Source organism: Pelobates fuscus, chromosome 7 (genome assembly GCF_036172605.1).
Source record: "Pelobates fuscus isolate aPelFus1 chromosome 7, aPelFus1.pri, whole genome shotgun sequence".
Lineage (NCBI taxonomy): Eukaryota > Metazoa > Chordata > Amphibia > Anura > Pelobatidae > Pelobates > Pelobates fuscus.
The window spans coordinates 94217113-94288204 of NC_086323.1; the positions used below are offsets into that span (position 1 = coordinate 94217113).

The 71092-nt window shown below is 41.8% G+C and overlaps 2 protein-coding genes across 2 annotated transcripts in view; one reads left to right on the top strand and one right to left on the bottom strand.

The window, feature by feature from the left end:
* The window catches only part of DALRD3 (DALR anticodon binding domain containing 3), an 18787-nt gene extending 15524 nt beyond the window's left edge, over positions 1–3263 (top strand). Inside the window, exons 11-13 of the mRNA XM_063426209.1 lie at positions 1–73; positions 1515–1583; positions 2754–3263. The exon at positions 1–73 is cut by the window's left edge and continues 41 nt beyond it. Of these exons, the coding sequence (XP_063282279.1) occupies positions 1–73; positions 1515–1583; positions 2754–2873 (262 nt within the window). The 3' untranslated portion in view covers positions 2874–3263. The remainder of the gene's footprint in view (positions 74–1514; positions 1584–2753) is intronic.
* A 10937-nt stretch (positions 3264–14200) lies between these two features.
* Positions 14201–60661, bottom strand: WDR6 (WD repeat domain 6). The gene is made up of 7 exons (XM_063426211.1): positions 60597–60661; positions 54682–54792; positions 38145–40605; positions 31302–31406; positions 30748–30864; positions 27481–27590; positions 14201–15865 (listed from the first exon to the last, which is right to left on the bottom strand). The coding sequence occupies exons 2-7, from the start codon at positions 54746–54748 to the stop codon at positions 15420–15422; spliced, it is 3306 nt and encodes a 1101-aa protein (XP_063282281.1). The 5' UTR covers positions 54749–54792; positions 60597–60661; the 3' UTR covers positions 14201–15419.
* Positions 60662–71092: the final 10431 nt, after the last annotated feature.

Consider the following 71092-nt stretch of genomic DNA (forward strand, 5'->3'; position numbering starts at 1 on the left):
AGAGGTCCTCACTCATTCTGCACAGATTTCACTAGCATCCCCAGGGATCCGGGTTACGGCCAACACAGAAGCGGTAAGATACACTTTTTTTTTGGTATGTCTGGTTCAAAAACTCTGTTGCCTGAATTACACACTTTATTATCATTAAATTATTAATATATGCATAATTAGATATAATATGTATTTTTTTTTATTTGAGTAACAGCATTTTTGAATTATTCTCTTTGGGGAGATCCTCCATTTATTAAGAAATGCTTTATGCTTGATAAAGTGAGGCTTTCTTACAAGTTTGCTTTCATAAAATTCTGTTTATCCACAACAACAAATAAGAATTACAAGATACTGCAATACAATATTTTTTTCACTTTAATGAGGGCTAAATGGATCACACCATCACTATGTTTTTGTGAGTTTATGTATCGGTTTCATGTATAATCTCCACAAATACAATATTAGAATTATTTTGCAAATGCCATTATTGTTTTTTTTTTCAAACAAGATCATTTGAGTTTATTCTTTACTGATGGTTTGCACAGCATATACCCGACTAGGTTTACTGGATGTGAATCTACACTAGAGGGCATATTTTTAAAGGGCAGTTGTGGGGTAAAGCACTAATTATGAATCAATTAGCAAAAAACATTTTACCAGTTACATAAGTGATTACTTCAGAATTGCTTGACCTTCTACAATTAAAGGGTCAAAAATTATGCAATTTCATAGAGCCTTAGCCAGCTCTAGCGTGTATAGTGTGCGGTGGTATAATCACCACTAATAAGATATGTTGGAGATGTCCATTTGGTTCACGATGACAGGAACCCAGGGAGAAATAGATAAGGCGACAGATAGTGCTCTTAATAAAACAAGTGATGTATATGATAAAAATAGTCAAAATTTACTCACAAATATAGAGCAGACGAACTGCTCTATGATGACAGCGTTGGTGGTTTGATCCCCATTTAGGATTGCTTTGGAGTAGAGATAAAAGATGCCAGGAAGTATGAAAACAGTATTAAAACTAAATAAAAAAAAGGTTATTGGCACAGCACACAAGTATAGTGACCAAAGTTCTTTAATAGTTAAAATACAAAGTAGTAACATCCATTAACGCGTTTCCACCAGTATGGCTTTTTCAATAGTTTTTTTTTTATCTTTTTACTTGTCAATATGAGACTGATGTCAGTACACATTACTAGCATTTTAGTTGACTGAACACTGCATTCACTGCTAGACCTTGAGCACATTGAAGTCTGCATACATTATTAGAATTTTACATCTACAGGTGTTTACACAAAAATTACTATACAAGGAGATGGACTTGTCTTGTTGGTGTCAAACAGCAGCTTTGTTGCAAAGCTTTGTGTGCCAAATACAAAAAAAAAAAACAATCTACAGCTAAATAGTTTTAAGCATTGCCGTACCCTGGCATCGACAAATAATCAGCTACTACTGATGATACCTCTGTAGCTGCTGTTTAGCTTTAATAGTGTTTTGTCTGGATCTGACTGTTCTAGGTGTGCAAGTTCCTGGTGAATCTCAGCATGGATTTCAGTTCTTATTATAACAGAGTTCATATTCTCGGGGTAAGTGACAATATTATTACTATTTGTTTCTCACCAACATATTCTGCAGCGTTGTACAATATTTTAGAATTTAATGAAAAGAAGATTTTACTTCTTACTTATAGCTCCATAGGCTGAAAAGAGACATGCATCCATCAGGTTCAGCCTTTGTCACATCTCTTTTTTGCAGTTGATCAAACAGAAGGTTAAAAAAATAATAATAATAATAATTGGAAGGGCTTTCAAATTTTGCAACAAACTAGGAAAACCCCCATACCTGAAACCCAAACACTTTAGAAGGTCTCTTCAACTGCTCATTTTTTAGGTTGTCAGCATTTTAAACACTTTTGAAAAACTCAGTTTAGCTACAATTGTAACGTAAATAGGAGCAGACTTCAGTAGGGCTTGTATGACAAAAATCTGAATAAATGTCAACGTCTTAAGCATGAAAGCACCTGAAAAATCTGTGACTGAGCTAAAAGATAACGTGTTATTAAAGGCTGGAGCTATTTCACAAATATACAGTGGTAGGTTTTCTTTTACAAGGTGTGCGTTATCAGTTATGGTATTGAAAATAACTCGTCTATTAATATCACTTTAAAACTTTACTGTCTGCACCTCTTCTCCCATCCAGAAGTGTTACTCTACCTTAACAGCCTCCTATCTCAGCTTACTTCATGTTTTAACCAAAGGTAGTGGATCAGATAGAAGAGTCATCATAGGTCATTCACACTGAGAAATTGGTACAGAGCACTGGTGGAGTTATTTTCTAAACTGGAAATTGTGGCTCATTGACAAAAAAATCCATATTCTAGACATGAATAGACAAACTGGAAACATTTAATTTCTACGAGTTTGCAGCTAGGTGTTTTTGGCCTAAAATTTTTCATTTCTTTGCCGACCTTCCACAACTTCTAGTTTAGTGAAAAAACCCATGTCGTACTGAGAAAGAGGCACAGAACACCTTGAAATGTTTGTATAATAAGGAAAAGGTGTCAACATCACCAGCATCAGTACAGTGTGATCTGCCCTTAATTATTATCTTGTTTACATTGCTTCATGTTTAGTTATGCAGCATGCTCAGTTAAATAACACATTTCTATGTGTTGAGCTCCCAGTAATTTTAGTGGTTATTTCTCCAAAGACACTGGTAAATGGCATTTATCCACCATGCTTTTCTTTAACCCACAGGAACCACTGCCGCACCTGTTCCAGCAGATGTTTGCCAGGCTTCAGCTGATGAAGGCAATTCAGAGCATCCTGTGCTCTGCGCTGGGCTCACTGCACATCCCACCACTGACACAGATATAACAGATCTGCTACAGAACGCATGTGATGCATGCAGACTAGCCAAACTTTGAACCCAGACTCCAGACCAGCAATACAAACAGACTTCCTAATCTGGGGGGAGGGCAAATTTGTTTATACAGAGTGCCAAAGAAAACCCAACTCCATCATTGGGGAGTTATTACAAAGAAACATCACCCTCATACAGGGTAAAAAGTGGATTAACCCTTCCAGTGCCAGAAACACCATGCTTTAAAAATCCACAATGGTTTAATAATCTGTGTACCAGAGACTGTTTTAACATTCCCACCTAAAGAAAAATGTTTTAAGTTACATGGTTAAATACGTTGTTCAATGCATGCTGAAAGTGCATTCTTTAAAAAAAAAAAAAGAGAAAAAGTTCTTGTTACGGAGTGCAGGTTATCTTTTAATTTAAGGACAGGAAATGTACTATAATTAACTCCTAAAAGCAACTTCTGACAAAGTCTGAGTGGTTTCATCTTGGCTTTCTAGCTATAGTTGGCAGACAATACTGAGAAAAGTAGTCCAGGAATGCCTGAAGGGGAAGGTTTGGACCTTAGCTTGATGTGATACTTGGCAAGAGACAGGTAAAGAAGGAAGATGTGGCATACAGCATTTGATATGAAGTAGCAAAGCAATGAGGGAGATGCAGTGAATTAGCACAGGTTACATAGCATGCTGGGGGATGTAGTGTGCAGATACTGCACTGGTATTAAAAAAAAAAAAAAAAGTATGGGTTGCATAGCATGTAATGATAATTAATGATAAACCTAATACAGGTTGTGGAGCATGTTGGGTTAAGTAAAGTACAGCCAATGAGAGAGTACAGATTGCATAAGGAAATATGTGTGTGTGTCAGGGACCCAATTCCTGTACTGAATGAATGTATTAAAAACTGTATGTGAAATATATGCAACATAAAGACAAAAACAGAAGTTTACATGATTTTGTATTATTGAAAAAGAAAAACAGACCATTTTCAATGTCTACAAAAATCAGAGAAATGACTTGAAATAACGTGATATCTCTCTGTATCTGTGATGGCCAATCCTGATTTTAAAGTATATTTCCCATGATGCACTGCCAACCCAGAACCTGTACTTAGTTATACAGTGCTCTATGATTGTGACTGTGTACTCAAAATGGAATGCTTCAAAGCTGGCATTTATGGGGAGACTGAGAAAAATGTCCACATAATAGTAAATCTAAACTTTGCACTAAGGAATAAATAAGAATGAACCATTATATTTTAGTTATAACGGTCTTTCATCTACTTAAAATTCGTTTTGTACCCCTTTATCCTCACTCTCTGGTTTTTCCAAGGAGCTCACTCATCATTATATGAACCAGTCTCTGCCGCTGGAGCCATTGCTGAGGGTTCTGGTGCTCAGGAAGTTCAAAGAAAGAAAAGCTGAAATTTCGGCTGAAGCTGAGCTCAGTCACTTCTGGGACCGGTGGTAATTTTATGCTATAGAGTTTATTAACAGAGCGTTTCTTTGTCAGTCCTGTCCTGCTCCTTTGTTTTGCTTGAATAATAGTTTTCTCTCTTGGGATTTGATGTGTAACTAAAGGTGCCTGAGATAGGCCAACTTCCTGGAATAGAACAGGCTGGATGTCTCTGGGGCTCCTTAGGTGCTCAACCGGGTCAGAGCATGGCTTATGGGATGGGATGCTAAACAGAAGAGTAGCAAGGGAACTCTCAGAAGGTGATGCCCTAACCCATGGAGTCATCTCTCCAACTTTGAAAGGTTGAGTAGTACTCTTCTCTTGCTTCCGAGATGGCTTCCGTGTAGGCAGGCTCTTTCTACCTATATTTTATGGGCACATATAAGGTAAGTAAATGGTTTTCTAATAATGTACTGCATTCAAAAAAATATTACAATGTATTTCAGCATAAATAGGTACCAGCTATTAATTGGCTGAGTATTCACCAGGGTATTGCACATTTTAGAACAAAAATCCAAACCGGAAAAATTCTCCAACTCGGCTATGTTTCCGGCTTAGCTATTTTAGGTTAAATTTGCAATTTTCAGGTCAATTCCCAGTTCCTATTCCAACAAAGGCTTCTGGAAATAGGTGTATTCCGTAAACTTGTAATTGTGGAAAATTAAAGGGTTATTCTAAACACCATAACCACTTTTCCTGTCCTGATTTTTGGTGCAAAGGTCTTGTTATTGCAGCCCTTATTTTTTAAAATATTTAATTCCAGAGATATATTTTAATGCCGCCTTCTTGGGTTATTAATCATCTAGTTGGAATATTTCCTGGCTGGCAATATCAGTTTTGTTCAAACGTTGTGTCTAGTGTCAGCACACACAGCACAGCTGAAGAAGTTGGAAAAGTTTATCCAGTTTGGCTACTTAAATTTGAAATTCACTTCCCTACAGTTCTCACTTTAGTAAACCTTGACAAATTCAAAGATCCTGCTTCCTGGCTCTCAGGTAGTATTACTCTGTAATTCCTTGATAAAGAAAAAACATGTTCTGCCTCTTACTTTTGCCTTCCCTAGGTTCAGAGGTTAGAGGGGGGAAAAAAAAGCACATGGCAAACTTTTGAAAAACGTCTCCAAGTCAACTGTGCTTCCAGTTCGGTTTCTTTGGAAATAATGCCCCATCAAATTGCTTAAAGGAACACTATAGGCACCCAAACCACTCCAGCTCATTAAAGTGTTCTAGGTGCAGTGTCCATATTGCACTTAGTTTCCAGAGAAACCGCAATGTTTTACATTTCAGCACTAAGTCTGCCTCCAGTGGCTGTCTCCCAGAACGCTACTGGTGGCTCTTTTTGCATCCAAACGGACCTATTGTCCGGTATCTGACGCTGGACGTCCTCACTCTCTGCATGAGGACATCCAGCATCAGATTTTTCCTATGGTAAGGTCTAATGCGCATGTGCGGCTCGTCGCAAGACGTCAGTGGAGGCAGGTCCACGACCCATTGCCGAGGGACATCAGCCCTGGGATAAGGTGAGTAAATAAAGGGTGTTTAGCCCTTTGTTGACCACAGAGGGGAGAGGGTGCGAGGGAGCGGATGGCAGAGCAAGCTATGGTGCCAGGAATACAGCTTTGTATTCCTGGCACTTATAGTATCACTTTACAGGACCACTATAGGCACCCAGACCACTTCAGCTCAATGCCAGGTCCCCCAGGTTTTAACCCTGCAGCTGTAAACAGCTGTTTCACTGAGGGTTAATCCAGCCTCTAGTGGCTGTCTCATTGACAGCCGCTAGAGGCCCTTCCCGGGCTTCTCACTGTGAAAATCACAGTGAGAAGACGCTGGATGTCCATAGGAAAGCACTGAGAAATGCTTTCCTATGGACTGTCTGAACGTGCGCACGGCTCTTGCCACACATGCGCATTCAGCGCTGACGTCGGGAGGAGGAGGAGAGTTCCCCAGCGCCGAAGAAAGGTAAGTGTTTAACCCCTTCAGCCCAGCGGGAGTGGGACCCTGAGGGTGGGGGGAACCTAAAGACCCTATGGTGCCAGGAAAACGAGTTTGTTTTCCTGGCACTATAGTAGTCCTTTAACCCCTTAAGGACCAAACATCTGGAATAAAAGGGAATCATGACATGTCACACATGTCATGTGTCCTTAAGGGGTTAAAGATGTTGTCTGGCCCTGCTGAACTACACGTGAGTTTCTGACTGAGACCGATAGAAGTTAAAATATACATATGATATAATTACACAACTTAACTTGCTAAACAAATTATGTGGAATATAACTCCACTCAAACTTGTCAGAGGTTTTATTTAGCTAGCTAAGTACTTTAGGCCACAATACCTTTATATAGCAAGTCACCATTTTAATAGACAGAAAAAAAAACCTAATATTTGCAAAGGGCTTGTATAAATAGAGTCCTAAATTATGACATTTTGAGATGAATCACCAAATCTTAATAAAACCAACCATGTTTACGGCTTTCCTTTGACTATATGGTCTATATACAATATATTTACTTCCTTTCACTCATCTATTTCTTTGTAAATTGCATCTAAAGGATCAAATTACCAAGAAATTAACTCAAATTATGTATAATACATGCACATGTATGCAGAGATTACATCAATTACTCTAAACCTTCTCCAAATATGGAGCAGAGATCTTATACAGCTGTCTCGTCATCAAAGGGTTTATTTAAGGGTTTCCTCACTTAGTCAGCCCTTGTATTTGACACTTTAAATGGCATCAGGTGTACAGTTAGCACATATTGTTGTGTTTTTTAATGTGCACAAGCCTTGATGTTCTTGATTTTGTAATGGATGAGTAGAGGTTCAAGCAACGCCCGTGACACATAATACATCAAGCCTTGTAATGCACAGGGATTTAATGATTAAGTGCACATGACAGCCAACTGACTGTGCCAAGTTCTACGGAAACAAAGCTTTGTGCTGAGATCTCTGTCATTAAGCAGTCGGACACAGACCTTTTGATTACCCCTAGTTTAATATTCCTGGATATTGGCATTGCCAACAATTAACTTGTTGTGGCAGGTATGTGATTAAGATCAACTACCGTTGGCACAGACACAAAGAGCTCAACATTATCCCAGGGCATCTGGGCAAGACTCTGGGCGGTACCAATGTATGGTTCATGTCCCTAGTTCATTAGATAAAATTACAGACCTTAGCACCTGTGTGTCCCTGCAGAAGGGTTACCAGACAAATGCCCGTTTATACACTTTATCATCCTAACCCATGCCATCTGCTAGCCAATTTATACCATACCAGGGTTCCTCCCTCTTCCATTCTTAATTAGCGGTAAAATGGACTTCTGTTCTTCCTGATCTGGTATTCCAGTGGTCACACCTTCTGGGCACCCGGTGACAGCTGTTATCTGCGGTGAGAAATAAATTGATATAACGTCCACTAGCATGATATCATATTCAAGAGACGTAATAGCTGAAAGGTGGCTTTGTGTTAAAGGGACACTTCAGTCTGGAGATGACCAATTCTTTCAATTCCTTTTTTTTCTGTATTGTAAAGATTGTATTGGCTGTTAGCTAGAAGGTAAATGAACTCTCAGCTCAAATTTTCACCCAAAGTATCTACCTGTTAACCTTCAGGTTTGCCCTTTCACCCAAAGACTGTACTTGAAGAAAAACCTTTAGATATTTCCCTTAAGAATTTTTGGAGTGCCTCCACCCTCCGCTTTTTGGTCCCTTGTCCTATTCCTCTACCGTTAACTACCTTGGGTTGTCCTCTCTCCCATTGTGTGAATGCTTCCCTCAGACCCATCTTCTACTTTGATACCCATCCTTAGGTTTCCTCTTGTGGCCCATGAACAATTCTTGACTCCCTTTCCTCTGCTGACACTGCATATACTAAGCACAAAGTTCATCTTCATCAATACTGATACCACTTAGAACATGTCTGTGGCATAACATCTCTCAACGGCTAATCAATGATCATGTCCAGTTGCTGCTAGTTTGTATAGCCAATGGGAGAGTAATAGGACTTGTGATACCATTTACCAAGCACTGTATTGCCTAATAATCAGAATAAAGAACTATAAACACAGAGACATACAGGTACACTGAGGGGCACACTTGTATAGGCTCAAATACAAATGCACACTCAAAAATATATGTACAGGCACATACATACAATTACAAAGACACATCTGTCCCATAAAGGCAATCACATATAAAGCTACACAAATGTAATCAATTTAAAACTTGTTTTTTGAATTTGAAACCAAACAGCATTACGCAAGATCTGAATTTCCACAGTGTGACTCATTAAAAATAATCGAATACCATCTAGGGAAATTTAGACAACAAAACCCAGACACTGATCACCCTTTTATTAGTGTCTACATTTTGCAATACTGCATCTGGATTACTTTGAATTTCCACTTGATTTCAGCCAGTCTACAATTAACCAATTGGCTAAAATCCATAAGCGAATTAAACAAATATGCCATTCAATGCTCAAATGCAGTGGTAATTAGACAGAATTGGAAGCTATGTTTATTTAGGTTAAATATATGTAAACTATTCGTATATTAAATTCACATTTTATTAATTTAATATTTTTACTTACAAATTGTTCACCTGCAAATAGCAAGTGTTTCTATTTTGACATTGCCTTTTGCGAGATTTCTTCTTAAAGAACCTGGTTGAAATTCTAAGTTGGATAAAAATGTGTATCCTATATTTTATGTAGGATTCTTATGGGAGAAATGTTGATTTTAAAGTAGTCACCAATTTAATGTGCTCATCCGATTGAAATAACCAAATTTCAATAGGGTTTTCCTTTAGGATATACAACAATTGCAAATTCAGTTGACCGTTATTTTAACCAAACTTTGTCCATAATGACCACATTTGGTCTTTATAAAATAGCCCTGAAATTGTATTTGTGTGAAATCTCGCAGTAATAATTTAGTTAATAAATCTGTAGCAATTCTCACCTTGATTGGATGGACATATAAAAGAGAAATTCACTTCCAGAGATTTTTACATTCACAGTCTGTTGGAGAGGAACTATCACTTCCTTAAATTTAGCAGAAACACATAGCTAACTAAAAGTGAGCTATTTTAAAAAATCTTTAAAAATTCTTTTATTTACATGATTTTCTTGGCAGAGTATATAATTAAACAAGCTATTTCAGGTGCATACGTACTGGAGAAAATGCGGGAATAGGCATTGTGCACACATGGAAGTTCTCGGGTAGATGTCTGATCATGAACACATGGGTAAATGAAGCAGAAGTACATTTTTGATGTGCCTCTGGTGTTTTACTCACCCGTGTAAATGTTGAAACAGCATTTAGTGTGGTGAAAGAACAAGAAACCCTCTTCTAAGGGGAACTGTCTCTTTCCAAGATTTTAAATAATGTCTACTCATCCCTGTACTTAACAAATTTGACAAGAAAAATTAAATGTAGAATTCCACACATCTATATCTTGGAACAGGGTATCCCCATTTTAGCACGCTGGTGACAGATGTGATTATTTTCTTTTGCAGGTACAGTGAAGATTGCTTTCCCCTCCCTCTCCTAGTGTGTATGTGTAGATATGTTTATGTATAAGAATGAAAAAATAAGAAATGATCCCAAGGCACACCACGGTTTTGCACATAAAAAGAGTATTTATTCATGCATAGAATATACAACAAGGCATCATTATAGCAGAGAGAAAGTGCATAGTATAGTGCTAAACCAATATATAGTACCAAAACCACAATGTAAGTAAAGTGCTAAATGCAAAAACCCACTAAAAAAGGTATACTGACCAAGAGCAGGAGAAATGAAACCCCATTTTCATTTCTCCTGTTCTTGGTCAGTATACCTTTTTTAATGGGTTTTTGCATTTAGCACTTTATTTACATTGTGGTTTTGTTACTATATATTGGTTTAGCACTATACTATGCACTTTCTCTCTGCTATAATGATGCCTTGTTGTATTTTCTATGCATGAATACTCTTTATGTGCAAAACCGTGGTGTGCCTTGGGATCATTTCTTATTTTTTTATTACATGTGTATATCTGGTATGGGAACAGATTCTCTTCCTTTAAGAGCACCCTGTACCTTATAAACCACACACTTATTACCCATTTTTCAGTAGAGCTTTTCCTGTAATTTTATGTTTGTATGTATAAGACTGAGCCTGAAGTTGTGGGAGGGGTTACCCGGCTTAGGAGTACACAAGGTCGCGCCTTTCCTCTTGGCCGATACGGCCTGGTATAGTACAGAACTATCTACTTCCGGTTCAAAGGTTGTCAACACAAACTACCTTGGGCCTTGTGTGGCCAATGCAAGTATTAGTTTTACCTCACTTGAGTAAAAACCATCCACCTCCCTCAAAGCTCACGGGGCACTGCTTGTGTCCTGCCCAGCCGTGACTTTTCTTGTTGCTGTTTGCATGGTTTTTACAGCAAAACCGTAAGTTTGTTTGCTCCGTGTTGGGCCACGCTGACATTCAACATGTATGCGGCTCACATTCGGCCTTTCACTAACTAGAGTGGCAATTGCAGTTCAGTCCGTATTTAGCCCTCATTTGGGTATGGCGAATTGTACTATTAATGCAAATTCTGCCTATTTCAAACATAAATAGCATTACACTGATACATCAATTAGGTTCATACACTCTGCTTACTGTATTCGACCATATCGATTTTTTTCATATGCAAATCAGTTAGTCACCCTACATTTTAATGTATAGTGAATGCTATGCCATATTCAGTTTTTCATACTTGCAGCTTATTATTGTCTGCCCACGCAGTCTTGGTTATACTTGTCAGCTTTGAGCAGACCAGCATTTGTTACTTATGTCCATGAGGCCTCTTCCAGCCTCAGTACCTATATGTATTCTATATGTCTGCCATCTGGGTATTCAGGCACTCATTGTGCCTTCATTGTTTAGTAATTACATGGCTAGGTATTGCAACAGACACGCTAAATTTATGTCAGGCCCAAAATTGGGCCTATAGATGTGGTTAACATTTATGCCCACCCATCCATCTGCTCACCTATTCATCCATCCACCTACCCTTCCATGAGTGGTACCATGTTACTCAAATGCCTCATCATTAACATCTCTAACAGTCCTGCCATTACCGGCCACTGACAGGTCAAGTTTGCTCTATACACGTTATGATATGGAGCGGGTCCACCACTTTGCTGCACTTTTTTTAATTTGTAAATGCACCACAGCTCTACAACAATTAATCAACCCATGTCTTATTTCATACTAATTCTCATACTGAGTTTACGTGGCCACTCGCTACTCATGAATCACAATGAACTCTCTCAGTCTACTCTATCTTGACACACGGCCCTCACCACATATACTTCATACGGCCTTTGTGGGCTTACTGCTTCTAGTTTTGGCATTTCTGCTGCTCGGGGGTTATAAATTGCCCTACTATACTACGTTTAAGTACAGCACTCAGTGTAAAAGTAAAAAATAAATAAAACAGATGGAACGTTAGAGCATCACTACTGTCCATATGCCTTTCACAACTCCTACAAACTTGGTACAATTAACCTACATTTGCTCATGCCATAATACATACATCTCCATACAGCCTATTATCCACCTGGCAGCTTAAAACTTACATTTGGCACTATCGCCCTTCCGCTGCAATACCTCTACACACGGTCCTCACTAGGCCTTCACTCCATACGTTACACACGGTCCTTTGTGGGCAACCCACTAAACACAATTTTGGTCCCTTGTTTGAGCAATTACATATGACATTTCCAGCTTTACAATGGTCTACTACAACCCTATCAAACTGCAGTTGACAGCGCCATATTAACAGCATTATAGGCTCTCAAGCAAAGCAGTGTTCTGGGGCCCTGCCTATACATCCACTAACAGGAATAAATAATCGATAAATAGAAGCTAATATATATACTGGTACTGTCACGGTTTAGTAGATAGAGCCCTAAATGCAGTAATTGGCTGAGAATGTCCACAGCTAGGAACAGATAAAAGTAAGACAGAAGCATAGTCAGGCAGGCAATGGGTCAGGTCAGACAGTACAGGTTCATAAACGGAAGACAAGCCAAAACAAAAATAGACAAACCTCCTTAGGTGTTCAACCTGCTTCCTTAGTACTTCTCCCTTAAGAATCCACATAGATCGGCAAACGTGCTAAATACACAGACTGCTGAATACAGAGAGAGACTGCTAAACGCATCCCTCGATTGGAAAAGAGAATTGAGACAGGCATTCAAAGTATTAGTTACGTAATGTCAGCAAGTATTAAACTGTTAAACTTTTTGCCTGTTTTTTACAGAACCACAACTGACTTACATCACTGACACCAACTCGGCTTATTATCACTGACCACAAATAGAAAGGCTGAAGCTGTAGGCAATGCCTGAAGTTGTGGGAGGGGTTACCTGGCCTATAGATACATAGGCCACCCCTTCCTACCTGATTCAGCCCACCACCACTCCCTTTATCAAGCCATTCAATTTTTGTGGGCCCTCTTTACTACCCAAACGTCTGTTACGGCGCACCACAACCGACTTACACTACCACTACTATAACTCGGCTTATTGTCCCTGACTATATATATACACACACACACACACACAAACAAACCAACACACTTTTATCAAATTTAGAATTTTAACCAGATTCACCATGAAGAAATCTCGCAGAAGGCAATATCATAAAATATATTCACTTCTTATTTGCAGGTAAACCTACAGAAATTTGTAAGTGGGCACAGTTAAAATACACTTTATTTTTAAAACCCTCCCTCCGTCCCTCTCCTTCACTCCCAGCATGCGCTCTGAGCGAGTGAAACAGACCACAGGCTTCTCTGTTACACTATTACACAGGAAAGGTCCCCCTCTTCTCTTTCCCATGCACAGATGTTCATTTTGTGCCAGGTAACACATCACTTCTTCTTGAGAAGTCTATGTCCCGGAGCGTCGAGGACACACGTTTGTGACCCTGGTAATAAAAGTGCAGATTTCTATTGAAACTGGCACTTTTAGAAATTGTCAAAAAATATGAAAGACTCTTGACTTCCTATAAAGCTGAAGTGCTTTATGTGTCTGAAATGTTCCTTCAACTGTTACCAGAATAAGATGTTTATCAAAGTAATCAGACCTCAATTTGTATTCCAAAAAGATACATTATGCAAAAGCAACCACCAGGTGGTGCAATTGTGTCATTTCTTAAAAGATTTAGGCTAGATATATAAATAACAATCTGTGCATTTTTCACAAACTAGTCTTCTATTAACCCCTTCTCTTCCAACCCAATATGAACACTGGTAATATAAGATTTTCATAACATGCCAACCCCCATGTGTTCACAAGATTTTTAACCCTATTTGTAATGAAGCCATATCATAATATGATGCATTATCCCTTTTGTTGGTTATTATGCTTCTACTGCCATCCAGGTAGCAACCTACATGACATATCACATGCTAGCAATGACTTAAAGCACAACTGTCACTTCCCCGGTTATTTAATACCAGGTTTACTTATCGCTAGATTTAACAAAAACAAACCAAACCAAAAAAAACACATTTGTGAAGCGTGAAAAAATAAAATTGTAGAAATGCAAATCTCATTATCCTGCAACTGGGAGCCTCCATCTCGGCACCGTTTCAGTTATTATAAACTCTGTCCTTTGCACCTGACAGTCAGCATAGAGAAAGTACACAGAGACGTTTAGAAATGTAACTATGTTTCTTTCTCCTCTTCACTTGCAATGATTGCAATGTTATTAGCTAAATCATATTATTTTAAAAGAAAACACTATCTCATGAAAAACATTATCACAAGTTAAAGCTGTTTTCCTTCTATGTTTTATTAAACGGTATATATTCCTGAGGAGTGACAGAACCTCTTCATCAGCCATGGAATTCGTAATCTGTGTTGGACCACTGTCAGGCAAAGTAAACTAATGTTTAACAAACCAGCAACATAATCCGCAGAAAACCCAAATGTATGCCTAGATTCTCTGAGGGGCATTTCATACTTTGCAGTCATTCGTAATATTCATTATTAAACATCCTACCAATAAAGTAAATAAAAGTGAGGTTGCGGTTCTCCATCATTATTTAATGTGCTAGTTAAACAAATTGTCAGAGGTCATGGTAGATGAGTGGTTAAACAATATTTGCAGATGGAAAACCTCTATCTCTGGAAATCTCCAGAGCCCAGATTCAGATGAAGGCAGAATGTCCTATTTCTGTAGCTTCTCTGACTTACCTCCTTTGTACAGCTATTGTGCTGATGGCTTAGGTTGCATCCCCAGTTTGTCCAAGATGTTCCCATTCTCCCAGCTGTCTGTTGCCTTTTGTGTGCGTGCACCTGAGAGGTGGGTAATGCTTCTCTCGTACCATTTGCAAGACCTTTAGAAGCCAACAACCCAACCACCATATTACGTCCTTTTTCTGTGCTTCCCCTTTCATTCTTGGTGTTATTATTATGGTAGACATTAATTTTGTTAGAGATTCCCTGCATATTTTATGATACTCCCCGGGTCCATTTTAATAAATCACTTTCCCAAGAAAATGCATAATTTGGACAACTGCACACTTTTCCTCTACAGGAACAATCTTGATAAATGGAATATGAAGTTCACGGTCCCGGTTTAGCTTCAGTTGAGCTCAGTTAGGCCTCCTACTGAACAGTCGGAGGACACAGGAGAAAATTGGACTTTAATAATGAATGAAGTTCTTGCAAAGCCCAGGCATCAGCCTGTCAGCGGGGAAAAAAAATACTCAATTATTCAGGCAAGGCTTGTCATTCCACAATTGTATTCATTATAAAACCTATCAAGAGTACAACAGGTAGTGAATGGGTACTGGGATATACCCTTTCAGGTGACCGTACTAAAAGAGTGGTGGTGGAAAGGTCAGCATGGGTGGCTAAGCTAGGAGGGAATAATATATCTGTAGACTGATGGTTGTAAATTAAAGACACACCTTTCCCTTTTTGAACAATGATTAATTATTATTGACAAATATTAAAAACAAAAAAACCTGCATTTTAGATTCTGATAATCTTTTGACGTGAAAGTCCTCAGATCTGGTTAGAGAGAGAACACGCACCTAACATGGTTTTGTCATCTCATACATTTAACAATTTCCAGACCCTGGCCACAGAGAACGCATACGTATTCCTCTTTGTCTTTTAAAACCCAGCAGTCCAGTTCAGATACATCTGCCACATGGGAGAACCTGGTGCTTAGGTGCTGAAGGCCATTGCCATCAAGGCTCCATAGAGTCAGACGTTGGTCCACTGATACAGATGCCAACAGATCCTCTTGAAGTATCCTCAGCCCAGTAACATGTGCAGAATGAGCAGAAGAGACAGAGAACTCTTTTAAGAGTTGGATGCTCGTTCTTTGGTTGGGATCATTTACTTGATCTACAGTCAAAAGACAAACATGGAGAGAATTGTCATCTCCACCACTAGCCACCAAGTGATGTCCATGTTTAGTTTCTAGAATATGAAGGCTGTTGATCCCAGACTGGTGAGCAGAGACAGTAAAAGACAAAGGCTCCATTTCTGCAAAGATAAAATACAATTTAATTTTAAAGCTGTAGGGAGGACTCTGGTAGGAATTGTTAAACATGTCAGACAGCAATGCTTAAGAAGCCCTATAATGGCATTGATATGTTAAATCCATAGAATCACAGCAACAATTCAGTGGGAACACACAGGAGTGTCTTTCCTTACTATCCAACAGTGTCGCCATTTGCCACTATCAATGGACTGTTTGCCAAAAAGCCATTTGATGCAGACAACACGGCTGGGTTGTATTGTCTACAGGAATTTGTTTGAATTGTTCCATTCACCACTTGGGCTAGATAGATCATGCAGGAGTTTGAATGCTGGTTTCTGAGGCAATTTAGTATCTGATAAATGTTGGGGTTTAATCAGTGGTGTATTTTGGGTATGTGCTGCCCTAGGCATGACGAAACCCCACCCATCTAAATTTGCCCCGCCCCTACCTGTTTAAGATGAACATGCAGTTTGACTGAGACATACACTCTCATATACACATACAGTGACATACATTCACTGACTGACACATATTTGCAGACACACACAGACATACACATTCACTCACAGACACACAGTGACAGACATGCACACACAATCATTCACACACACACTGACAAACACACACATACAAAGTATATATATATATATATATATATATATATATATATATATTTTTTATTATTTTAATCCACCTAACCTCCCTACCTTAGGGAGAGCTGGAGTGGTTTCTTCCGTGTGGTCCAGTGGGGCTTGCCTGGCTGGGTGTTGCTGGGTTGGCAGGGCATGCAAGCGCACAGTTGTGGCAGTGAGGGAGCTGTCCTGATCCTCCCGTTCAGTGATGCTGGTAGCCGGAGTGATGTCATATCCCGGCTCCCAGCATCACTGCAGGGCGCGAGGGAGCTGAGCAAGAGGAGCTCAGAGAACAGTGCTCCCCCCCCCCCCCCCCCCAAAATGCCTTGTTAGCCTCATGGGAAATACACCACTGGGTTTAATGCATTAAATTAAATTTTAACATTTTTAGGGATTTTTTTTGTAGTTACAATTAACAGTAAATTTCTGATTTGCCAGGAATGTAATTTTTGGGACAACATTTTGGGATTTTCCTCAAAGTTTATAATTCAGAAGCACGTTTGGACCTTTGTGAAGAACCTCACGAGTAAGAAATAAATGGGTGTAGTAGACAAGAATATATAGACTGTCTCGTCACTGGAAGCGAGGTTTAGTGCACCCCAAAGTCACCATTGGTTCCTTCACTCACTCCACACGAAGAAGACTTCACCTTATCTTACCACTAGACTCCAAACCTTTTTAAACCTGGCTAGACTTTCTGCTATCTCTGGATGCTGTCCTTTAACCCCTTAAGGGCACATGACATGTGTGACATGTCATGATTCCCTTTTATTCCAGAAGTTTGGTCCTTAAGGGGTTAAGAAGATTACACATGGTCAGACAATCTATGTGCAGACACAGAATCAGTTATACTCTGACAGATTTAAACATACAGATACACGCACTCACAGAGACATGCATACACATTGTAACACACAGATACACGCACTCAGAGACATGCATACATACTGTAACACACAGATACACTCACTCACAGAGACATGCATACACACTGTAACAGATAAAAACACATAGCAATACTCAGACTTTCAAAGATACATTACTGCACAAGCACACATACAGACAGAAAGATCCATATGCACAAACAGCAGGATACATGTAGACAGACTCATGCAGAGATACACACAATGTACAGAGACATTGTGCATCTATATCTGTAGAGGAACTGCAGGCCTCGCTGTACAGGAAGGAGTTCACCTCTGCATTTAGGACCTTCCTTGAGGCCTCGTCACTCACAGCTACAATCTGTCTTGATGAATAATACAACACACTCACTTTCTCCCTCAGAACTATGAGCAGTTGTAGACTTACAGAGTTATTCACTAAAGTGAGAATTGAATGTGAATTTCAAATTTAAGGCTGTAGTAGCCGAATTAAAAAGATAGCCGACTTAAAAATTTTTTTCACTTCTACTATTTTGCTGTCTAATTTTAAATTCACTTTGCAATTCTCATTCAAATGAATAAGTGAACAACAAAAGGAAGAGACTAATATATATATATATATATAAAAAAACAAATGTACCTTGCACTCAGGCTTCAGTTATATGACTGGGTGAATCACCGAGGCTCCAGTATCCAAATAGTAGTAATAGTTGGCTGCACTCACGGATTCTTTAAAACGTAACTTTTATTTGTAATATTAAGAGCAGATCAACGTTTCAGTCCCTCTTGTGGACTTTCAGCATGATCCTGATGAAAGTCCACAAGAGGGACTGAAACGTTGATCTGCTCTTAATATTACAAATAAAAGTTACGTTTTAAAGAATCGGGTGAGTGCAGCCAACCATTACTACTATATATATAAAGATCTTTTTATATTTAATAATATATTAAATGTATATTTTAGAGATAAACTTTACAGCCCCTAAAGTACACCATACATAGGGGGCAAAAATACAATGAAAAAAAGAGTCGCGCAGGTAGATACTGTGATGTAGTACTGAGCTTTGGTGAACCATTCAAGAATCATTCCATTTTATTAATATAAGTGTTTTACAGGAAGCAGGCATCCTGCCATTTGTCTTATTACCTGAACATCCAGCTTTACAATCCACCATATGGCCAGTGATATCTGACAGATCATGTTCTACCAATTGATCTAGTACAGGGGGAAATCACTCAACTCTTAATAAATCTATAATGAGCGTGATGAATAGTGCATTATCCACTTAGCGAGCCTGGTTTTACCTTCTCGGTAACACACTGTGGCACCGACTTTTTAACACCTCGACGGCTGGCCTCATCAATGATACAGAGATAGGTCTAACCAGATAGGCTGGACAGACAAATCCAAAGACCGGTAGAAAGGATAGGTTTGATGAATAGATGCAGCAGAATCAATAAACATATAACTCTAAAGATACCATGTATGTGGATGCTTCATAAACTACCGTATTACAAAACAGATTTAGTGAAGAGGACTAATTGAAATCTGGTGTACAATTCTAACACCCTGTGCATTGAATCGACCTGTGCTATATTTAATGGAACTTGTGTATAATGTCTGTTTAATCCAAAACACAGAAATCAAAATTTGCATTGTAAGTAGGGTAACTACAATGGCCTAACTTCCTTCATTACTCAGCCAAGACATTGATTTATGAGATTCTATGACATAGGACCACTCTGGATAATTGGATTTTACAGTAACAAAGTAGTCTTACTTTTAACTTATTGAAGATTAGTTCTATACAGTATTGATTAACTGTGTACCATTTACTTTTCTAAGTATCCAATTCCCTCCCTCCCAATTTTCCACTACAAAGAGTATCCATGTCTCTGTATACAACTGACAACCAACTGATTAAACAGTTATGTGTCGTTATAACAGTCATCTGACTAACACAGTATGTCGAGTCAAACAGGGGGGATAAAGGTTGCGCAAAAAATTATAAAAACAGAGATGTGTTATAACACACACATTATATATATATAAAAAAGCCATATATATGTAGGAGGACAAACAAAAAGCAAAAGAAAGTTCAAATATAAATCCAAGTGTGAATCCAAATGGTAAAACTTGCTGGAAGATAAAACCTCAAAGAGTCAGGGTAGTTCCGTTGGAATGGGGTCAGATCAGAGTATTCTTGGCAGCCATATATGCAACAGAAAGAGAGAACTAATTGTGCAGAAAAGCCCAGAATAGCATAAAAGTAAATAAAACGTCTATGGTCCTAATTACAATTGATAGAGTTTAACCTAGCTCTAGTCTGAATGGAGTACAGTGGTACAATCCCCACTTATAGGATACGTAGGATGGTGTAGGTAGGTAGATGTATCATCGGTATGGAGATCATAAAAAATATAAGAGAGACAGCAATAGTGCTCACAGTATAAAAGGTACCAGTAGTATAGAATAATGAATAGGTACTCACATTTAATTGGGCAGACTAACTGCTCAATGTGTAGGCATAAGTGGTATAATCCCCACCGTGGATTCTTTTGGAGTAATCCTCACTGGAACTTAAAATCGGATGCCAGGTAGAAAATACTAAAAAGTAAAATGGCAAACTCACAATGGAAAGAGGCCAAAATACCTTTATTAAAATACAATGTAAAACAGTTCAAATATCCACAGCGCGTTTCACAAAAGTGGCTGTAGGAAAATGATACCTGGCAGGCATAGGTTTATATAGGGAGTGTGGGTGTGTTTTTTTTTTTTAATTTGATGTATAAATGACATCATAATTGATTTTATGACATTTAAAAAAAAAAGGTCTAGAATGATGGTAGATCATTGTAGGGATTAGTGTATAAAACTTGGAAGCAAAACTAAGCTTCTAAAGGGGAGAAAATTACAAAAATAACGGGTCATGTGACCGCGACCATTTTGGATAATTTCGGGCCAGGTCACGTGACAGCACGCAATCGGACAAAGGAAATGTAGTTTGGCCAGGGTCTGGTTGCATCCACAGACTACATGAAAGAGGGAAGGTCCTCCTAAAAGGGGCAGGGAGCTAGTAATGAATATACTCCGATGAGAAAATGGAGGATATGGAGCATTTAGACTCCACATGATGGCGGCCATGTTTTTGGAGTCTTCACTAAGGAAACCCTATGTAGGGAACTCGGTAATTAAAGGGGAAAGCATCATTTTAATAAAAAATATTTTAAAAAGGCAATATTGGCAAATAAATGGATGTGAATAATTAAAACAAAAGTATAAATCATAAAATGAGAGGGAAATATAGTATATAAACAGGTAATATATATAAATTAATATAAATAAATAATTAATAAAAACACTCACATAGAAAATTAACAGAGGTAGGTAAAACATATAATTGAAGTTGGGAGTGGATATACATACATGATAAAAAAAAAGGCCGTTATAAGAAATTAAAAAGATCAAAATCAACATTAAGACCATCTGGCATAAGAGTTTTTTTTTTTTTATTCTTTATTTTTGTTGTGCACAATAGTAACATATAGCTCTGGTGCGCCACAACACCGACATCAGGGTAAGTTTAGAAAGCATTTGCAATACAGGTCGTGACATATATTAGTCAGGCACATTTTTAAGTTATTAGGATTATTTCAACAGTGTAGATTCTCGCTTGTGTAATTATAAAACATCATTAAAACAATACTGAGGCATCGCTTGTATCAGTATAATAAATGTTGTACCAAAATGCTAATTCGTAGCTCAAGCAATTGTGATTAGACTATTTGGCTGCTGGGTATGTGGTAACACGCTAACCTGCTGCTCCTTAACTGCAATTGGACACAAAGCTGACTATGGGTAGCTGATGAGAGCCTAGACAATCTGGTTCCGAACTAGACAGAAGAAATAAAGTTAAAAATAACAAGAGGTAGTCTATGGTATACATTACGGCAGCTCTGTGTAGCTTAATTATAAGCGGTGTGATTGGAGCTGTTTGGATAGTCCAGGTAAACCTATTCAGCCGATGCCCGTGCGCGAGGCTGGTTCAGGCGGGTTCGTCTTGTGTTGTGGGCCTGCTCTGAGGGTGCCCTGAGGGGTGCGCCATCGCATGTTTGCCGGTTTTGCAGTGTGGGCTGCGGGCAGTTGCGTCGTTCTGTGCCGGCTGCTGAGGCTCTGGTACGATGGGATCCTGTTAGGTGTCGCTTGTATGGTGTCCTCGCTTTGGTACTGCTGCCAGTGGGAGCTCGCGCCCGTGAGACTTGGTACCCTTTTCCGCCTTGAGGACCGCTGGAACCTGTGCTGCCGGACTTCCGCCTTGGAGGCTCGTGGGGGGTGCCTGTATTGACTGCGTAGTGTCACTGGTCGGATCCAGGTCAGCTTGGCGGTAAGTTGCTCCTCGGCTGTGCAGGATGTCCCAGAAACTTTTGCAGATCCGATCGAACGTCCCCTGGGGCGGCGTGAAAAGCTTGCTGTGGGTGCTCTGTTCATGGGGTTTGTGCTGGGCAGCCATTTTTGTCTTGTTTTGGAGGCCCTTCGTTCCTGTGTGCCGTGTGGTAAGGGTGTCCACTCTCCTTTTCGGTCGGCTCGACGAGCGGGGACCGGGATATCCCCCACCGATCAGGGGGGAAGCGGGGGAGGTAGGCTGTAGGTAAATCGCTTGAGGGCTTTGGCGCCAAGGAGAGCTGCCGCCTCCCCCTAGCTCCAGTCCCAGTAGGCCGCATTTGAAGTTTTGCACTCCTGTCTCTGATGGGTCTCGGGGTGGTGTCATTCGATTCAGCGGGGCACCCCTGAAGTTGGTGGTGCACCCTGGAAGGTCTTTGGGCCATATAGCCCCCACTTTTGCCCCGTTTTTGGCCCGCCTGACAGGAGCTCATGCCAGATACGTCTGTTCGGCTTGGTGTCCAGGCTCCGCCCCCGGCATAAGAATTTTTAAAAGGAAAACCCAATACATCTATTTTTTGCCTAGAATTTTCTTAAAATCACCACCTCCAAGAAATTTTACATTTTTGTATACCTATACATTTTAAAAGTTTAGGGTTTTTATTATGTTGTAAAAAGTGTTTAGATACGGAATGGTTGGGATAACCCTTAGTAAAATTCCAGCAGTGGTCAGCCAATCTTGTTTTTAGGCACCTAGAGGTCATTTCTACTTCTTGGAGGCCGCATGGGCACTCCAATAGGTATATGAAATTTTTAGTGTTGCAGAATATAAGATCTTTGATAGGATAGGATTTCGGAGTGTTATTCGATGTCAAGTGAGTGGTTTTTGATCTTATGCTTGGATCTGTTGTTTTACATACAATACATTTATTACATTTTAAAAAAACCTTTTAAATTGGATAAAAATGATATGTTATTGTTGCCCTATTTTTTTTTTCTTCAATTCTTTATTTTTGAAAGTGCATTTTTTTTTTTCTTTATTTTTGTCGTGCAAATGAGATAACAGCACGCATGAGGTACCCCAAAGGCAATCCTCACGCTTTTTCTTAAACAGTAGAAAACAGAAATGGGGTATGTTAATACATGCACATTTTTATAATTAATATTTAGGTTAGTATGATTATTCAAGCTCTGGTATCTCCTTACTGGTAAGCTGTAGTATAACAGATGCAGCTCAGGTAAGGTAGGGAACGCTTGGACAGGGACCCTTGTGTCTAGATTGCTAGGTGTGACTAAGCTAGTTGCCCTTGCAATTATAAAGACATCATCTACTTGCACAATTTTAGTAAATTGGCGTTTCACAGTATTACCAACGAGTTTAACAGTATGGTATTTAAATTAGTTAGACAGACTTGTAATCTCGAGTAGGGTTTTAACTAGTGTGTGCCATGAGGAACAGTGCTCATGCTATACTAGTGTGGAGGAGCAGTAAGATATCGGTGCATGTTTGGTACTTAAGGACAAAGTTAGACTATGGTAGTGGCTTGGGTTATGCGTGAGTGTACGAGTAGAGCTTTAGAGTTAGCGCTTGATAAATCACGTTATGGTGAGGTAACCAGGTGGTAGACATGAGAACAACAAAATTATGACTTAACCTGGTAGCGTGAATGCAAATAATGCAAACAGGGCCTAACATGTAGTGCTAGGATAAGAGCAGTGTACTCTTATGGCTGGAGGGATACTGAGCATTGGAGTTAGTAAGGTACTGATGGGAGTCGCCAATAAGTAACATGGTGTCGCTAGGGTAGGCTGTGTTACCGGCAATTAAATGAATACGCACGACTAGGTAAAGGTGGAAAGCTTATGGTTAACCGAGCATAACTAAAAACAATAACATAACATAACAATCACTATGGCAGCTTTTAAACAGCATTGTTTCTCTTAGTACCAGTAGGCTGGGTTGTATCTGCAAGTCCTTGCTCGAGGGTATGTGGTACTGTCAACCAATACCTCGGCTTGGTAAGATCATATCTTCCCTTGGAGCTCTCGTGGGCGCCTGGGATGTCCTGCTTTTCGTCGTGGGTCGAGGTTGGTGTCCCCGTGAGGGTCTCCCCCCGGCGGGTCGTGGTAGAGCTCCCTGCCCGTTTTGCTCTCTGGTATCAGTCGATACTGCAGCGCGGTGGGCACTATTGCAGGCAGCGTGTGTCCATGTGCGTGGGGTAGTCGGCTGCTGGCCCCCAGGTTCTGGCGCCTCCGGGTGGCCTACAGGCTGTTTTTTTTTCCGGTTCTCGCCCTGGTGTAAGCGGGAGCGAGTGCCGGTGTCCGGGGGGTCTGGCGTCGATTCCCGCCTCATGAGGCCCCGACGTTGCCCTCCAGGTGCCCCTCTGGGGGCCTGAGGATGATTCCAGCTTATACGTCGCCTGGTTGTCGGGCGGATCCAAGCTGCTGCTTCTTTTCTCGCTCGTCTGAAGGCCTGTCCCTGGGTGTGTAGCTTTGAACCAAGGTGAACAAGGAGTCTGTTAAAGAACTCTGTTATATCCTTGGGGGGCTTGTTAAGTGTGCGCTTCTCCTCAGGTTGCTTTGTTGCCGCCATCTTGGTTGGACCTCGTTGGTCTCGTTTGATTGTAGTATGGTCTCGCTGTTTCACTGGGGTTGTTGTCCCCAGTGTGGACCGGGATAACCCCCGCCGGTCCGGAGGGGGGGGGGGGGTAGCAGGGCTTTGTGTTTCTCACGCTTGTGAGCGGGCTCCGTGCCGGGGGATCGGCCGCCTCCTCCATGCTCAAGACCCCGCTCAGGTGTAGGCCGCGTGGCCGGTTCGGGCATCCCCGTGGCGTATCGGTACGGGTTTGGTACCAGTCTGCTCCGCTTGGGGTCCCGGTTCGATATCCGAGTAGCCTGTGCCGAGGGTATCAGTAGATCAGGTAGATTGGGCGTTTGTGTGCCCTCTGGTGCAGGAGCCCTCAGTGGACACGTCCGGCCATCTTGGCTGTCAGGCCCCGCCCCCCGAAAGTGCATTTTTAATTACATATGTCAGTAATACCAAAGGTTATTACAGTAGAAGATTATTGGTGACATTTTGGTGAAAGATTCAAGATGCATTGCACTTTTTTTTTTGATTAGAAATTCAAGAGTTAACAGAGACAGGCGTAGTAAAATAAAAGAAAACAATAGGTTATACATGCTGCGTGGAACACTTTAGCTTGAGATAATATTACTAGGTTTGGTCATAAAATGCAAGTAAGTACCATTGTTACAGACAGGCTTGTTTTGCCCCAGAAGCAAGTAGAGCCTATAATGCATATAAACATGGCGAGGGCACTTGATGGTTTTGCATATTTTGTTTAAATGGTTAGTTACTCATGGGTTAATGTTTGCTGAAGCTGGCTATTTGCTTTTGCCATTGCTATTGCCAGGAGCTTAACAGGTTGGACTGTGCTATCACATGCTGCAGAAACTACAAGAAGGTTAGCTTAGGTTAAACTATGGGTTAAGTTAAGCTTAGTGCTTATGGTTAATAGGTTAACCCTTTCAGGGGACCTATGTTATGGCGTTGGATTGGATATCTTAGGGACCGTGTCTACATTTTAAACTTAACTTTGCAGTCCAGTATTGAAGAGCTATCATATACTTAGAGTCCTGAGAGCACTTGCTTATGATGTAGGAACACCCCAGCAGTAGGCAGTTGAATACCCAGACTCCATGGAAGGATGTTAGGCAGGCTCTGCACCCTCAGTGAGGGCAGAGCCGTTTCCTCAAGTCCTCTCTGCCTGTGGTCTGTAGTGTGGATGTGTAAGGCTGGTATGTCCCCCTGTGATAAGGAGTTTGCCTTTGCCGCTATCCTCCAGCCGTTGGTGTCCTCCCCCTGCGGTCTGGCTGTGGAGGGTCGCTGTGCTGTTGTGGAGGCGTTGTGGGCCAGATCCGTGGGACGGAGCGATGAAGTGCACTCTGTGTAAGTCTTCTGGAGGGGTTGTCTGATGGGTCTGGGTAGCTGGGTCTGTGCTTTGTGTGCTTTGTGTGTCAGCTTGTAGCCGCTCCCGCCTTTTCACCGTGTGTGGACTCAGGGCCTTGATAGCTGTTTAGCCAGGCGGAGACTGAGGCTGTGTGTCAATGTGTATTGGGCTGCTCCATGCAGGTATGCAGGGCCTGCGTGGATTTCGAGGGGATTACATCCTCTTGGGAGCCAGAGGTGACAGTGTGGGTCAGCAGGGTCACTGTGCCGCCATTTTAGATGTGGCTCCCGGTCTGGTCTTCGTTTTGGTGGCCGGTTGGGGCCCCAAGGGCTGCAGGGCGTACAGGGTGTGGGCCGGGATCACCCCCACCGGCCCAGGGGGGGAGGGCAGGGCCCGGTCCTCCCAGCTGAGGGAGTCTGGCTGGATATCATCGGGCAGGATAGCGGGCAGCGGCAGTCCGCCTCACTCACCGCCTGAGTAGGCCTCATCCGAAAGGAACGATGCATATCTCTCCGAGGGACTAGAACATTAACTGCAAGCCTCTCCCCGGGTCCAGTGTCTCCTCATGTGCCGGCCCACCGCGGTAGGTCGTCAGGTAGGTCCAAAAGTGCCTTATTGTGGGCTAATAAGTCGAAAGTTGCTGGAGCTGTTGTGCCATGCGGCCGGACAGCATGGCGGTCAGGCCCCGCCCCCCTGTTGCCCTGTTTTTTCGTATAATTCTTAGTAAGGATCGTTCTAAAGTTTGGGGCACCTCTCATCAAAAAATTTCATAAAGTCAATTATGATGTAATTTAGGTGCCAAATTTAAAGAAACCGCACTCCCTATATAAACCTATGCCTGCCAGGTATGATTCTTCTACCTCCACTTGAAAAAGCCACTTTGGTGAAACGCATTGTGGATATGTTAACTGTTTGTTTTACATTGTATTTTAATAAAGGTATTTTGGCCTCTTTTCACGGTGAGTGTGCCATTTTACTTTTCCATTATTTTCTACCTGGCATCCGATTTTAAGTTCCAGAGAGGATTACTCCAAAAGAATCCACGGTGGGGATTACACCACTTACGCCTACACATTGAGCAGCATAAAAAACACACATTTCCCAAACACCCCAAAAGCACCTTAAAAATACATAAAACCCTCCTGATCTGGTTGACAAACATATCCAAAAATCACCCAGATCAGTTCAGGAATATGACACATCTCTGTTTTTAATAATTTCTTGCGCAACCTTTATCCCCCCTGTTTGACTCATCTCTGTTGTTTATAAGGCTTAGAGGGAGCCTTATGTTTTAAGGTGTGTCGCCTAGTGTCATTTTTGTATTTTTTTTTTATATATATATCTTTTAGTTAGGTATATTAGCGCTGATCCTTTTGCCTATCACAGTATGTGGAGTATCTGTAGGAAGGAATATGCTTTATCTAACCTAACTTACAGCCCTTTTTGTAAAGGACTCTTCTAACACCTAAAGTATAAGGTGTGTGAACGCTTACAGGTTTTTATATGATTGAACAAATTTGTGACAACTTATTCAGTCTAAATGTTTTCTCGATAAATGCTTTTCTCAATAAACGCTAACATGTACTCTTGTTTTTTCCAATCGTATGGTTTTATTTGTATAATGTGATTATTTTATTTTTAGTAGCGAGGTTTTTATAAAAAAAAAAAAAAAGTCAATAAATATTCCTACTCCGGACACATTAGGTATTTGCTAAGTTAACATATGTTCCCCACTAAAAGAATCTTATTTAAATGGAGATGCAGTCTTACCCAGAGGCGGACAATCCGTGTCTTCAAGCACTGTGTGAGCTTGCTCCATTGTGTGATTGAGATCCCAGAAAGCAATTTGACCATCAGTAGCAGCACTGGAAAGCAAAATTCTAGACAAAAAAAAAAAAAAAAAGGATATTGTATTGATTTGAACAGGTTAGTAAAATTTGAAACATCACGTCTACAGACATGCAAAGCTCAATGGCAAAAAGCCAACAAAATGTTAAAGAATTACTTTATAAATAAAAAACACGTTTGTAAAAGTTTACATACAGAAAGAGAATTAAGTTGAAATATCACTACCTATACTCAGAAGCAAGGGGGAAGAACTCTCTTGGCATTTACTTCCCCTGCAGACTGGTCACATTTACATTAATCCACAGAAACGTAATGTACTTTGTGTTTTTACATTTTCCAGCAGCTTAAAGGAACTCTCTGGTAACCAGAAGCATTACAGCTTGGACTCAATGCATCTCTACAAGTAGATTCGCCCAATGTGAAGTTTTTCCATGAATGCGAAAAAGGATCCCATCAAAACTTATGATCTCTGCCACGGAGGTGGAGCCAGGCATGGGGAAACAGGAGTGGCAGAAAAGGGAAGTAAAAACACCGTAATCATTATAATTAAGATATGTGTAATTAGGAACTATTTTACTTCTGCAAAATGTTGTCCCAAATTACAAATGATGAAGGTAACCCTGAGTTAGGAAGGATCGTAGAAAAACAGAAGATTCATTTTACAACACCCAATTCTTTTTTTCTTTATTTTTAATCTCAGTTGTAAAAGTGCACCCAAATAACATAGCTATTATGACAGGGCTGGCCTTAGAGAGAGGGCGCCACCACACTTCCAGCAATAGCTGTGAAGTTCAGAGAACTCTCAAACCAACTGACAAGCAGGAAACAACGAACGGCACATGCAAGGATTATATACTTTGAAATAATATACTATACTTATAAATAAGTCTTATTGGGCTTCATGCCAAATGCACTTTACAAACATCTGGTGGGCCAGCCCTTTAAAGATGTTATGCACTATGGGACACCAACATACACGCATACATGACAATGCACAGGCACACAAGAACAACAACGAACACACAAACAGACATTGTATACACAGAAACACATACAATTCCACTGACAGTGCACACACAGAAGCTCAGATATACATTGACACAGTTCACACAAACAATGACAGACAATCACAATTGTGGAACACAGAGAAATCCTCACATGCCTTCATACCGCACAAGTCACGTTATTTTTTTCATTTATTTAAAAAGCCAATTAAGAAAATATTTGATGAAAGTATTCCTTTAAGGTTTTCCTTTATTTATTTTTTTTAAAAAAATATATGAAAACGGGGGGCGGAGCCAGCGCCCAAACGAGCCGGACGTGTTTCAGAGCAGCTCCGCAAACGGGCCCGAGAACGGAGGCATACAAGCCGACACTGCCCTCAGAAAACGCCCAAGCAAGCTCCTGCCCAATCCCCAAAGACATGGGGAAGAAAAATAAGAAGCTGCGACCGGACCCGGGCTCGGGTTCCCAGGATATCGGCGCCTATATGCGCGCAGCCACACGACCTGCACCAGCCAAGATGGCGCCCGCAGCAGCATACGGAACACTGTCCTCGGAGGAAGACAGCAGCTCAGCCGATATTTCACCTCAACCGAGGCAGAGATCGGGACCACCAACGACCACAGCACAGGGGGACTCAGCACCAGCAACAAGGGCAGATATTAAAGCCCTAGTGACAGAGATCCAGGCCATGTTTACAGCAGACCTAGCCCCAATACGGGACGCAGTGTCCTCTCTCACTACACGCGTACACAAAATGGAAGACGGCATGGCAGGATATGAACTGGCACAGTCGGCCACAGAAGCAGCCATGGGAGCGCTGCAGAAACAGTGTGCTGAACAGCAAGCTCAATTAGCCAACCTGGAAGATAAAGCCAGGGCACGCAGCCTGAGGATCAGGGGAGTGCCAGAAACAGTCTTGGGAGCAGAACTCCCTCATTACTGCAGGAGGCTCTTTGCCACTCTCCTCGTGCCCAAGCAGGCCAAACAGATGGCAGTGGATACCTGCTTCAGAATCAACAAGGCGACCAATGCAGCCCAAGAGGTACCCAGGGATGTCCTACTAAAACTAGTGCAGGACTCTGACCGTGGAATTATAATGGGGGCGGTCAGAGACACCCCGCTGGTGTCCTTTGAAGGAGCACAACTAGCATTTTTTCGGGACTTCTCCAGACATACCTTATCCTGGCGGAAATCCCTCAAGCCTATAACCCAGCTTCTCCAAGACAACTCCATTGTATACAAGTGGGGCCCCCGCCGTCTGCTTGCCGAAAATGCGGGGAAGACACACACCATATCACACCCTGGTGAAGCGCCATCTTTCCTAAAAGCTTTAGGCCTGCCAGTGGCACAGACAAGGGCAGCGGAACACCCAACCTGGAACGTAGCAAACGTTACCCCATTTGTACCCAGAGAGGGAGCACCTGCGGCGGCAGAACCACCACCCTGAACTTTGGGACTATACTCACATGTCTGCCACCAAAACCGTTAATTGTTACCTTTCTTCACTGTTTGTTATATACCATACCTCTGTAGTAATACTGCTGGCTCCGTAAGCTTAAGACACAGCGCTAATGTAGAGTAACCATGTTTCCCCCCCCCCCCGCAACAGGGTCCACAAGCGACACCAACGCACAACACTGCAGACCTCTGAATACACTGCACACGACTCCAGCCACCTATACCAGCACCAACATTCAAACATATAGTACAGCCGTGGGAAGCTACAGGCCTTTCTAAACCTTAAAATAAACGCCTTATTAAAGATTACATACCAGGGCACACCGCGACATAGCCACAGGGCGCAAAAAGCCTTTTACCAGCACCCCCCCACACTACAAGCTGTAGGTCCACTTACCGATGAGCCTGGGTGCACTAGTATCCAACTAATAAAAAATTGAGTAGGTCCGGCTATGTGATGTATATATAACCGCAATGTCTAAATCTTTTACCTGCTACTTACAAAATATGTTGTATTACATGCCGTTACTCGCAAAAATAAAGAATTAAAAAAAAAAAAATATATATATGAAAACAAACCAAAACATACAAAAGTTTAATTCAACAAATAGATATATTACATATGTATAATAATATAGAATCCTACAATCATATAGGTATGCATTATTCTATTTATTTACACTTATTTAAACTACTGCATGATGAATGCATAGTACAGAATCTCACCTCTGCTTGTCGTTTGATTGGTAGATTAAAGTGTCGACTTTCAACACGCAGCGCTGGTGATAAAAAGATTGTGCAGCTAGGACGAGGCGCTGGGAACCTTCACACATCAGGAAAAACCTAAATGAGGTTGTTAGGAGAAAAAATGCTAACTAATTAGGAAATTCTTCCGTCAGTGATGTTTTAATGCAACAAACGCATGTTTGTCAACAGGCTAAAGAAAAGAAGATGGAAGAAGAGAGAGTACATCTAATGGTACATATATTTATCATGTCATGATTACTAAGGTGAAGTGGGGTGGTAGGGCTTTTTTATGGGGTTTGACAGGAGCTTGGGGACTCCTAGTCAAAGGAGAATAAAGTTATAAAGAAAAAAATAGGTACACACCCTTATTTTTTAGGGCCACCACTCAAGGCCAATGGGTGGGGGCTTGAAGGGGATAATATGTCCACCCCACACTTTATTATTAATTGCCACCAAATTGATGGGGGCAAGGGACAATACGTCCAGCCCCTTGTTATTTAGGGCCCCGTACAGCCTTTGACCTATGTACACACCTGACTGATCCATCACTGCAAGCCGCCGCCAGAAACACATACGGATTGCCCGACCTCGGCCTCTGCTTGTCTTGACTTTCTGTAACCGGAACAATCGACATGTACCTGAAAAGAAAAAGTGAAAAACCATAGGCGTAAAAAGTGAGGGTGTACAAAATACATCACTGATGGAATAGATTCTTCTAAACATGAAAAACAGTCAGTTATACTGGATTTTATTCCATTAATGTCCAATTAATAATGTTTGCCTTTTTGCTCCAAAATTATGGTTGTACTACCGGGTGCCTATTGCCCTTGTTTGATCTGTAATCATTGAAAAACCTACAACAGGACTCTCACAAACACCGCAAGTGTTTTATCTCGGATGCTTTCTGTACATAATGTATTGTATGCATTGTAATCAATGTGTGCACAGTGTTGGCTAAATAAAGAATTAAATTCTTAAGTCACCCAGCCCACGCCATCTCAATGAAATAAAGTGCCCCTATTATTTTAGCCCTGGAATGTAAAACAATGCAGTTTCTGTCATACTTAAGCCACTAGAGGCACTTCCGTGAGTAAAACCTGTTCCATGTGATGCAGTAGCCCCCATAGTAAAGCATTGATTAAAGTTATCCTATAGTGCCAGGAAAACAAACCAGTTTTCCTGTCACTATAGGTTTAATAGGTCCCTCGCCCCCCTCCCTTTTGGCCCCCATCCCATGTCGCTGAAGGGATTAAAACCCCTTCAGTCACTTACCTGAATCCAGCGCCGAGGTCAGGCTCCGCCCACACTCCTCCCCTGCCGACGGGGGAGACCTAATGCACATACGCGGCAATGGCCGCGCACATTAGACCTTCCCATAGGAAAGCAATGTTCAATGCTTTCCAGTGGGGAAAATCTGACACTGGAGGTCCGTGAGGAGATAACTGACCAAAGGTCGGTTTGTATTCCGGAAGCCCTCTAGTGGCTGTTTGTTAGACAGTCAAAGAGGGCAGACTTACAGCTGCAATGTAAACATTGCAGTTCTCTGGAACTAAGTGCAAAAGGGACACAGCACCCAGACCACTTCAATTAGCTGAAGTGCTATGTGTGCCTACAGTGTCCCTTTAACTGTAAATGTATTCCTATGGGCAAGCTTGGATGCATGCATGGCATTAATCGCACATTTGCATTTGGTCCCCAATGTACCTCTATGATATTGTGTGAGGCAGAGAGGTAAGTTGCACTAAGGAGACATCAGCACTTGAAAAAGGCAAGTAAAACTTAAATTTTCTTCATTTTTATTGCAAACGGCTGGGTGATCTGAATATATCTAGTCTGTAGACAGGGACACTAGAGCATTATGAATTGTATTCCTAACACTTAAAGGGACTCTCCAGGCAGCCGAATTTACTCACCTGGTTCCAGCGCCGGGAGCCTCGTGAAGCCGCGTCACCTATTTCGTCAAAATGCCGAAATAGGCGTACGCGAGCAGGGAGCAATCAGACGCTTCCATTTTGAAGCGTCATTGCTCCCTTGTGCGCATGCGCGGCTTCACCACACATGCGCACATACTTCAGAGGGCGGCATTCATGCTGCCCTCTGAAGTCCTGAGCGCACTACCGCGCGGTGTACGCGGCTGCGTGCTGAGCTGACTGACAGCTCAGCTCACGATCTTTGCCCGCCCCCCTCCTCTGCTGACAGGCTGGAGAGAGAAGGCGCGCACACAGTGCCTTCTCTCTCCTGCACACGTCAGACGTATTTTAATACGTCTGACGTGTACAGGGCCTTTTTAGGGCCCTGCATGATAGGAAGTCCCTCTGGTGGCCGTCTGAGTGACGGCCACTGGAGGTATTCCTATCAATCAATGTAAACACTGTATTTTCTCTGAAAATACAGTGTTTACATTAGATTGCCTGCAGGGAGCTATAGATCATACCTGAACAACTACATTGAGCTGTAGTTGTTCAGGTGACTATAGTGTCCCTTTAACTGTCCTTTAAAAAAAAAAAAAAAAAAAAAGTAAAAATAGATGATATCTTTTAGGTGTTTGGAAGTTGTAATTAGACTTTTTACTTTCTTTTTTAAAAGTCAATTGTACCACAACTCCCAGAAAGCATTGTTGTTCCTACGAAGCACTGCTTATGGTATATGCTCCAGCATTAAATATAAAAAAAAAAGACCCCTTAACTTTTTCTTTTTTATATTGCAGCCTTATATTTATTCACATTAATAAATGTTCAATACCCTATACTAACTAAGCAAATAAAATTGGATTTTTATTGCATAGAAAAACCTGAAAACTCACATTGACATAAGCATCTAGACCCTTTGCTATTACACTTGCTCAGATACATCCCATTTCTCTGTATCATCGTTGAGATGTTTCTACGTTTTGAATGGAGAACATGGAGAACACATGTGGCAATTTCAATTGATTGGACATGATTTGGAAAGGTGCACACCTGTCCATATAAGGTTTCACAGCTGTAAATGCATATCAGGACAAAAGACATGCAATGACGTTAAAGAAACTTCCCACAGAGCTCAGAGACTGATTAGGTGGAGGGACAGATTTGGGGAAGATTACAAAACTATTTTGGCTGCATTGAAGGTTCCCAAGAGCACAGTGGTCTTCATAATTCTTAAATGGAAGACATTTGGAACAACCAAGACCCTTCCTAGATCTGACTGCCAAGCTAAACTGAGTAATCAGGGAGAAGGCTTTGGTATCTTCCAACAAGGACACCTTAAGCACACAGCTAAGACAACACAAGAGGGGCTTAGGGACAATTCCGTGAATGTCCTTCAGTGGCGCAGCTAGAGTTTGGTCTTGTCCAGACATGACAAGACTTGAAAATGGCTGTCCACTTATGGTCCCATCCAACCCGAGCAGGGCCGGACTGGCCCACCGGGATACCGGGAAATTTCCCGGTGGGCCGTCGGCACCTGGGGCCGGGCAGACAGCTGGGTCTGCTGCCCGCTGGCTGAGGGAGGTCTGCTGGCGGCCGCAGGGGGAGCAGGCTCTTCTGTCTCTGCTCCCCCGCCCTCGCGCGCAGCTTAATGAGACCGGGGCCGGAATATGACGTCATATTCTGGCGCCGGTCTCTTTCTAGCGCGCGAGGGCGGGGGAGCAGAGACAGAAGAGCCTGCTCCCCCTGCGGCCGCCAGCAGACCTCCGTCAGCCAGCGGGCAGCAGACCTCCCTCAGCCAGCGGCTGCAGAAGACCTCCCACTGTGGCCACTAGCCCACCCAGCCGGTCACCCACAGGTAAAATGTGTAATTCTGTCAGTGTCAGTGTGAGTGTGTGTGTGTCTGTGTCATGGTGTGTGTGTGTCTGTGTCATGGTGTGTGTGTGTCTGTGTCATGGTGTGTGTGTGTCTGTGTGTCTGTGTCATGGTGTGTGTCTGTGTCATGGTGGGTATGTGTGTGTGTGTGTGTGTGTGTGTGTCATGGTGGGTGTGTATGTGTGTGTGTGTGTGTCTGTGTCATGGTGTGTGTGTGTCTGTGTCATTGTGTGTGTGTCATGGTGTGTGTGTGTATGTGTGTCTGTGTCATGGTGTGTGTGTGTGTGTGTCTGTGTCATGGTGTGTGTGTGTCATGGTGTGTGTGTATGTGTGTTTGTGTCATGGGGTGTGTCTGTCATTGTGTGTGTCTGTGTCATGGTGTGTGTTTGTCTGTGTCATGGTGTGTGTTTGTCTGTGTCATGGTGTGTGTGTGTGCGTCATTGTGTGTGTGTCATGGTGTGTGTGTGTGTGTGTCATGGTGTGTGTGTGTGTGTCATTGTGTGTGTGTGTCATGGTGTGTGTGTGTGTGTGTCATGGTGTGTGTGTGTCATGGTGTGTGTGTGTGTGTGTCATGGTGTGTGTGTGTCATGGTGTGTGTGTGTGTGTGTGTTTGTGTCTGTGTCATGGTGTGTGTGTGTGTCTGTGTCATGGTGTGTGTGTGTGTGTGTGTGTGTCTGTGTCATGGTGTGTGTGTGTGTGTGTCTGTGTCATGGTGTGTGTGTGTATGTGTCATGGTGTGTGTGTGTGTGTGTGTCTGTGTCATTGTGTGTCTGTGTCATGGTGTGTGTATGTGTGTTTGTGTCATGGTGTGTGTTTGTGTCATGGTGTGTGTTTGTCATGGTGTGTTTGTCATGGTGTGTGTCTGTCTGTGTCATGGTGTGTGTGTGTGTCTGTGTCATGGTGTGTGTGTGTGTGTCTGTGTCATGGTGTGTGTGTGTGTGTCTATGCCATGGTGTGTGTGTGTCTGTGTCATGGTGTGTGTGTGTCTGTGTCATGGTGTGTGTGTCTGTGTCATGGTGTGTGTGTCTGTGTCATGATGTGTGTGTCTGTGTCATGGTGTGTGTGTCTGTGTCATGGTGTGTGTGTCTGTCATTGTGTGTGTGTCTGTCATTGTGTGTGTGTCTGTCATTGTGTGTCTGTGTCATTGTGTGTGTGTATGTGTGTCTGTGTCATGGTGTGTGTGTGTGTGTGTGTGTGTGTCATTGTGTGTCTGTGTCATGGTGTGTGTGTCTGTGTCATTGTGTGTCTGTGTCATGGTGTGTGTGTCTGTGTCATTGTGTGTCTGTGTCATGGTGTGTGTGTGTCATGGTGTGTGTGTGTCTGTCATTGTGTGTGTGTGTCTGTCATTGTGTGTGTGTGTGTCTGTGTCATTGTGTGTGTCTGTGTCATTGTGTGTGTGTGTGTGTGTCTGTGTCATGGTGTGTGTGTGTGTGTGTCATGGTGTGTGTGTGTCATGGTGTGTGTGTGTGTGTGTGTGTCTGTGTCATGGTGTGTGTGTCTGTGTCATGGTGTGTGTGTGTGTGTGTGTCTGTGTCATGGTGTGTGTGTGTCTGTGTCATTGTGTGTGTGTGTCTGTGTCATTGTGTGTCTGTGTCATGGTGTGTGTGTGTGTGTCATTGTGTGTCTGTGTCATGGTGTGTGTATGTGTGTATGTGTGTTTGTGTCATGGTGTGTTTGTCATGGTGTGTGTCATGGTGTGTTTGTCATGGTGTGTGTCATGGTGTGTGTGTCATGGTGTGTGTGTCTGTGTCATGGTGTGTGTGTGTCTGTGTCATGGTGTGTGTGTGTGTGTCATTGTGTGTCTGTGTCATGGTGTGTGTATGTGTGTATGTGTGTATGTGTGTTTGTAATGGTGTGTTTGTCATGGTGTGTTTGTCATGGTGTGTTTGTCATGGTGTGTGTCTGTCTGTGTCATGGTGTGTGTGTCATGGTGTGTGTGTCTGTGTCATGGTGTGTGTGTGTCTGTGTCATGGTGTGTGTGTGTGTCTGTGTCATGGTGTGTGTGTGTCTGTGTCATGGTGTGTGTGTGTCTGTGTCATGGTGTGTGTGTCTGTGTCATGGTGTGTGTGTCTGTGTCATGGTGTGTGTGTCTGTGTCATGGTGTGTGTGTCTGTGTCATGGTGTGTGTGTCTGTGTCATGGTGTGTGTGTCTGTGTCATGGTGTGTGTGTCTGTGTCATGGTGTGTGTGTCTGTGTCATGGTGTGTGTGTCTGTGTCATGGTGTGTGTGTGTCTGTCATTGTGTGTCTGTGTCATGGTGTGTGTGTATGTGTCATGGTGTGTGTGTGTGTGTCATTGTGTGTCTGTGTCATGGTGTGTGTGTGTTTGTGTCATGGTGTGTGTGTGTTTGTGTCATGGTGTGTGTCTGTCATTGTTTGTGTGTGTCTGTGCCATGGTGTGTGTGTGTCTGTGGCATGGTGTGTGTGTGTGTCATTGTGTGTGTGTGTGTGTGTGTGTGTGTCGTGTGTGTGTCTGCGTCATTGTGTGTCTGTGTCATGGTGTATCTGTGTCTGTGTGTTTTTACTCACCTTTTTTTTTCTCCCCACGCCGTGCTGGTCTCTCTCCCCTCGACTGGCCCTGCCTCTATGGCTGAGATCATCAAGCATGATGATCTGAGCCAATCCAATGCTATGCCATAGGATTGGCTGCAAAGGCCCTGATAGTAGGTGCTGCACACTGTGCAATCACACTGTGCAGCACTGACACAGGAAGCACCTCTAGTGACTGTCTGAGTGACTGTCACTAGGAAGCAATGTAAACACTGCATGTGAGTATGCTTAATGTATAATTAAATTAAAAGGACCAATATTATATATTAGAAAAAGCAATATATATATATATATATATATATATATATATATATATATAAATATATATATTACTCAACCATCTGGGGTGGCAAGACATTGCCTTACATATTACATACGGCAATATATGGCGCAATGACTTATGGGGCTGGCATAGATTTTTTTTTTCCAGGGCTGCTTTGTATCCGCAGTCCGGCCCTGAACCCGAGCTTGAAAAGATCTACAGAGATGAATGGCAGGAATTACCCAAATACAGGTGTGCAATGCTTGTTGCATCATAACCATGAAGAGTTGAGGGTCAACCGCTGCTAAGGGTCCGTCTGAGTATTCATGTCCATATGATATTCCAGGTTTTTCTCTGCTTAATATATTTGCAAGGGTGCCAGAAACCTGTTTTTTGCTTTGTCAATATTGGGTATAATTCACGAAAACTATTTAGTCCAAGGCTGCAACAGTAAAAAAGTGAAAAATACTTCCTAAATTATTTTACACACACACACACACACACACACACACTTAAACAAAACAAAACAAAACTACTGCACTGAACGTAGACAGCTGTGGGCAGATAAAAGAATTGCACTACAGCTCCCACAATGCAGAAACAGTGTGATGGAAGTTGTAGTTCATCACTACTTGGAAGGCTGCACTTGGCCCTGTACTAATGAATCCTGTAAAGTTATTTTCAGCTTTTACAGGGCCAGTGACTGAATTTCCATAATCTACTGCTTTTCATTAAAAAGACCAGTGTGCTCTAAGCAACTCTGAATATGCAGATTCACATCTACCTTGTTTCAGGGTCCATCTTCACACTTTTGTGTTTGTTCTTCATTCTCTCCCAGGGTTTATCCAATCTGTGAGAAGCTAAGTGGAACACTTGACATGAAAGTCTTGTTTCATCTTTCTTCCACATCACCTGTACTTTATAGCACTCAATTTGTGCTCTCCCGCCTGCAGTAAAAAGTAGAGTGGAAAGGCAGCAGTCTCCACCCTGAATATGCTTGGTGTTTGCTAAAGCCATGGTCCGTACACTGGACAAGTGATCGTTGAGGGTGGCAAGTTGGTGTACCTCTTTTGTGACTTCGCTGAAGGAAAATATGTTAACAGTGGTGTCCTCACTACTCGTTATGAGAATATGAAGAGATTCATTGTGCAGAGCCATAATCGTTCCTACATAGCGGACACATGTGAGTTCTCTGCCATGCATAGGCTCCTTTATTACACTGTGTATTTTTTCTGTTTTTTTACTTTGGTAGACAAAGATGTCCCCAGACTTGATGTAAGCAAATACAGCTTGGTTTTCATCTTCCCTATAGCTCCACGATCGGTGTCCTCCGCCACAGGGAACGCAGTGAATCTTTTCATTGGTCCTCATACTCCAAACTACAAAGTCAGTAGATTGAAAGCCCAAAATGTACAAGTTACCCTCTGATGTAAAAGAAATGGACTCTATCCACTCCATCCCCTTACATGCCTTCAGCTTGCGTAACATGACTAGTTGTCCTTCTGTTACCATCAGCTGACGATAAAGTCCATCTCGTCCAGTAGTGTAAACAAACCCATCGTGGCACATGACAGATGTAACTCCTAACTTTCCATGAATGCCAAACAGAGTTGAAACTGGGCCACTTGTGTATTGTTTTACATTGCCCACAGATGCGGTGTGATTTTCTTCTGCGGTGACAGAATCAAAACTTGGATCATTTTGTGTTTTGCGCTCTGGGGCAGTGGACCTTCTGATTCCATTTTCATCATTTTGCACTGGGGGACAATTAATAGGAAAAAGCATCAGTGACCCTCTTCGATCTCCAACCACAATAAAGTCTTTTTGTGGCAAAAAAGCTATGCAAGTATGCCATCTCTGCTTGCAGGTGGGTAAAGCAAAAGAAAGTTTCTCTGTCACAGACAGAACATGCCCAGGTAGGCATATTACTTCAATCCAAACCATTACACCATTGGATCCAGATGAAAAAAGACTACATGTGTCTGAACTCTGACATGGAGATGAAGCCCAATTCAGGCTATGGACTTTACCCTGATGAAGCTTGAGGTCCTTGCCACTTAAAGCAGAAGAGATAGGGAAGATCTTAATATTACCTGTTATGTTACCAATAGCACACAGGACACAATTTTTTGACTTATAGATATCCAGGAGACTATAGGATGCATATGAGTTATCCTCTAAAATGAAGTTCCATTGTTTGGAGATATAATTGTAAGTATATATAGAACCCTGATCAGTCATTACAACTAGAAAATTTGTATCCAACATTTTTATTGCCTTTGGGGAACCATTACAAAAAGAGGAGCTAAACTCTAATGCTTGGAGACCATTTGGTAGAAAAGATTTCCCTCTGATTTGCCAGATTCTGATGGCAGCGTCAGCACCACCAGTAGCTATCCAGCCAGGTTCTTCTTTAACGGCAACAGCTCTGATACCTCGACCCTTATGGCCTTTAAAATTATGAATTAAACCTCCAGCATAGTCCCACACAATGCATGCAGAGTCTTCTCCGATGCTAATGATGTAATCAGAGAGTAGTCTGACTGACCAAACGCGGGCCTGATGACCATATAACACATGTAGACATTGGACATTAAAGGTGGAGGCTGAAAGGTCACCGACATCCCAAACCCGGAGGCTGCGGTCATCAGAAGCCGAAACCAAGATACCTCTTCCTTTGTTATAGAAAATGCTAAAAATTACACCATCATGACCGCTGATTCTCCTTCGGGGTTCTACTCTTCCATCTACGTTTGTTTGATCAGAAGGACACCAAACGACCAATTGGTTAAAAACAGTCCCTGACACCATAATAAGGTCCTCCCATTGGACACCACAAAAATGCGCAGAATATAGAATGCATTTTTCTGAGCAGTGGACTTCTTTCAGAATCTCCCCATTAAGATAATCGTAAAGAACCACAGAGTTGTGACCCATTGCGAGACCAAGGTAGCAGGTAGGTTGCAAATCATCACCAAGCCATTGAACGTCCCAAATCCAATCATTAAGTTCTCGGATATCACAGAGTTTCAACAAGTTCAAACCCTGATCCATAATGTTCAACTGTAAAACAATTAGCCCCTTGCTTCCAAACACACATAGCAGGACATTGTTGGCTTTTGAAAAAGCAGAGTCACGCAATTTAATTCCATGCACCGTATAGCTGTGGAGCACATTCTGACGAATCCTCTGTGAGTTGATATGTTTGTCCTTTACACTATACACAGTAAGATAAGGGCCTTCACCTGTAAGACAACAAAAAATGTTTAAAAATATGGAATTTAAATAAAAGTAAAAAAAATATTGCTGTATTGCATTTTTAAGCCCAACAGACACATGGGACATTTTGTATAACATAGTGGACATCACTCAATGATATACAATGATATTTAATGCATGGTAATTATAAGAATGCTAATTATAGGAGTATGAGAACTGAGAACCAAGTGAGAATTTGAAACTCCTTAGCTTTGAGGGATCAAATAGCAAAGATACAACAATACAGGGGCTTTAACTCAACAAAACACTACAGGAGTCTGATAAATATTGGAAAAATTTAAGAAACAAGCACTGAGTGCAAAACCGCCAGATGATATGAGGATGTCAGAAACCATAACAACCTGAAGTCACTGATCAATATAAGAATCACTTACAGGGTTGTTCGCTAGAAACATAGAATGTGACGGCAGATAAGCAGCTATTATTATTATTGTATTTTATTTCACCAAGTCCCTGAGGAAGTCCAATCTAAGGACGAAACGCGTAGGACGTTTTCATGGTGACATGCGGTTTGTTTTATACTTAAATCTATATATCCCAATTCGCTGATGGATATGTGAGGAGGGACAACACAGTGGATATTGAAGAAAAATATATAATTCAAGGCTGTTTTTACACCAAAAATTTGTGAGTGACCAATTGTGATTGCACACTATTATTAGTCCCCACACAGTTAAACGCTATGTTTTTTTATTTGATTTGCATTTAGCAGATTATCCCCTATTCTATTTGTATATAGTTCAGATAGTTCCCCTGCTGGCAGCTCCTAGACTAATATTGCGGTGATGTGGCCCTGGAAGGCTGGGGTGGCCAGAGCTGCTGCAAAGGGATTGCTAGGGTTTCCGGCAGTCCCCCCCCCCTCCAACCATGATCGCCACGGATTGCTGGTTCCAGTAAGTCCAGTGCTCCTATTTGCCACAGTCGTATTAGGTACGTCCACGGTCCTTAACGACAGTTTTTTTTGTCAGACTTACATATATAAGGGGATATATATATATAAAAAATATAATTTAAATAAAATTACATACATATATATGTATATATGTATATATGTATATATATATATATATATATATATATATATATAAATAAAATGTTTTGAAAATTATTTTTACAGTTTTATTTTTTATAATATATATATATATATATATGATGTGGAATTATTAAAAATTATATTGTACTTGTATTGAATTATTGTACTAACTCCATTTTAACCTTATATTGTGACAATCCTCCATTTTGTCCTCCTAACCTGACTTCTTCAAATCCTCCATTTTGTCCTCATGACTTAACTTGTTCATTTTAAAACTACCTTACGTGACTGAACTTCTCAACCCAATTAATACAGTAGACAAAGACCGTGTTTCCTACAAGGACAAGTACCAGGAGGTGCTGGCTACTCCTTAAGACTTGCCGGCTACTCCTTAGGACTTGTAAGATAGTATAGTTTGAAGGCCACGAGAACACAGTAGTAATGAAATGTTCTATTCATAAGAGACCTTGCACCTGGACATGAGGCCTGATATCACTGACTGTGTAAAATGACGCTCAAGCCCCCCTTTCCACCGAGTAAACCTCATGCTGGGAAAGATGGCGCCTGAGCCTTCTGTCCACACCCTTGTCCAGAACAATACCACCTCCCGGTGGGAGGACACCTAGCTGGTCACTCAAACCCCTGAGCCAATTAATAATATTGGTGGGTGGACACGAAGTTAGTCACATAATGTTTAATCCAATCAATGATGTTTATTTGTTATTATCTGATATTCAATGATGATGTCATTTTGCTTTTAAAAAGATCTGCACAACTGTTTTCCAACCAGATTGTATTAAATTTTCTGAAGTGCTTTTAACCTGAACTCCATGTGTCAGTGTGAGCTTACTTCTGCGTATACGCAATTTAATCATCTCAGATTTGGACAGGAACAGATAGACATTTAAACATATTTGTTTATTTCTAAATTAATCTACATCAATTTGGCTCCCAACGTGGGGCATCGGGCTATGTCTGGCCGGTGAGCCGTCCTAAGGAAGATACTGTTGGACGGGGGAATCCTGGGGGTAGGAAAGGAGATTGATCACCTCCAGGTACACGGTAGAGACTTCTGCAGAGCCACCGGTATGTTCCGGCCCCTTTGATTGACCCGTCCACGTGTCTGTGACTGCTTCCCGGGAGGACATCAAAGACAGGTAATATCTTGCCCGGTGTCTCGTTACTCACTTGTTTACCTGCATTTTAGTCTATCTGTTGCCTGGGTGTGTTTGAATTGTTTGCCTGTTTCCCCATTTTGAGATAAAGGGGGGGTGGACCTGCAGGGGATTTGCCTGGGGTTCTGTCTTGCTTGTTTTCCCCTTTTTGGGATAAAGGGGGGTGGACCTGAGGGGATTTGCCTGGGTCTTCAGTGTGTCTGTCTATCTGTTTGTATTTTACCCCTTTTGGGATAAAGGGGGGTGGACCTGTGGATTCGTTCCTGGGGGTCCTCTGTTGCCTGTTTTACCTCTTTTAGGAACCACGGTGCTGTGGTTGTAAGGAAAAAGGGGGGTTGACCCGTGGATGTGTTCCTGGGGGGTCTTCTTTGCCTGTTTACTTCTTTTAGGAGCCTCGTGGCTGTGGCTGTAAGGAAAAAGAAGTCTGTGGAACTGTGGGATCTGTGTAGAATCATAGTTTCCTGTGATCCAATTTTGTGTCACTTTGATAGCCTAGCTAGCTTCACTGTGCGCGTTCGGACTATCCAGCTCTAGTTGAGTTGGGGACGTCCTGACCCGGACCATCCTCCTCTAGTTGAGTTGGGGACGTCCTGACCCGGACCCTTCGGCTCTAGTTGAGCTGAAGGTCCACTGATTATTTAATTGTGGTAGGAGACTTAGCCTTGTGGCAGGGGACTTTGTTTCCTGGGGGAATTCAGGCAGGTATTGCTTGTTTTTCGCATCACGTGGTAGTGAGACTTATAAAGTGGGTTGTATAGGGGCACTACGGGAGTGAGGATAGACGTGGCCACATTCTTGTGGACTGCAGAGTAGAGAGAGGCTGACGGAACTCGGACCGGTGTCAGTTGTTTTCCGTGGCCGCTGGTAGTGAGACTTATGAAAGTCATTCTCCGAGCGGGGACACTACGAGGTTGAGGGAGGTGACTTTGGAGTAAGCACATGTAGAAGGAAAGGGATTACTGTTGATTTCATTTGAACTGTGATGCATGCACTGTATTTCAACTGTACTGTTGTTTGTTTAATGTGGAGTCATTTAAACTCCTGTGTCTGTCCCTAAGGATTTTTTCCTTACTCTTTACCTTTTCTATACTTCCTATATTATTATTCTATCCTCTTCTATTTCTATTGTGAGAGAAGTGATTGGTCACACACTTCTCACCTCCAATTAGTGACTAGTCTACGTTTTGGGAAGACGCACTGGGGGGGGACCCACCCCTCTCGAGTGTCAGTCCACCATTGTAGACACTGTTTAAAACCTTTTCCCCCTATATCTGGGACGCCTGTATAGGAGGGGAATGGAACAGGGTTAGAAAAGCCCAATAAGGGCTGGCTAGCGCGTGTGATCTAGTTGAAGATAGAGATTGCTAAAGTGTGTAAAATTGCTGTGCCTTCATGTGGTAGATTACTGACAGAGAAGAAAGCAAGCTTACTGGTACAGAGTAGCAATGCTATTCAGCAGGAAGGTAGGGTTGAGGAAGAACTAGATCACAAAGGGTTAAGAATGTATGTATATTATAATAATTGTTTTTGTATTTTGTGTTAGCCATTACCCTGGTAGAGGGTGGGGGTTTTGTATTGAGTTTCACTGAAGAGTATTATTAAATGTTGTGTTTTTGTGTCTCTTTGCTTTTGCAATAATTGTAACGTAACTGTCTTTCCAGCGCTGACATGGTTAAAAAACTTCATGCTGGCTCTCTCCTTGCCTTCTGTGAGACGCGAGGGGGGAGAGGGAGGGGTGACATTCCTGGTTTTTCAGTTCTGCGTTCAGTAAAATTATTCAGAAACTAATAAGATTTAGCAATGGAACAAAGTATTTTCTCCAAGACTGTTGTATAAGATAAGGAGTCAGGGATGTAGCTCAGTGTTTATTACGAAGGTTAGGAAAGTGAATCTGATGCAGGAATAGAGAATTATTTGGACGAGTTAAAAATGTAAAGGCAAGTGTGATTTGTTGCATTGCTATGCAATGTGGATAGAGGGAATATGCAAAGTTGTTAAGCTAGATTGTGAAGAGGAAAAGTGATTAATGGCTGTAGGTATATTGTTTGCATTCCGTGAGTTTATTTATTTATTTTATTTATTTATTTATTTTCCGCCCGTGTATTGTGTCATGCTCATCCTATCTTAAAGACATGCTGTCTTCCTTAATTCCCATATATTATGAACAAAAAGGTTACGGTTACTAGGATTATCCTGCTATTAGTTTCCCTGTGTCAGGAAGGTGTCTGTGACAAGTATTGGTTAGTATGTAGATAGAATATATATGGCTATCGTTTCACGTATAAGTAACAAGTGTTTTTTTAGCTTTGTGTACAAAGATTGATAACATGCTGAAAGAAGGGTTATCTTAAAGAACATTTACTAAAAGAAAGTTCTAATAAACCAAGATTTCTTGAACAAATGAATAAGCCAAGTTTAAAGACTGACTAACATAATTTTTGTTGTAAGCCCAGATATTTTATTATTGCATATGCATAGGAATTGAGACTTTGGGCATTATAGTATATTAAATCTAGATCTGTTACTAGCAGCAAGTGCTTAGCCTTATGCCTATCCCACGCATGCTTAAAACACTTCTACTGAGTTAACCTCTACCACTCCAGTTGGATGGCTATTCCATGCATCCACTACCCTCTCAGTAATGTAATACTTCCTGATATTATTTTTAAACCTTGGTCCCTCTATTTTTGAGACTATGTCCTCTTGTTATGGTAGTTTTCCTTCTTTTAAATATAGTCTCCACTTTTACTGTGTTGTTTCCCTTTATGTATTTAAAAATGCTTTTATCATATTTCCCCTGTCTCGTCTTTTCACCAAGCTATACCTGTCAAGATCCTTTAACCTTTCCTGGTGAATTTTACCCTGCAATCCATGAACCAGTTTAGTAGCCCTTCTTTGAACTCTCTCTAAGGTATCCATATCCTTCTGAAGATATGGTCTCCAGTACTGTATCCAGTACTCTAAGTGAGGTCCCACCAGTGTTCTGTACAATGGCATGAGCATTTCCCTCTTCCTACTGCTAATACCTCTCCCTATGCAACCAAGCATTCTACTAGCATTTTCCGCTGCTCTATTACATTGTACATTGTCATCAACAGCCAGAAACTGGAGAACAAGAAATGTGAATTAATGTATAGCCATTTATAAGCTTAACAAAATCTCCATTATCTTTTCCATTTATTTTGCAGAAGGCAATGTTATTTGTCTATTTTGTATGTTTTAAAAATACATTATCAGTGAAGAGTAGAATAAATTTTATCCCATTTACGAGACATAAAATTGTGATAATGTATATTTGTGATATAAGTAGAAATTACATTTTGAGATGTTAGATATAAATTATTAAATTAAGAACTAGAGTCAGGGATAGCGTCTGTCTCCGCGGGCACAAGACCCTGTGTGGAGAAGTGGTGGGCAAGCCATCATGGGCCACCCATGGGAGTGAAACGTTCGAGGCTTGTGGAGACAAGATGAGCATGTTAGCCTTTTATTATTTTTCTCTAGGGAAAGCATAGGGCCAGTTAATAGTTGTTGAACATGGGCTATTTGCAGCCTCCATTGCATTTCTACCTAGTCTTGATTTCTGATGTCTCCTCCATTGCTACATCACCTGTCTGCTCCCTTACCTGCCCACCCCCGCTTATTCCTCCCACCGATCCCTCCCCTTCATCTGCAGTCCCCCACTTTCCCCTACTGCCCCTCCCTCTACTCCACCTTCTCCTCCTCCTACTCCTCCTTCCTGCTCTTACTCCTCCCCCTCTTCCTACTCCTCCCTCTACTCCACTTTCTCCTCCTACCCCTTCCTCTACTCCACCTTCTCCTCTCTCCTCCTACTTCTCCTCTTCTCCTCCTCCTCCCTCTACTCCACCTTCTCCTCTCTCCTCCTACTTCCCCTCTACTCCTCCTTCTTCTTCCTACTCCTCCCTCTACTCCACCTTCTCCTCTCTCCTCCTACTTCCCCTCTACTCCTCCTCCTACTCCTCCCTCTACTCCACCTTCTCCTCCTCCTACTCCTCCTTCCTGCTCTTACTCCTCCCCCTCTTCCTACTCCTCCCTCTACTCCACTTTCTCCTCCTACCCCTTCCTCTACTCCACCTTCTCCTCTCTCCTCCTACTTCCCCTCTTCTCCTCCTCCTACTCCTCCCTCTACTCCACCTTCTCCTCTCTCCTCCTACTTCCCCTCTACTCCTCCTTCTTCTTCCTACTCCTCCCTCTACTCCACTTTCTCCTCCTACTCCTCCCTCTACTCCACCTTCTCCTCTCTCCTCCTACTTCCCCTCTACTCCTCCTCCTACTCCTCCCTCTACTCCACTTTCTCCTTCCACTCCACCTTCTCCTCTCTCCTCCTACTTCTCCTCTACTCCTCCTTCTCCTCCTCCTACTCCACCTTCTTCCCTCTCACTCTATCCGCTACTCATTCTTCCATCTCCCCACCACCATATCTGTATCCTTTATATGCTTCCTCCCTTCTTATTCCTTACCAATTTCCTCCACTCATAGACGACTCTGCCTCTACCTGACAACATTATATTTTGAAGAAAAGTTGCTCTGGCCACTCTTCCGCCACTTCCCAGGGGGGAATACCACACTAACGAAAAATTAAAATTATTCAGACATGAAAGAACTGTTTTGGGCACTCTCAAAGAAATAGTGCGGTCCTGACCCAGATTCCCATGGAAGTAAGACACCTGTAAGGGAGGTGGCTGTCCCTCATGTTTTTTCTACACTAAGTCCCCAGAAATCTCATGAAAGGAACCTGACTCATTAGAACAAAACATGAACATTCAATTTACAGATCTCTACAGAGGGGGGTCAGCAAGAGAACTGTGAATAGAAAGACAAATACCCCCCAATCTCACACAGAAATAGGTGAGGAAACCTCTTCTACTGCTCCTCATGGTTGCTTTGAACAGATGAAAGAAGAAACAAGACACCTTTCAACAGAGCATGCAGTAGCTTTACCAGATCCTGACTCCACTCTGTTTGCGGATAAAGAGGAAAGGTACCATACTGGATTTGCTGTTGCTACAGAAGATCAGGTACGTCAAGCACCTTCACTTTCCTCACTCACATCTGCTCAAGACGCTGAATTGACAGCCTTCTCAGTGGCATACAAAATGCCTGAAGGAAGACATGCCAATATCTACACTGACTCAAGACATGCCCTGGGTGCAGCACATTATTTTGGATCAATCTGGAAGATAAGAAGCACCACTCAGCTGACTAAAAGCTGCCAACCAAGCCACAAGTGCACCAAGGGAAGTGGACGGAAGGGTGTCCGCTAAAGAAACTTCTATACTCACCATGTAGATCCTACCCACAGATTTCAAGCTTCTGAAAGAATGACAAGCAGCTGCTGACCCTGAAGAAATACAAAGCTGGAAAAACAGAAAGGGGCAACCCTTGAAGACGGGCTGTACTCCAACGCTCTTAAGCTCTGTTTACCCAAAAACATGTACTGGGCAGTGAGCCCATGGAACTTTATACCTATCCAAGACCCTCATGAACTCTTTGATCTCTAAAATACCCCTAAGCACCTAGCTAACTCTCAATATCCCTTTCAAGAATCCAGATGACAAAGAGCTACTGGGTCAAATATGCACTAGTTATCATAGACATTTTGTCAGGATGGCCAGAAGTCTAGCCGGTCATCAATGTGACATCCAAGACCATATACCCAGTAGTGCATTGTGAAAGTTGCAGAGATCACTCAGTGGATTCATTGTTCCAGATTCAAGACTCTCTCTGCAACATGAGAAGTGACATTTGTTGATTTTGACACACTTTTGACTCTAAAGAAAAAATGACTTGTTAAATAAAAAGATACCAGCAAGTAGGTGTTTGATGGCCATAATAATGCCTGACCACCTGCCATCGATGGAAAGCCGAGGACCCCAAAAGGAGACCTCGTGAAGCTAAAGAGATCCAAACGCCAAGCTCCCTCAGGATTATTTGCCCATCCTGAGTTTGTGGTGATATTAACATTGACTAAATGATCCGAGTCCACCTACGCTGATGTAGCGTGGGACAGGTTTAATACTACAATGCATAAGCAAATGCGCCCTAGCCAAGGTTATTATGTCCATACACATAATACATGACAAGGTACTCTTGACACACCACATTCATGCTTCAGAACATAAAGAGGAGCACCCCTCTAAAGGGAAAGTTTGATTGATATATATATATTGATGCCATAGGTGTGCCAAGGGGGGTACCAGATGATTTTGCAGTAAAAGGAAAGTTTGAGTCCATTTTCCCAACCGTCACTGCTAATAATAATAATAATATTTTGATTTGCATTTATTATATCTATTGCAACCAACAACGTTTACCTGTCACCATGACTACTTGTGCCTATATTCCAGATAACACAAGTCCATATGGTAATGTAAGCTTGTCTATTTATGATGTCTCTCTGAAGAACTAAGAAGACTTTGAGAACCGTTACTCCAGTCATTTTTGTGCCTTTGGGTTAACACGTCTTCTGATACTAACATAATAAAGTTTTATCTCTTAGAATCTAACATTTCATAGGGGGGACTGATGTGGAATTATTAAAAATTATTATTGTACTTGTATTGAATTATTGTACTAACTCCATTTTAACCTTATATTGTGACAATCCTCCATTTTGTCCTCCTAACCTGACTTCTTCAAATCCTCCATTTTGTCCTCATGACTTAACTTGTTCATTTTAAAACTACCTTACGTGACTGAACTTCTCAACCCAATTAATACAGTAGACAAAGACCGTGTTTCCTACAAGGACAAGTACCAGGAGGTGCTGGCTACTCCTTAAGACTTGCCGGCTACTCCTTAGGACTTGTAAGATAGTATAGTTTGAAGGCCACGAGAACACAGTAGTAATGAAATGTTCTATTCATAAGAGACCTTGCACCTGGACATGAGGCCTGATATCACTGACTGTGTAAAATGACGCTCAAGCCCCCCTTTCCACCGAGTAAACCTCATGCTGGGAAAGATGGCGCCTGAGCCTTCTGTCCACACCCTTGTCCAGAACAATACCACCTCCCGGTGGGAGGACACCTAGCTGGTCACTCAAACCCCTGAGCCAATTAATAATATTGGTGGGTGGACACGAAGTTAGTCACATAATGTTTAATCCAATCAATGATGTTTATTTGTTATTATCTGATATTCAATGATGATGTCATTTTGCTTTTAAAAAGATCTGCACAACTGTTTTCCAACCAGATTGTATTAAATTTTCTGAAGTGCTTTTAACCTGAACTCCATGTGTCAGTGTGAGCTTACTTCTGCGTATACGCAATTTAATCATCTCAGATTTGGACAGGAACAGATAGACATTTAAACATATTTGTTTATTTCTAAATTAATCTACATCATATATATATATATATATATATATATATACACACACACACACACAAACACACACGTTTGTAATTTTACTCTAAGTGTATTTTTATATTCATATATGTATATATTAATAAAAAAATACACTTAGTATGACATTGTATATAAGATATATATTTTTTGGGGCGGAGCTTAACCACCGAGCTGTGCAGACGTGCCTCGCACGAGCTCCTGCCAAGCGGGCATAATCTGGGGCAAAAGCAGCAGCTACTTAGCCCAAAACTACCCAGGGGTGCGCCACCCACATCGGGGGTGCCCCCAGGAATCCAACGATACCACCCCAGGGCCCGACGAGGCCGGAACGACGGAGACACAAATGCGGCCTACAGAAGCCGAAACCGAGGTGAGGCGGCTGCCCACCTCGGTGAGAGAGCCTTCAAGCGACAGCTCTACAAATCACCCCCCCCCCCCTTTGGACCGGCGGGGGAGATCCCGGTCCCCACTGGTCACAACGGCCAGGAAGGAAATCGAGTGATCCAGCCAAGAGCAACACTGGGGCAACTGACCCACGTGGTGGTACCAAGATGGCCACACAGCACAAGCACACAGACCGGAATACTTGCACCCAACCACCCGGGTCTCCTCTGGAGACTTTTGACTACCTGTGCACTAGCTTCAGGGACATCCTGCGGAACAGAGGAGCAACATACCGCCAGGCGGAGGCAATGGTAGCCGCTTGGATCCGGCCGACTGCAAGACGCAGTCAATATAGACAAACACCACGGGCATCCAAGATGGCGGTCCGGCAATACAGACACCAGCAGGCCCAGAGCGTGAAAAAGGCAGCAGGCAAATCGGGTGCACCCTCCCTCTCACAGGATAAAATCCCAGGGACAACAAAGCACAGGACACAGCCAAGCATTTCTCCTGACCAGCGGCTCGGCACCCAACAACACGGGGACCAACTCTGCACAAAGAGTGTCACAACACAAGCACAAGTGACCCAGCACCTGCAGCAAACTCACAAGATGGCGCGGGGAACCACTGACACACCTCCAGAACGCTCAAGGTACCAGCCGAAAGCCGGAATTGGATAAACTCCCCCCCTGATCTGGGGCCCCAGAGACTGACACCTCCAACCACCGAGGTTAAAGCAACGACCCAAGATTGACTTTCTTATAATAATGCCCACCTCCTTGCCTTTTATTATAGCGAGCATTACCCCCCATCCCTACACAACCCCTTTAGTGCCTCACCAGTGGGGCAGCAATGTATATGTCCTCTCACCACAACAGGTTAGCTAATGACAACACATTATGGCATATGCATAGTCTCACTAGACGAAGTAGGGACTGGCCTGCTAGCTCTTATTGCATTAAAAGATATGCATGACACTATTACAACAGCGCTAGACATGCTCACCTAAGACAGGACCAAACACTTCCTATCTGCCTATCGTTTTGTTCAAACATGTTCTAAAATATTACGCACGCCACAGACAGAATATATGATGACAAGTTGAAACGTTATGTATACCCACTGTCTTTACTCTTACTTTAACTAAATCCAAAAATGTGCTGACCAAAAAAGAATTATAAGCCTATGTCACGCCGCACTAACCTATGGTCGCGGTCCCTGGTTAATCCATGCCATCTTGGGCCACTTATGTTTTTATGTTATCTGCCTTAACTAACCTTGCATCTCACTACTGATATACGGCGCAGGAATAAATATATGACAAAGCGATATTAATGTATATAGAAGAAAATGCGCAGTACCCTCCAATACCTAACTAATGTTAAACCACGAGTATAACCGTTTGTCCGTGCCGTTGTGAAACTGTAAGCCGGATATGTATTTTCATAACCTAGATTAACGCTGTTGTTACTGATATTATTGGATGCGACACAAAATTTAATGTTAACAAAGCTTACTCTCTACCGTGTTTCTGCTCAACTACCTTTAAACATAAAATTTGTGCTAGATATTGCATGTACCTCTCTGTTAAACTGTTTACTATGCGTTGGAGGAATGCCGTTGGGGTACCTCTCAACTGATTGTTAATAGCTTATGCACAACAAAAATAAAGAATTAAAAAAAAAAAAAAAAGATATATATTTTTTAATTTATTAACTATATTTTTATTTTTAAAAAAAACTTTTTTTTAACTTTTTCCACCTGTCAGTTCAGGCAGTCCCCCTGCTGGCAGCACTGTGGACACCTATGGTGGCCATGTGACTGCTCTTTTAGAGCAGTCACATGGCCCCTGGGGGTCCTAAATTGGAGAGGTGGGAAGAAGACTGATCTCCGGTGGGGGAACAGTGGCGATCGGTAAGTACATGAGGAGGGAGAGGGATGAAGGGTAGAGGGTTCATTTATTTTTATTTATTTAAAAAAAAAAAAAAAATCATTCTTTTTTTTTTTATATATTTACTTAGTGCCTCGAAACTTCAAGGCACTCAGTACAAGCAGAGCTTCGGAAGCCTGCCTGATGGCTTCCAATGCTCTGCCTCACTGCCGGGCTCCATGTGGAGCAACCGGGAAGTGATCGCTCCCAGGGGAGCGATCACCCAGTGTTCTCCGGGGGCCACCGGCAGTGAGGGGGATATTACAGCAAAGCCTCAACATCGAGGCCATATCATTAGAGCTGCTGGAAGTGATCATGATCGCTTCCAGCACTCTAATTCCCTGTGGACTAACCTGATACCTTAAGGACCGTTTTTTGTCGGACGTACCTGATACGTCCAAGGTCGGGTAGGGGTTAAATATAGTCTCCTCCTTTACCGTGTTGATTCCCTTTATATATTTAAATGTTTCTATCATATCCCCCCTGTCTCGTCTTTCCTCCAAGCTATACATGTTAAGAACCTTTAACCTTTCCCGGTAAGTTTTATCCTGCAATCCATGAACCAGTTTAATCAGGAATTCAAATTTAACGCCAAACTGAAAGGAAAGCTGAAATATTCCATTCTAGCTATTTTGGACTTAAATCTGAAATTCACTTTCACGGTTATTCACTAGAATTCAAAGTGAATTTTAAATTTAAGGCCAAATTAGCTGAATTGGAAAAATTCTCTAAGTCTGCTATGCTTTCAGTTTGGATACTCTGGCCTTACATTTGAAATTCACAGTGAATTCTCACTTTAGTAAGAAACCCTGTTTGAAACCTTAACAATTCGCATTTACATGAAGAATCCTGTTCTTAAACTGCAGTAATTAAAGGGACACTACACGCGCAATAACTACTTAAGCTTAATGGATTGGTTTTGGTGTATAGATTGTGTCCCTGTAGCCTTACTGCTCAATTTTTTGGAGTTAAATCACTTTGTTTATGCAGCCATAGTCACACCTCCATTGCCTGTAAATCAAGATCTAATGTGTAAACTTCCTTTATTGCACATTCTGCTTAATTTAGAATGTATTGTCTTCTGCTCCGTTAATAGCCTTTAACACCATCCTGTTAAGGATTAAAGTGCAATTTACAGCGCAGGAGATACAAAACTTCTTAAGCAAGTTAACATCTGAAAATGAAACCATTTTTCAAGCAGGCTGTGTCAGTCCCAGCTAGGTGAAGTGTGGCTAAGGCTGCACAAACAGAAGTGATGTAACGCCTAAATGGCAATGCAGAATACCACTTGCTGGAAGTCGACTGAAGAACAGAAGGAATTAAATGTCCAAAATCAGTTGCCAGAACTACTGTCTTGAACGTATATAACTGATGGATAGTATATAAAAAGTACCACCCTCCAATATGTAATAATAATAATAATAATAATAATAATATGCTCCAAGGGGAAAATCAGGGCATCTGCTTTGGGTATCCTCTACCAATATCCTTGGTAGGAAAACTTGTGTGTGTCTGTGTGGTCAGACAGAATAGTAAAAAGCAATGTGCTTTGTGAAAAGGTTTCCAAGCATTAGAATAAAAAGGCCTGCTATCTCAGTCATTGTATAGAACAGGGCTTGACAAATGTGCTTGGAATCTAAGAGTCAGGTTTTTCAATGTCAAAAATAGATTTTTTTAAAGGGACACTATAGTCACCAGAACCACTACAGCTTAATGTAGTTGTTCTGGTGTCTATAGCCTGTCCCCGCACACTTTTCAATGTAAACCCTGCCTTTTTACAGAAAAGGCAGTAATTACATTGTTGCCTAGTAACATTTCTAGTGACAGTCACTCAGATGGCCTCTAGTGGTGCATCCTGGGTCAGTTCTGCATACCACGGCGACCTGGCACCAGGGATTTTTTAAGCCCTGGTATAGAATGATAAACCAACATCCCTCAAGATATCAAAACATCTCTGTAGTACAAATTTAGCATTTTACATCATAGAGGTAAATATGGATGGAGACATCACACTATCTCATTGACTAATATTGTAGTTTGGGTAGACCTGGTACTTAAATGTATGCATAATTTAATTTTACATAAAGTGCCAATAAATTACAATTTGCCATTAATCTATTCTGAACACTATATAAAGAATACTTACCAGCCAGAAGGTATTCGCCAATGAATTCCAAGGCTGTGATAGGAGCAACAAGCAGCATACAGTCCATTTTGTCCTTCAGTTTTCAAGTAAAATGCTTTCTAAAAACAGCATCTACAGAAAACACATAATGTCAATGGTCAGAAAAATCAGAAAAGCTATACAACAATAATTGAACTGAAACTAGCAATGTGAAATAAAATGTCAAAGTATTTGACAAGGAAAGGTAGGTTTACTTACTATGATAATTTCTGTGTTTAGTAGTGATCGTGGGTTAGGAATCTGTATGTGTAGCATTTCACAAGTACAAAGATATCTGCACTTTTGTGCCATAGGCTAGTTGCACACCTAGCACACGACTTAGGCAACATTATATTGATCCAGCACGCAGAATAGTATCACACCCTAGAACGAAGGGTAACGTCTTACCAGGCCTTTAGAATAGCCGGCTTGCGTGTATATCAGAGGCAGGAACCCAAGAACGACCGGCAGGCCCATAACCCTTCCAATCAACCAAGTACTGCAAAGAACCACGAGACAATCTGGAATCAATCCTCCCATCCAGCAACCACCAAAGGAGGAGGAGGGACAAAAGGGACAGTACACCTATTGCTGATAAGAGGCTTCAGCAAAGATACATGAAATAAATTAGGTATACGCAAGGAGGCAGGAAGTGCAAGAGAATATGAAATATGATTGATTTTCCAAACAATACAATACAAAACAAGGACCAATAAACCTGGGTGCAAAATTCATACTAGGAACCTTGAGTCTGATATTTCGCAAGGAGAGCCATACCCGATCACCCACCTGGTAAACAGGGTTGGCAACAAGCCGCTTATCAGCATGAAATTTGAAACGAGCAGCAGCAGTTTCAAGAGCCGTGTGGACCTTAGTCCAAGTCTCACGTATACATGTGAGATGCTCATCCAGAGCAGGAATAGCAGTGTCTGAGAACAGCGCAGGAAGAACAGTAGGATGATGACCGTTGTTGACAAAAAATGGACTATGTCCAGATGAGTCATGGGTAACATTATTCCTGGCAAATTCGGACCAAGGTAGTAAGTCGGACCAGTTTTCCTGAGTTCCATTAATAAAACATCGCAAATGTAGTTCCAACGACTGGTTGGCCCTCTCAGCCGCATCATTCGTTTGAGGATGGTATGAAGACGAAAATGATAATTCAATACTCAACTGTTTATTAAATGCTCTCCAAAATCGTGACACAAATTGGGAACCCCTATCTGACACAATATTGTGTGGAATACCATGTAATCGGACAATTTCGCGTAGAAATACATGAACCAGATCTTGGGAAGAAGGTAACTTTTTGAGCGGAACAAAGTGTGCCATTTTAGAAAAGCAATCAACCACCAGGTGGTATAGCCTTTAGAAATCGTGAGTTCCACAATAACGTCCATAGTCAAATGAGACCATGGGACACTGGGTATAGGAAGTGGTTGTACTAACCCACATGGTAGTTTATGGGGAACCTTAGAAACCGCACAAACAGTACAGGCTTTCACATATTCTCTGATGTCTTTTCTAAGAGAAGGCCACCAAAATTATCTGGAGACAGCAGATACAGTTTTATTAATACCCGGATGTCCAGCTGTCACATTATCGTGAAACACTCTTAGTACCTCCTTTCTTTCTAGCAACGGAATGAACAATCTATCTTGAGGTTTATCACTAGGTGCTTGAGACTGAGCCGCCATGATAGCACAAAGAAGAGGAGAAGACAATGAAAAGACATTATAGGCAATAATACACTCAGGTGGAACGATAGGGGAGGTCTCTTGTTCTTGTTCTGACTCTATGTCAAATTGCCTAGATAGGGCATCAGCCTTGACGTTCTTAGGACCTGGTCTGTACATGATGATAAAGTTAAAGTGTGAGAAGAACAATGACCGTCTAGCTTGTCTAGAATACAGCCTTTTAGCATCTACAATGTATGCCAAGTTTTTGTGATCAGGTATGATCAGGAGAGGATCCTTGGAACCTTCCAAAAGATGTTGCCATTCTTTCAGAGCTAGTTTAATGGCCAACAATTCTCTGTTAGCAATATCATAGTTACGCTCCACTGGTGACCACTTTCTAGAAAAGAACCCACAAGGATGCAAAGGTATCCTTACTCTCCCTCTGAGAAAGAGCTGCCCCTGTCTCAGAGGCGTCTACCTCTAGTATGAAGGGTTTGCAAGTGTCAGGTTGTACCAATATGTCATCAGAGGCGAAAAATTTCTTAAGAAGCTCAAAAGCCTCTCTAGCTTCTTTAGACCATATAGTACAGTTAACTCCCTTACGTGTCATATTGGTGATGGGGCTATCACAGTAGAGAAACCTTTGATGAATCTCCTATAATAATTAGCAAACCCAATAACCCTTTGAATGGCTTTTAACCCATTAGGTAATGGCCAGTGTAGAACGGCTTCTAGTTTGCGAGGGTCCAGCTGAAAACCAGAGGCCAAAATATTATGTCCCAAGAACTGTAGCTCCGTCTGGTCAAATATGAATTTCTTAAGTTTGCAAAAACGTGCCTATGATGAGTCTAGCAATCGGGGGAATAAACGAGAATATCATCCAGATATACGAATACAAAAGTATAAATGTAGTCTCTGAGAACATCATTAATGAAATCATGAAATATGGCTGAAGCATTGCATAAGTCGAAGGGCATGACAAGATATTCATAGTGACCACTTCTCGTGTTAAATGCAGTTCTCCACTCATGACCCTCCTTAATCCTTACCAAATTGTAAGCACTCCTAAGGTCGGGTTTGGTAAACACCGTAGCGCCCTGGAGTCTGTCAAACAATTCTGAGATAAGGGGAATGGGATAAGCATTTTTTATGGTGATCTTGTTCAATGCCCTATAATCAATACATGGTCGTAACTCTCCATCTTTCTTGGATACAAAAAAGAACCCCGCACCTGCAGGTGAAGAAGATTTACGTATGTGACCTTTTTGTAGAGACTAATATATTCCTCCATAATCCTACTTTCCTGTGTTGACAAGGCACATACTGCCCCCTTGGGGGGCATTGTGCCGGGTAACAAATCTATGGAGCAATAATAAGATCTGTGAGGAGGTAGCGTATCCATATGACTTTTACTAAACATTTCTTTAACCTCCCAGTACTGCACAGGAATTTCGGTAGGCTGAGGCATAGGAGTAGGTAGAGCAACGATGCCCACTCTTTTAGTAATGGGTAACACACATATCTCACTACATTATTTACCCCATTCCAGTATCCCCCCCCCCCCCCCTTAGCCCAGTCAATATAAGGATTATGCTTAACAAGCCATGGGAATCCTAGTATAATAGGGCAAGAAGGGGAAGCAATTATCTGAAATGTAATGATTTCTTTATGTAACGCTCCTATAGTAACAGTGATAGGCAGTGTTTCGTGTGTAATTAGAGGTCTCCCATGAATGGTCTCGACGGCCAAGGGTGATGATCTCTCCTTGATGGGTAGGAGGTGTTTACTGGCAAGACCGGTCCCCTTATGGTTCTTAGGTGCACAAGTTTTCCGGACGTATAGGACAAGCATTTCTCATATGTCCTTTCTTGCCACATTATAAGCAAAGGAGCTCTTTCCTCCTAAACTGTTTTTTCTGCCTCTGACTGTCTCATAACCCCTAACTGCACAGGTTCAGTTTTAGACTGCATAGGAGGGTCAGAAACAACAGGACTAGAGAAGCGAGGCACCAGTGACATATTCATACGTCTGGTTCTATTTCTAGTTATCTACCTGTTCCTAATTTGATCAACTATATGCATCATGTAAGTGATGTATTCATTTCATCTCCCTGGTAGTTTTTTGGCTGCAATCTCATCAAGGATAGCTTTGAATAATCCCTCTGAGAATGCGGTGATTAATCCATTATTGGTTCAGTCTACCTCAGAAGCCAGGGTGTGGAATTCTGAGACAGACTGGTTCCCTTGCTTGATACGCATTAGGGCAGTGGATGCATTACTCTCCCTTCCCAATGGTTCAAACGTTAATTTGAATTCTGCAAGGAATTCCCGGTAATTATGGGAAACAAACAGTCTTATTACTTTCCCATAATGGACTGGCCCATGCTAAGGCTTTACCTTGTAGTTGGTTCATTAAATACCCAATTTTAGCTCTATCAGTGGGTAAGGACCAAGGTGAAGCTTCAAAATGGTACTCAATCTGATTAAGAAATCCCCGTCATTCTTGAGTATTACCTTCAAAAATGCGGGGGTGGAGAAAGAGCCGTACGTATTAGTAGCGTATGGAAAGCTTTGGCAAATTGATCCATACGGTGATCATTCTCCTCTAGCTTTCTCTCACAAACTACTATGAGCCAATACATATCTGCAGGATCCATGTCCCTGTCGTAATATCAGGATTATATTGCATGGATCCAGCACGCAGAATAGTATCACGCCCTAGAACTAAGGGTAACGTCTTACCAGGCCTTTAGAATAGCCGGATTTAACGTACCCAAGAATAGTCAGAAAACTAGCAGAGGTCTGGCACACAGAACGATACACAGCGATAAGAAAAAGCCAAAAGTCAAGGGTACCAGAAATCAGGGAGGTCAAAACAAAGCCAAAGTCAAAAGCCAGAAAAACACGATCAGGAACCCACTCTCGGATAACCATCTAGGGGAAACCACGACAGGGCAATGAGCCAAGGGAATAGGAGAGTTTAAATAACCCTTTTGCAAATCCGACCCCAAAATGTGTGCATTTGTCTTTTGCGTGACGTCATCCGCACGTCGACTTTACCATGGATGGACGTGGGGCTATATAATTGTGTGGGTCCACAGCAGCCCGCCGAGCGGCACTCCCCTCTATCTTTGTAAGGTAATTATCTCCGTTTTTGTCACATGGAGACGAAGAATACGTGACACATGGAACTCTTTTCTGAGCTGCCCAATGTGAAATCTGTCATTCTGTGTGCCTGCAAGGGGAGCTTCAGTGCCAATTCCCTCCAATGACAGTTATGAGAAGCATTTGATAGGACTTTGATAGAGCAGTGCTGATGTCTGGTGGTTATACTAGTCCTTTAACCTGTCTAATAAACAGTGAGCAGCCAGCAGCAGCTTACTGTAATTATAAACGAGCTATAAATACAGTTGATGTTTCTTCAGCTAGAAGTATGAAATTTGTAAACGTGATATACACACGCACATACAAAATGAACTAGTTTTTATTTATTTATTTTACTTAAAAAAACAAAACTCCTGGGTAGGGCATGTAAATTTAATTCTCATGTAGTCCATGGCAGCATACACTACTACTGAAGGAATGCACAGATGCACTCATAGGTGCCCGAGTTCACCAATGAATCAAATAAATGCATGTTTACCTATTTAGCAGCACTATTAATTCTAATAAATGCTTCCATAGCATTTACTAGGCTGAGGGAACAATTAACTGTTACTTACACAGAAAACCCCATAGTCACTCATGATTGACAATGTGTGGCATTTTGGAATACAGTATAATATATATATATATATATACACACACACATACATACATATAAAATCAACATACACTGCAATCGCTACAATGGTACAGACATCACACCCTAATACCACTACCACATCCTGAACAGGAATTGGGCTATCCTTCAAACAATGAATGTTGGTAACTTGATCAGCAAATTGCAAGACGCAGACTACAATAGTCTAGTAAGGGGGGAAAAGAGCTGAACCAGAAATAGTAAAATATTAAACCAAAAAAAAAAATAGTCTTAAATCAGGCCATAACAGTAGACATCCTTTAAGTTTCCTGTACAGTCGGGGAATGACATCAGAAACACGGTATCTGGTAGAATGTGAGCTGTATTGTACATAGACTAGACCCTAACACGGAATATGTAATATCTGCAATGGCCATTCATGGCAGTATCCCTAGCAGCCATTGCAGTGCTTCTTACCCAGTGACACCATGTCTCCCCTCCTCCTTCTCTACACGTGCTTCCGCCCGGAGTTCTCAGAGCTCTGGCTGGCATTGATGACGTATACTGACGCGCGACTTTGCACATGTTCTGTTCTGCGCTTGCGCGTCTGTTAGTGTATGTGTTTTTCTTTGTGTTTGTAAAGTCCATAAGCATTTCTGCGTGGGAGGTTAGTATTCACTGCAAAGTAACTTTTACAATAAGAAAACATGTATCCAGTGAGATGGGTTGTACCTGCTCCTGTCAGCCTTTCAGATCCTGAATCATTTTGTGTCTAGTTCAGTATGTAACCCTAAATTTCTGACAGAAAGACAAGCTGAAACCTGAAACGTGGGTGGACACGAGATAAGAGAAAGTGAATGTGGTTTTTATATACACCTTACATTAAACACCAGATATATGCAAGCGCTAATGCTTTTATAATATAATTACTGGATCAACACACTATGTTTTGCACGACCCCTCACACATACACACACACACACTCTCTCTCTGCCTAACTTTCCATGTTTGTAAAGTTTCTATATATTGCTGTGCTAGACAAGACATGCATAGATTAATTAATCTGTAGCGCTTTTCAGCAGCCAGTTTGGGTCTGGGGGCTACCACTCGCTATATTCCCAACATGGAGTTTCCACTTTTGCAATAAAAATTCTAATTTTTACCATGTTTGGATTACATTCATTGGCTAAATGCATCATCTACACCGCCAATCAATTACGGATGAAGTTGACATTACTAACGCAAAAGCAGAACTTGCGCATTAACAATACAGAGAGCAGGGCCTAGCCGTGGGTGCCTTGAAAATTATTGTTTTTAATTAAACCATTTAAAAACGAATTGATGCAGATCCAGGGGATGGCACCTGCAGCCTACTAGCAGCATAACCACTACAACAACATGTAATGGTTATGGTACTTGCACTGCCCTTACACCCTCTAGCCCAGGGATGGAGTTACATGTCAGGTGTCTGCACCTGACAGTATTCCAAGAGGCTTACGCTACTTAAAGATACTGTTAGAAGTGGTTAGGGTAAGGGAGTTAATGTCAGAGTAAGATTACATGTGTTAAGCTCGAGAGCGGTAAAGCTTGTAGTGTAAAGGTTGTTTAGGATTATTGAGTTTATGATTGGGTTAAATTTCGTATTGGGTACACAAGGTGTTCAGTAAAGAGGAGTTAAACATAGGATTATGGTAAATGTTTTGTAACAGCACCCCCAGGCATAAAAGGGGTTAAAAACCGTTTAGGAGATATTCCCTTCCAGATATACAGGCAGCTACTGCAGAACACCAATCTATCGAACTGGAACCATACGAATACTGCAAACAGGCGAACAGGAAAAACCATACGAACAGTTTACACTCCTGGCAATCGGTCTGAAACAGCATACAGTAAACCCCCCCCCCCCCCCCCAAACAAGACAAGGCTCCGTGTTGAGTGTCAAGCAGTGGTCTGATTTAATGGGGCTCCCTGCCCGGTATTTATGCAGGTCTTCCACCTGGTGGACACTCCCCTAGGGGACCAGATGGAAGACTGGGACAAAAATGGTAAAATTACCAATCACAGGCATACAGGGTTAAAACACTCCCACAGTACATTACAATCCCTCCCCTCTATCCTGGAGATAATTGGGAAGTAATACAATTATCTCCAAGGACAGAGGCAAAACTCCATTAACCACATGGCAGTAAAAATATATAACTGTGCAGCCATTGCATAAAACAGGTACATTCAACCTTTCCCCAGATAGCTTAGATCTGAGCGCACATTATTACCGAATGGCGCTCAGATCACATACATACAGTTCAATCGCCATGGAGCCAAAGTCTTTCACATAGTCTTTCAGTATACGAATAGGCTCCATGGCATAGCTATCTGGGGTAACACTGTAAACACATTAGAATACCGAATGGACCGGTCACCCAGGGCTTCCCCTGCTCCTCCTGCAAGGCATTTCCTGTTTGAGACGCTTAGTGGGCAGATGGGAAGTGATTTCTTCCACTTCCTGTCCAGCCTCACACGGACACTGCAGGAGCTGGGACAATGCCGAGTTTTACAACCTCTATAACTGTTCCTGCAGGTCTAATGTAAGGCTCACTGGACTTCAGATAACTAGAAAAGGCTCTTGGTATTTATCACTCCTCACCAGCCAATTTAAGCTCAAAATACATTCTAAAAACAGGCACCCCTAGTGGTCAGGTGACAGTTGGCAGGTGATTAATTTGCCTGATGGGAACTTCGTCCCTACTCTAGCCTCTATCCCTCTAGAACCCCCATGCATTTCTCCTTGGTTTATCTTTTTTTTCTGCCTCAGTGTCCCTCTCTGATTATCTTCTTTATCCTTCTAGTGGCCTTGTTTGTCTTTGGTGTCTCCTCATGTCAAGTTTCTTTTCTTTCCACATTTATGTGTTTTAATTGGAACATTCCTTGTTAGTATGTACTAATAATTCTCCTTTTCAGTTACATGTATTACTTGTTTACTAGAAATGCATATAAACGTAAACTATAGAACTCTGGATCCAATACTGGCCCTAGCAAAACATCACAGCCAAACAATTGGCCAATGAGGTTATTCATTAAAGTGGATTTGTACTCCATTGTTTATATTAATATATATTGTGAGTTCTTGGCTAACAGACTCCGATGACCTCTCCCACCTATTATTCATTCTAGTCAGGCTTAATTCATGTAGAGTTCATTAGAAAACTGTGGCGTTACTTACGCTGTCAGCACGGAAATCTTAACTCCTTGAATGGAAAAGCCATTTTCGCAGCCCGAATTCCAGTAATACAAATGTTGTTTGCATTAGTTGCACCTTCTTAAAGGTACAAAAGGGGCCTCACATCATTTCCAGTTCTATAGGATCCACATCAGTCCGGTGTACCCATTCATGTATGTTCTGGGTGCGCAAGTGTGATGCAGACCAATAAAATCACACCTAACACTATTTCAAGTTCTGTTATGCCATTTACTATGCTCTTTCTGATTTTTTTCTGGTATTGGCCTTCGCTAGTTCTTGAATCTAAGTATTTCAGTAACCCTTATCAGCTATATTATTTGTTTTTCTGTTATTCTGTTTTCCTGACACAGACAATTTTTACGATTATTTTGTCTCTCCACTATCCTAGACTTTGCTTGTATTTGTCTACAATTTCTCTTATTTGTACGTTAAGCCCAGCCACTCTATGGTCTGGTAATATGTCTGTTCTATGTTATCAGCTATTGTTGTCCTAGATTCTGTGTGTTAGGTTATATTCCTGTGACATATACCCTATTCTGTCTTATTAGAGATTTCGCCTTTTAGCCGGAAGCAACAAAATTAATTGTTTAATGGCCATTGGAGGGATAGTAAAAACCTTTATAAAATGTACATAGGGATATAGGATAGTACACGTTTTGTTTGCAGGTTTAGTTCATGCCAGCCCGGCATGTTACACGTCATCTCAATGATTGATCCAGTGCTCCTGTCTCTTGTTATGGAATAGACTTTGGTGGGTGGACTGGCTTTTTATGTGGAAGATCTTGTTCTGGATTGGCGTTTGAGGGAATTAGGAATGTCCCCTGTGCACAGCCCTGTTGGATCCAAAGATCTCCTGAAGTTCTACAGAGAGTTAGCCAGGTGGATTCTGGTGAATTCAGCTATCGCAGTTTATGCACATTTCCCCAGACTACATATACACACATATATATATATATATATATATATATATATATATACATATACATATACATACATACATACATACATACAATCTGGAATACTGATGATCTATTCTGGTACACAGCTGAACTAATATTGGACACTCGTTTTCATCATTCCCCCTTTTTTCTCGATTTTGTTTCAGTTTTTGTAAATTTTGTGTGTCTTTTTACTCCACGAACTATTAAGTGTACATACTTCAACAAGTATTGAAGACCATATAACAGATTAGTGAATGTGTGTTACAATTCTGATTTATCTGACTATTTATGGATTTTCTGATTGTATTTCATATAACTATTAATACCGGCACTAGAAGACCAAGTGAGGGCCAGCACTTTAGTTTAATTTATTTAAGGAGTAATTTCTACCAATTCAAAACAAGCCAAACATATGAAGCATTTGTGCATCCATTGGTAGTGTATTGAGTGTAGGCAATAAATTAAAAGAAAGCAGTGCAGCACAACAAGTGAAACATTGCACACTTCTGGTCTGAAACGGGGATAGAACAGTGAATTCACAACACAGAACAAATATATTCAAATAGGCTTTATTTTTTCGGTCTTTTATTAATGGAACAAACAGTTTCATACAGGTGATCAAAAGTACAAAACCAAAAATGTCATAAAGTGCAAATAAATAACATTGATGATTTACTTTAATAAACTCTGACAAACAAGATCTTAAATGTGTAAACAGAAAACCAAAGTGAGAAAAGTGCAAGGAATTCGCATATTTTGCATTTCACGCACCAAGGAATGAATTCACGAGACAGGAAATTGTGGTGAACTGCTAAGTGAATAAAATCTAGACCGCAATCCTCAACATGGCCTATGTTTCCAGCTTCGCTAATTAGGCCTCCATTTTGCAACTCCCCATATTCAAGCTTTTGAGTTGCTTGGATGACTAAGACCTTTCAGATTTGACTTGATGGTTTCTGGTACTGACCATGTGCAAAAAAAAAAAAGTAGGGGTGAATTTTCATTAATTCAAAGAAAATTAATCAAATCTGGCTATTTTGGCCTAAAATGCACTGAATGCAGGAAAATGCAAATCAAATAATAATTGTACACCTGCGAGGTGCAGGGAAATGCAGTTCCAAACAGCTGGAAGGCCAATAATGTCCACATGTACAGCTTAATATAACTCAAGGAGTTGTGGTAAGTTGAAAGACAGACTTGGACAGACGTCTCCAATTCAGGGGAGTCTGTGTATGCTTACCAACTTTGCTCTTGATATTTTGAAGCATCCTTGTGAACTCCTTGTTTAGCAATTAAATTAGGGCAATAATATTAAACGTACCAAATTACAGTAAATGCACACACAGATATACATTTATTTCCCCATGTTATCTGCATGTCAGTGCATGTATTGCCTATCTCACACACCTGTTATATATCAAATGTGCTTTCAGAACAATTTTATATTGTGGTGCCACTGCAGGTGGCACCCAGATTTGGAGAAACCCTTTTACCCGTTGACTGCCTTTTGGTTAAAAACATAATCCACAGAGATTAAAATTAAATAAATACAAATAAAATCAACAAATATTGAAATGTGAACAGAAACAGTAGTATGAATCTGATTTAAAGATTACAGAGTAGTGTAAAAAGACACAACCGTGATATAATTAACACATTTAAAATATAAATAGATAAATAAATCAGTGATATAGTAACGAAGATAAAAATAAATAAAAACAACAATCAATAAGACGTGCGCTGTCAAATAATAAAGCTGCGTAGGTAAGTAGTGAATCTGAGTGGCGTGCACACATACCCATTCTTAGTGGTTTGCTTACCAAATGATAGTCTCATTCATTCATTTCCTTCAACAGAACTGAGGCAATTGTATTTCCCCAGGAGTTCTAGACTGATTTTTCATTATATAAATAGATGTGCAGTTTTAATATAGCACAGGGAGGCTTGGGAGTATATCTACTAATCAGCACTACAATGTTTCCAAATTAGACCAGTCTCAAATTATTCCATTGTATTCTGACCTATATTTTCAGTGATGGTAATAAGATCACTACATATTAGTACAACTACCTGAAAGTTCTGCGATAATAAAATATTTTTATATGCTGGGAACCTAATACACAAACATTCTGAAATATACCGTAATAGCGACAGGATCTCAGTATTTCAGGCAATATTAATATTATTGACTGAAGTTCATATTTTCACAGCATTGTATTGAAGGGGTGATGTTGTCAGATCATTTTTAACAAATGGGTTTTACAATCATTGAGGTTTTGAATCTGAGTGACAAGCTTTTGGGTATCACATATCTAGTTAAATTGCAAGAGGCCTTAATTTTTTTCTGCTTTCGCTCTCCAATCACCAAAGGATCAAATAGAAAATGTATTACAGATTGAAAGTTTTATCATTCATTTTCATGCTATAAAATAGCACGTGCAGTAAAATAGCCATAAATAGATAAGAAAATGTAAAATCAAACAACATATGCAATGAACAGGTGGTACAAAACAAACGGTAAAATATCACATCAGTTAAAATAGGCACTAAAATGTGTGGAAACGTGATTCTTCTCATAATTAATCAGGAGACATTACTTATTAAAATGAAATGTAGGGGGGGCGGGGCCGACCGCCATGCTGGCAGGTCGCACAAGAGAACAGCTCCTGCAACTTTGCCCTATTTTAACAAGAAAATACGATTAAATACCTGCCAAAAGACTGGTAATGGCAAGCCAGTGTAAGCAGACACTCTGGTCCTGAGGAGAGGCTTGCTGCAAAGTTAAAGTCCCTCGGCGGGGCGCCTCTCCGTCAACCACGATGGGGAGCGCTCGGGCGGTGAGTGGAGCGGACGGCCGCTGCCCCGCTATCCTGCCCACCAGTGGCATGAATGACACACGAGGCTTGGGGGTCTGGCCCCGTTCCCCCCCCCTCTGGGCCGGTGGGGGTTATCCCGGTCCCCACCCTTGGCCCGCCAGCAAACAGGAACACCCGCGCTCCAGGCCGTGACTGAGCTCCACAACCCAGAAGCCGCAGCTAAAATGGCAGAGCCTGCAAGCCGACCACCCAAGTAAGCGGGAAGATGAACGCACCTGCCTCACACTGGCGGCAAACTGTCGTGAAACAAGAGGAAACCGACAGGAACATGCCCGGACGAAACTAAAAGGTGACAGTAAAGTCAAAAACCGCATGGCTCCAACACACGTGGCGTCGCAAGCAAACGGTAGAGACAGACATCAGCGAGCTGCCACTCCAACAAAACGGAGTAAACTTACAGAGGGGGTCCCCAAATTGAGCGACAGAGCCCCAGCAACGAAGCCCAGCACACAGATCCTCTCAGAACACCACGAGGAAGCAGACCCAAACGGACTGAAAACCCGCAGCTGCGAAATCACCCAGACAACAACATGGCTGCAGGGATCTAACTCCCAGCTGAGGCAGGCACAGCATTGAATCGTAGGTACTCCAGAAGGGGAAAAACACTCAGCCACTTACCTGGACTAAACCTAACACGGCAATCCCCAAGCTTTAGTTCTTCTGTAGCCGCTACACTTCACAATCCTGCCTCACGGCACACAGTCACTGACTTTCATCAGACTGGTGGGGGGTTAACCAGGGGTGGTCAAACCTATGCATGTTTGAAGCTTCTATCTAGTGATATATCAATATAACCAACGTGATTCTTTGCATTAGTACGACCTAGCTTGAATGTAATTTCATGTCTTGACAGCACATTTGATCCTCTTGTATTTAAAAAGAAAAATTGTGCACTGTTCCTATATACCCCATTGAAATCTATGTTTTGACCTCCGCAAGTGGAATGCCTTTGGGGTACCACTGGCCTGTATGTTATTCTAATCTGCACTGCAAAAATAAAGAATTAAAAAAAAAAAAAAAAATGAAATGTAACGGTAATTCACTTTTTGTTTTTGGTTTAAATATTCTGAATGCATGGATAGTCATATAAGTAGTAATAAAAAATAATCAATCTTTCCTTTATTTCTTTCTTTCTTTCTAACAATAACTAAAAAAAAAAAAAAACAACAAGCTACAGACATCCTGGCATTAATTCGCCAAACAGCTAATTGTAGTGGATTGAAACACAAACTGCATAAAAGTCTCCAGGTAAGCTATAACCACAGCTATTTAGTCTGCTTTTCACAATTTGTTTGTTACAGTAATTCCATGTTGATTTACTAAACCTTAAAGGGACACTTTAGTCACCAGAACAACTACAGCTTAATGTATTTGTTCTGGTGAGTAGAATCATTCCCTTCAGGCATTTTTATGCAAACATTGCCTTTTCAGATCAAGGACAGTGTTTACATTGCTCTGCAGGGAGAAGCTGAATTTTACTCATAGAAATGCGTTAAATGATTGATTCTATGAGGAGGTGCTCATTGACCAAAATGGCGTTTGGCCACGCCCCCTATGGGAAAGCTTTGGATTGGCTAAAAATCAGCAATTTAGATGATGTCACCAAGGAAGCGGATCAGGGGCAGTGCCAGCACGGAGCTGGAATGAAGATAAGTTTTAGTCCCTTCTAAGGGGACTAAAGGGGCGAGCAAACCACCTAAATGGAGTAGTAAACACTATCGGGTCAGAAGCATATGTTTGTGTTAATGACCCTATAGTGTTCCCCTATAGTGCTTGCAGTCCAACAAGGAGAAAATGCATGGGGATGAGTTTCTATTACACTTCTCCAAGAAATAGAAAGAAAATTTAGTTTTAAAATTAGTAGGCAAATGTGTTTAAAGGGACACTCCACTGCCCACGTACAAATAAATAAATACAAATGACTGTTTACTATAAATAACCCCGAATGAAAAAGTGAATGTATTTAATTATGCATTTTTTAATTGGGGTATATCTAAACACAGCTTGCACAAAGCTGCAGATCTGTTGTCTGCAGATCTCTTGTCCCCTTCTTCTCCAGCTGTCCAATCACAGACTTCCAAATGCAACTCAATGAGAAAAGTTTGCAAGGCAGGTGCTCTGGGCAATTTCTTCCTCTTGAGCTCCCCCTGAGTAGGCAGTTGCAGGACCTGCTACCTGATTGACAGCCGGGGGGGAGGTGTAACATCGGCGGGGTCTCAGGTAAGTGACCTGAAGGGGTTTTCACCCCTTCAGCTACCTGGGATGGGAGGTGGGAGGGAGAGGGTACCTGCAGTGCCAGGAAAACAGATTGTTTTCCTGGCACTGGAGTTTTTCTTTAAAGTACTTCAAATTTGTCATGTTAGCAGCATACATGAAGAGAGAAAAAAAAAAAAAACTTTTTCCATTAAAATGTATGGAAAATGCATAAATAGGAATAATGGACTGTTCAAACCATACATTTATTTAAATTTCCACCTTCCTATCTATTTTCTAGATTGCCACTTGAACAGTTATTTCTTTTTGGTGAATGAGTTGATAATATTTACATTTATTTTCCTCCACTAATATCAAGAATTCTTATCAATCAATCAATCAGGAATTAGTTAATTTTCAATCCCTCAAAACCATCCTGAACCGACAGTGTTTCCTATTTTGATCCAATAATATAGCATACTTTAACAGGATTATTCACTAAAGTGAAAATTCAAAGTGAACTTCAAATTTAAGGTAAATTACTGGAACTGTAAAAATGATCTCCTATAATTTCAGCTCAGCTACTGGCCTTAAATGTAAAATTCACTGTGAATTCTCACTTAAAGGACCACTCTAGGCACCCAGGCCACTTCAGCTTAAAGGACCACTCTAGGCACCCAGACCACTTCAGCTTAATGAGGTGGTCTGGGTGCCAGGTCCTTCTAGGGTTAACCCATTTTTTCATAAACATAGCAGTTTCAGAGAAACTGCTATGTTTGTGAATGGGTTAAGCCTTCCCCCTATGTCCTCTAGTGGCTGTCTCATTGACAGCCGCTAGAGGCGCTTGCGTGCTTCTCACTGTGATTTTCACAGTGAGAGCACGCCAGCGTCCATAGGAAAGCATTGAGAATGCTTTCCTATGTGACCGGCTGAATGCGCGCGCAGCTCTTGCCGCGCGTGCGCATTCAGCCGACGGGGAGGAGAAGAGGCGGATCGGAGGAGTAGAGCAGGAGGAGATCTCTCCGCCCAGCGCTGGAAAAAGGTAAGTTTTTACCCCTTTCCAGAGCCGGGCGGGAGTGGGTCCCTGAGGGTGGGGGCACCCTCAGGGCACTCTAGTGCCAGGAAAACGAGTATGTTTTCCTGGCACTAGAGTGGTCCTTTAATGAAGTGGTCTGGGTGCCAGGTCCAGCTAGGGTTAACTAATTTTTTAATTCAGAAACTGCTATGTTTATCAATTAGTTAAGCCTTCCCCTTTTTCCTCTAGTGTCTCACTGACAGCCGCTAGAGGCGCTTGCGTGATTCTCACTGTGAAAATCACAGTGAGAGCACGCAAGCGTCCATAGGAAAGCATTATGAATGCTTTCCTATGCGACCGGCTGAATGCGCGCGCAGCTCTTGCCGCGCGTGCGCATTCAGCCGACGGGGAGGAACGGAGGCGGAGAGGAGGAGGAGAGCTCCCCACCCAGCGCTGGAAAAAGGTAAGTTTTAACCCTTTTCCCCTTTCCAGAGCCGGGCGGGAGGGGGTCCCTGAGGGTGGGGGCACCGTCAGGGCACTCTAGTGCCAGGAAAACGAGTATGCTTTCCTGGCACTAGAGTGGTCCTTTAAAGGGACACTCCAGGCACCCAGACCACTTCTGCCCATTGGAGTGGTCTAGGTGCCAACTACCACTACCCTTAACCCTGCAACTGTAAATATTGCAGTTTTCATAAACTGCAATATTTACA

What these genes read in the sequence shown, in the direction of transcription:
- WDR6 (XM_063426211.1), bottom strand. Translation starts at nt 54,748, where the DNA reads ATGGACTGTATGCTGCTTGTTGCTCCTATCACAGCCTTGGAATTCATT. An exon ending in AAGATGGACCCTGAAACAAG is followed by an intron (nt 31,407 to 38,144) that starts GTAGATGTGAAT and finishes TTTTCTTTTCAG; the next exon opens with GTACATGTCGATTGTTCCGG. An exon ending in CAATCAAACGACAAGCAGAG is followed by an intron (nt 27,591 to 30,747) that starts GTGAGATTCTGT and finishes TTTTTTGTCTAG; the next exon opens with AATTTTGCTTTCCAGTGCTG.